This window comes from Callospermophilus lateralis, chromosome 6 (genome assembly GCF_048772815.1).
Source record: "Callospermophilus lateralis isolate mCalLat2 chromosome 6, mCalLat2.hap1, whole genome shotgun sequence".
In the NCBI taxonomy this organism is placed as follows: domain Eukaryota; kingdom Metazoa; phylum Chordata; class Mammalia; order Rodentia; family Sciuridae; genus Callospermophilus; species Callospermophilus lateralis.
Genome location: NC_135310.1, coordinates 96392156 through 96464244, shown reverse-complemented (window position 1 = coordinate 96464244; position 72089 = coordinate 96392156). Strand labels below are relative to the sequence as shown.

General features: G+C 35.4%; 1 protein-coding gene across 1 annotated transcript; it reads right to left on the bottom strand.

Moving 5' to 3' along the window:
• Nucleotides 1-14747: 14747 nt before the first annotated feature.
• Lgsn (lengsin, lens protein with glutamine synthetase domain) lies at nucleotides 14748-44398 on the bottom strand. The gene is made up of 5 exons (XM_076860057.2): nucleotides 44330-44398; nucleotides 30682-30814; nucleotides 29626-29814; nucleotides 22605-22771; nucleotides 14748-16710 (listed from the first exon to the last, which is right to left on the bottom strand). The coding sequence occupies exons 2-5, from the start codon at nucleotides 30770-30772 to the stop codon at nucleotides 15511-15513; spliced, it is 1647 nt and encodes a 548-aa protein (XP_076716172.2). The 5' UTR covers nucleotides 30773-30814; nucleotides 44330-44398; the 3' UTR covers nucleotides 14748-15510.
• Nucleotides 44399-72089: the final 27691 nt, after the last annotated feature.

Genomic DNA, 72089 nt, shown 5'->3' with positions numbered 1-72089 from the left:
ACATTAGCCAGCAGAATTTAATTTAGTAATTATCAGAGCAGTTCTGTTTCTCAATAACTGGCTACATAACAGATCACTGAAAAGTTATTTTACTAATTGCATGTTTTTGGGGAGCCCACCCTCAAGTAATTCTGTTTAGTTAAGCCAAAAAGAGGCCTAAGATTCTGTCTCTGACAGAATTCTCATTTGCAGCAAGTTTGGAGACCACAGGCTAAACCAAAAGCAGACTTAAGAGTCAATATTCCCTAAGGCCAAGATTAAGAATGACTCAGCTGCACACTAGACTCACCTTTTTGAGATGTTTTAAATTCTGATACTCAAGACTTTGCCAAATTAATCACATCCAGATGTCTGTGGGTGGGACCTGCGATTCAGCATTTTTTAAAGCTCCCCAGGTAACTACAAGGTAAAATCAAGTAGAGACCCACTGCATTAAGGAGTGGAAATACTCAATCTGGCTTTGTTGTTTTGCTTATCTGCTGGTTCACTCTTTATTTTCCCTTGATTCACTCTTGGGAGTCAGTTGTCACCCTGAATGTGATGACATATTTATATAGTCTATAGCTCAAATGTTGCTACAGCAGTAATCAGAGAACTGGGTCTTCTGTCTCTGAGTGGCCTGTCTTCCACTAAACCAAAATATTCAAGTGTCCAAAATTAAAATGTGTAAGAAAAATATTTTTTAATTTCATTCATTTACCCAACAGATTTTAAGCTGATTATAAACACTTTCAGTCATTCAAAGAAATGTAGATAATTTCCTACTTCTAATTTGCTTACACACATCCACACACAAACTCAGAGATATACATGCACAGAGAGTTATGTAGTCTTCCTTAAGCCGAGTGCCATGGCGTATACCTGTAATCTCAGGCAACTTGAAAAGCTGAAGAGGGAGGATCACAACTTCAGAGCCAACCCCAAAAACTTGGAAAGGCCCTAAGCAACTTAGTAAGACCCTGTCTCAAAATAAAAAAATAAAAAGGGGGCTGGATATAGCTCAGTTGGTAGAATGCTTGCCTTGCTTACATAAGGCCCCGAGTTCAATTCCCAGCACCACTAAATAAATAAATAAATAAAAATTAAAAGGGCTAGGGATGTGGCTCATTGGTAAAGTGCCCCTGGGTTCAATCCCAGTACCAAAAAAAAAAAAAAAAAGTGCTTAAAATTTTATCTTCTTATGCATTTTAGGACTGTGATGAAAAGAAGGCAGAATTGTTAGGAGCTCTAGACTCCAAATAACTTTTCCCATTTAGTCTATGTGAGATTTGACATACAGTAGATAAAATTAAAATCTCAAATATTATTAAAAGTCCACAGTGTTTTTATTGCGTTTTCTTCTATCCTGACTCCCAAAAGGCAGTAGAGGGTAAAAGCTTTAGGTTGAGTTGGGGGATAACTCAGACTCCCGAGAAAAGACATGAAACCACCACTGACGGTGACAGTGACCCTACAGAGTCAGGCAACCAAATCTGATGAGGTGACAAAGAAATGAAGGACTATGAGCCATCATAATCCTGCTGGTGTTTTGTGTAACAGTTTTGAATATACTTTTTACCTAAAATGTACCCCTCACTACTGGTTCCTCCACTTAATGTATCTGAATCTGGTTCAAGGTGCTGTAAAATCACCTCAAGAGTTGAGAGTCTTTCCTCGGTTTCTGTCATAAGAACATAAAACAGGACAGCAAAAGTGTGACTGGTGATTGGGAAATAGAAAAAAATTGAAAATTATCTCCAGTTTATGTCTAAGTCAATTTAAATCAGGGGATGGGCCCAAACTCAACCAGGACAGGCTCACAGTTTTATGATCCAATTCAAAATGAGTTTTAAAACAAATTTAGAACCTAAGAGGCAATTCAATTCAAAATTCCTCTAGGCAGAAAACCAATGAGACTTTAAAACACAGAAAAATGCAAATAAAAGGGCAGATTCAAGGGTAAAAATATTTTACAAGTTCCAGTGACAGGACAAAAATTCTATTTAAATATAGGAGACTAAGAAACTGACATTGTACAGCATTTTTAAAAAGAAGTACTAAATTGGGAATTAGCAGATCCTTAGAGATATTTGGCTCTGCCAATAACTAACAGCCTTGGGCAAGTCAGAGAAAATTTTCTGGGCCTATGCTTTTTCATCCTTAGAAGAAAGGTAAGGAATAATTCGCATCTTTTATATCCCCCAAATATTTGGTCCTGTTGTCTACTCAGAAAACTCACACTTTGAATAGTCTGAAAGTCCTAAGCATTTGATGATCTTATAGGCTAAACTGCTTTAAAATCAAATTTGATACTTATAATTCCTGCTCTCTTTAATAGACTAAAACCCAACCTGAATCCACCTTATTTAAACAGAAATTTAATAGTGCTCTGCTAAAAAGCAGGAAGTATCCAGACTTGAGAAAATGTTTCAAGGTTGAAAAAATATTTCAAAATTGTTTCTCCTTAATGCCATATCCCTCCCAAAAGTCTTTTCATTAAAAAGGACCATGGAACCAAATAACTATCCCTGGAAAGAAGGAATTTTACTCATTGATGAATGGCATCCTTTGAAGTTTAATGAGCATTCCACCCTCTTTCCTCTTGCAACTTCCTCATTCACTCTGAATCCCTTTTCCCACCTTCCTTTTGCCTCCCAACAACAGAAAGGCTTCTCTCAACCCTCAGTTTCTTCCTAAGTCTGTAGCTCACGAAATTGTTTTTTTCCACTCCTGTAAATGTGGCCTCTTTCCTCTAATTGACTCCCCATTTAATATCATAGAGGCTACGACTTTGCTCTACTAATGAGAAACTCATTAGCTATCTTGAGGCTTATCAGAAATTGTATGCTTATGACTTATTATCTAATGTTATAATAACTATCCAGTTTTCAAATGAATAAAGACTCCTGATTTACCGTGCAACTCATAGAAGCTGAAAGGTGAATCCTACTGCGAATCTCCATTGATTTAGAATAAAGCGCTGAGAAGCTTACCATGTAATTCTATTGTAAAATACTATTGATTTACTCTATGATATATAGAAGCTCATGGTGTAACTTTATTGTGAGTCTCTTAATCACCATGCAATAGCATGAAACTAACTGAGTCACTTTATGGTGAAACTTTCTGATTTAATATGGATCCCAGAGGATTTTGTTGTCTCTCTCTATGGTAACAAAACTTTGAATTTTACTAATCTCATGTATAACTAATTAAAACAAATTAAAAAAAAATTTTAAAGTATTAATCCATTTTGAATTTTATTTAGAAGCCCTTCTGTAACCTGAGCTGTGTCATTAACTAAACATGGACAGTAGCAAGCACCACTGTTTCTACATGAAAGTCATGAAGAAGGAACCTCAGTAGGGCATCTTCCAGTTTCAGATGTGTGCTACATATCTTCTTTTTGCTTAGAAGAATGACATATATTTCATTCTTATAAAAAATAATTAGTGTCAAAGTACACAGTATAAATATGCCAAATCTGAGAGGGGAAATATCAGTGTGTTTTAGAAATACATGGAGATTGAGTGTAGATTTTATTAGCCCATATTTTATTTTCTATTTTAAAAGGCTATCATTATTCAAACTATAAAAACTACATAGTACAAAATAAAGTAAATTATTATTCTTGGGATGATTTTTTTTTTTTTTTTTGCTTTTGCGAAAATAGTACATTATCTTTGGTAGGATTTTCAAATTTAAAAATTACATTAAAAAATCTGTAACTTATATAAGTTGTATAAGAAGAAGCTATAACTTACCTGTTTCTTGGCATAAATATCATATTAATTTATAATTTTTTTCTAAATTTAATCATAGATATTCTTTAGGAAAGAATATTTGTTTAAAAAGTTATCATAAATCTGTTACTCTTAGAATAAGCTTGCTTTCCTTGAAATCTAATAAAATGAGCTCTTTTCAGAAAAAACCTCAGTGTCAAACATCATTTTTTGTATATGTGTTAGGTTTTTGTCCTTTGTATAAATTATTCAAATCTGCCTTTCTTTTAATCCTGCATATTTCTCTTATATCTTATCACAAAAAAAAATGTATTTAGTAGTAATAAAATGAGTGAATAGAACTGCATATCAGTATTTTCTATTGTTCAAGATATTTGTCGTGATATAGTGTGTTAGCAAGATTCCTTTCAACTTTACGGCAGATGAAAGTCCTGGGATTCCTGGGATTCCTCCAGAAAGTTCCATTTGTGAATGCTGACATCTTTTTACATGTGTATAGACTATAACTGTGAATAATGATATTTACAGGACTGCTTGAATCAGATACACCATTATATTTTCTGTCAGTCAAAGATTAAATGCCTTTGAAATCTATTGCAAGTAGTAAATTTTTAAAAATCACACTCACTCAAAAAGTCTTCCTTATCCTGTTTAGAGCAATGAGAAATACTGAGAATTCAAAGGAGGAAAACAAACCTAAAAACCAGAAGACGTAGAGATGGAATGGCTATACCTAGACCCACTTTTGTTTCTCTATGTACTTCCCACCATAACTATTCCTAAAAAAATTATTCTTTTAAGTTGTAATTCCCAACTGGGAAGGTGTCTAACTGTATAGACAAGAGTAAAGAGAAATTCATGTTGTCTCCATTGTCACAGGTATTAATAATTTTTTAGTTCACCCACACATATTGAATGTATGCTTAATGAAAGCCGGGTACTATTTTAGTGGCTTTTCATGCATTTGATAATTTAATCCTCACATGGTAAGTTTTCTGACGTTTGACTGAGAGAGAAGCTAAGCACAGACATTCTTAAAAACCTTCTCAAGGACTCAATGAGTTGTAGAAGTAGAACATCAACTGAGGCCATCGAATTCCAGAGACTGTTCTATCTGACCCTACAACTAGTCATCTTCAATAGGCATAATAACCAAGTGCTTCTGCAAACTGTAGCCCTGGATTCAATCACAGCATCACAAAAACAAACAAAAACAAAATAAATTGTACTTTGTGTTTTTATGAAGAGGGTTACATCTATTATGGAAATACACTTTTGCCTGTCTCTCATTTGTGTGTGTGTGTGTGTGTGTGTGTGTGCGTGAGAGAGAGAGAGAGAGAGAGAGAGAGAGAGAGAGAGAAAGAGAGAGAGAGAGAATATCTAAAATTAATAATGTATTTCAGAATCCTTTACAGGAATCTGGACAAAGGCAATGTGTAAATTATGTTTTCCTGTTATGAGTACATATTCAGACATGGCTGTTTCTGTCTTAGAAAAAACTGAGCTTATTATTAAAGAGAAGCAAGAGGCATTGCCTAACTCTACCCAGTACCAAACAAAAATCACAGAAGCTCTTGATCATGCAAGAATTTTCCCTCCTGGGACAATCAGATAGTGCAATAAGGGTAAATGTACTGCTGACATTCTATTCTTAACAATAACCCAAGCCAAATAAGGTTGAAGGCATTCAATCAGAGACCATTTTTTATAGTCTCTCCCCTTCCTAAAAGGAGTAAGTGATGAAGTGAAGTGAGATCATTCACATGTCAAGAAGCTTTTAACTGTCTTTGCTGCAAACTTGATTAATAGTCATCACAGTACACCTAATAGCACTGCAGATAACATACTTTTTTGAAGCGTGTAAAAGCCTTCCTTGGGTATTAAGAAGATATCCTAGGTGTGAGAACAGCTGTTTGGCTTCTGTTGCAGTTTAGAATATCAAACGTTAGCCCCAGGGGCACAAGAAAGGAGAAGCATGGAAGTCACATCTTGAAAGCAGCAGAAGCCTTTGAGATTTTTTTCCCCCCTTAGATTCCAGGCTTATGAAAATCTCTGTGAACCACTGGATGGGTCTTGATCTTGCAGGACAGTGCTTCTCAAACTTAAGCATGCAGAGAAAATGCCTGGAGCACTAGTGGAATTGCACATTTCTGGGCCTGAGGATTTGCATTTCTACAAATCTCAAAGCTCAGGTGATGCTTCAGTTGCTGCAGGACTTCTCGCTGAGCCACTTTGAACAGGGATGATCTAGGGCATTCTTGCAACCACTGATTCCTGACACTACCTCACTTTCTCACTATTTTCTCTCACACCAACAAGACAAAGAAAGAAGAGCTCTGGTAAACATAAAAAGTGCAGTAGCAATGATTAACTCCTGATCAAAATGAAACAAGACCATTAGGTCACCGAATAACAGAGAGCATCCCAGACTGAATACCTGTGTATCCCTGAATGGAGGGTCCATTTTATCCCACCATTTCCATTGATCCCAATGATAACAGGTGAACTTACCAATTAAATCTTTGTTGTCTCATACTATTAAGAGAAGCAAAGAGGAGTTGAAGTACACAAGGCATCCAATCAAATGCTCATGCTTTCTGCAGACTTCAGTCAAGAAATTTCTTTAATCTCCACTTGACTTTATGTAAACTTCTGTTATTCCAACTCACAGCAAAGTTTTCAGTCAAAGTTTTAATCGAATGATTAAATTATACACTCGTTTAGTGTCACATTTTTAAAGGAATGCCCAAAAGAACTTAACACAATACATTTGTGAAGCTTCTTAGCAACATGATCTAACTTTATGTGTAGTTTTCTTAAATTAAAAGAAAAAAAAAAAAAAAAGAGCTAGGCATTGTGGTGCCTGTAATCCCAGTGGCTTAGAAGGCTGAGGCAGGAGGATCACAAGTTTAAAGCCACCCTTAGCAATTTAGTGAGGTCCTAAGCAATTTAGCAAGACCCTGTCTCAAAATAAAAACATAAAAAGGGCTGAGGATGTGGCTCAATGATTAAACACTCTGGGTTCAATCCCTGGCATTAAAAGAAAAAAAAAAAAGAAAAGAAAAAAAGAAAGAAAAGAATTATTTTAACAAATTTGCTGCTGTGAATAAGGAAGCCACCCTCATTTAATAGATGGGTAAATTGTGGCTCCAAAAAAAAAAAAAATAGGTTACTTGTTCAAGATCACATGCCAAGAGCATGCAGAGATAGCAGGCCTGCTGTGAGCCTTAATGTGTGGGGCGGCGAAGGCAAGCCATAGCTAAAGCTGCCAGTGGGCCACTGAGGCCCTTCCCTGGATAGAGGATATGGCAGAGACTGAGAGGCTTTATGGTGCCAGAAAGAGCCAAAGTGGCACTGGTTCACAGGAGGAGGGATCTAAGGGAGGCCCTGATTATATGACGAGAATAGACTGCATGTCCCACCAGCTCTCCTAGGCTGAAACCATTGATAGCTGCAGATAAACCTATGACCAGGCATGAGAAGGAATTTCTCCTAAAGGGAAATCAGTGAAAATTCAAAGAATAATAGAGGATCAGCAGTAGAGTTTTAGTTCAAAATGCTAAGGAAGAGATTATGAGTTGGACAACTGGATGAGTTGAGATCAAGGTGCCTCTAGAACATTCAAGTGTAAGTGCATTTTGAGAAATTGATTCAGCAGTCATGTGCATGTAGATAAAAATTTAAGGTGTGGGACTTACCACTGGTGCCCACTGGTTTTTCTTAACATTCCACAAAAATTCCCCCTGCCTGGCCCATCCTTATTTTAATGGTGACCAAGTTTGTACAATGTGACTCCTCCCCTCCAGGTGACAGTTAACTGCATAAGGAATCACAAAGCCACCCAAATTGAACCAAGGAATTTGGAGTTAAGACTAAGAGTATCTCAGTTCAGATAGATTTCTTGTTGAACATAAAGGATGCACATTTGGGCTGCTGTTTCATTTTCCACCATGCCAAGAAATAAAGCAAGCCATCTACAGCAAGGAAGAAAACATGATACTAGCATAAACATAAACACAGAGATAAGAACGAGGAGGAACTATGTTTTGGATTACTTCCAGTTCTTCAGTCCCTAGTCAGAGCCATTCCTAAAACTTGTATCTAAGGTGCCAGGGTCCAGAAAACATCCTTTTATCTCTACCAAAAACAAAAAACAAAAAAGAAAAGAAAAGACTCCTTCTGTTTAATCAAGTTCATTTCGAGTTCTATTACTTCTAACCCAGAGTCTTAAAAAATGAACCATAGTATTCACAATGTATACGATGGTATGAGGACACCTTTTAGAACAGGAGGACCAAGCATGGAAGGATCCTGAAAAATGGGTCAACAGTAAATTCCAGGCAGAAAAGCGTTCACAGGAGATTGTAAGCAATCTGAGAAAGAAGAAAACCTAGAGGCTGTAGCATCTTCATTTCAAGAGAAAAACATTCCTCCAAAGAGGCAGAAGTGAATGGTGTCAAATCCTGCCTGTCGACTGGTCGTGAAACATAAAGAATGAGACATGGCCCCTGGATTTAACAGGAGGCCGTTTCCTGTTAACCTTGGTGAGAGCAATTGGAGTGTATTAGTGGAGGAAGAAACTAGAATGTTTAAGGCAGAGGTGAGAAGCTGTGAGGAGTAAATAGTAAGAAGTCTGATAAGGATACGTAACACAACAATGAATCTGATTTTTAAAAGGAGAGAAGTGAGAAAGGCACATGAGATTAATATTTTTTCTCTTGGTGTGTGTGTGTGTGTGTGTCTGTGTGTGCTACACACGTTAGATATGTCGTCATGTTTAACTTCTGATGGAAAAGAAACATACTAGAGATACAGTAGAAGAGAGGTACCTTCAAAGGCCACAGGGCTGAGCTCTTGAGAGTACTGAGGACTCCTCTTGCATTGCAAGCGGAAGAACAGAAGAAAAGCGATGAAGCTGAAGAGGCCCTTTGGCTGACGGAGAATTAAGGAAGCAGGACTGCCTGACACAGCCCTGTTAGTGTTAGCTTTCTTTTCTTCTTCTTAGCCACGCTTTTTTTCCTTTTCCAAGTCCTGGAGGCATGGGATCTGATGGCTCCCATCATCTGGGGGGAACGTAGTTAGAGCTGAAGAACCCTGTGGTTCAGCCAAGGCCTTGGTGTTATTGGATTCATGTCACCCGCCTCTATGCTGTTTTGTTCTTCTCCTCAACACACAGACTCTGTGTTATATCCACAAACACTTACAAATATGAGTTGGAAGCTCATCATGGGAGGCAAACATGTTGTCTAGTTTTGCACCCGTTTACCTCCTCAATAATTTACACAAGAATGGCTCCTAAAAATAATTATTTAATAACTAGAATAGAAATGCTACTTGTTATATAACTTGAAAAACAATTCAGTACCAATATTTATTTTTCATTTCAGATATTGTCATAATTTCTATTGACATTTTATAAAAAGTGGGTTGATGTATGTTTTTGGTGATCAGAGGAAGAACCTAGCACTTCATATAATTTGTTCAACTTGGAAATGTTTCAGAGGTTTTAATAATCTGATTCACTCAAATGACCTACAAACAAATAGCATAATATATATTCTTCCAGCATTCTTTTCACAGGTTAAAATTTAAAATTAACCACTTTATATTTAAACTACCATTTTGGTAGGGTAAAAATTTAAAAAAAAAAAAAAAGACCTTTTTTAGATTTCTTCAGACATGTTATTTCAAATCCAATGTAAAGCCATCCAGAATTTAGGAACCCTGGACTCATTTCAGGCAGCACATAAAGCAGCTGATGTTTCCACGGTTTCACATTCCTAATGTCTCCTGAACACACCCTTCAATGTCAGTCATATTATATCCTTCTTATGGTCTGTCTCCTCTCCTCTCTGATATTAAGCCTGTATTTAATATCTGTTAACCTAAATATACTCACATACAAGTCATATGATTGAAAATGTCTGTATGCTGTTAGTCTCCCTAATACATCTTCTCAATTTTCATTCATTTACGATCTGGTTATTTTCATGTTTAATAGTAGACTATGTGATGAACATTGAGCCACCATGTGATAACTGTTCAATGGTGCACTGCTGCCCTCTAGCTTACAATTCAAAGGTTCTCTAAAGTCTGAAAATTTATTCAGAAAATCTTTTGTACATGCATGATAAATTGATGGCCATTACTTTTATGTGAATCTTAAGTTAGCAGTGCTATGAAAATTATATTTATAGAATTATTAATTTCTTCCCTTTCTAGGTGAAATTAATATGGTCAACTGAACAATATAAATTTAGAAAAAAATTCCTGTTTCAGCTCTTCTCGTGTTACCTGTAATTGCAAGTTTACATGACATTTCCTAATAAGGATATGAGTTCCAAGAATAAAGGTCACAGGTCTTACTCATGTTTGCATTTATAATTCTTATTTTTTGCAGGTGTTCTAGAATTTAGAAAATGTCAGTCAGTCAATGCATATGGTATGAGCATAATTCAGTGCTATGCTTCTACAATATAATACACACACATTCATATACCTGGACACAGTGAGAGATAGAGATGAATACTCTTGACAATCAATGATTTATGGTTTTTATTGACCCTCAAATTTCTGCTTTTAAATGAACTTCTTTAAATTTTCTGCTTCTAGACACCCTTGACGAAACATAATTTGTTAAGCTTGATGAGAATCATAGAAAGCAGAAAAGAGGAAAATAAAGGTAATCAGGGGGACAGAGAGGGGCAGGCGGGCAGGGAAATTGAAGGTACTGGGGAAGGAAATTGACCAAATTATGTTATGCACATGTATGAATATGTCACAATGAACCTCACTCTTATTTATTATGATAATGTACCAATAACATTTATCAAATCAAAAAGGAAAAAAAGCAGAAGACAGGGTAGAATAGTATAATTTTAATTATGTAGAACCTTTCAACAATTTCCTTATGCTTATGGAATTCCTCCCCCTTTGGACTCCTGTCCCAAAAGTAGAAATTAGAGCCTCACCTTTCCAGTTTCTCTTACACCAGGTGTAAAGCCTCTGCTAATTAGATGCAGTCATTAAACCATGTGGACTCCACTCTGGTCAATAACACTCCAAGGTCACAGTGTTGGCCTCCTGGCAAGGTGTGTTGGGACTGTCCTAGTAGTGCTGTTGTCCATCAGCAATGGTTGAAGATCTCTCAGGAGAAGTCAAGCATAGTTTTAAAAACTGAATTTCTAGCCTTACCAGTTTCTGTGAAATATGTATTTTTAATAAATTTCTTTCTGCTTAAAGTAGCTAAAATTTGCAAAAACTAACTGAAAAATACTACATTAAAGGATATGCAAAAAAAGAGAACTCTTTCAAAAGGAGAAAGGCAAAGAATGCCCCTAATGAAATTACTAGAAACAATTTAATGCTTACGTTAGGTTTAGATTAAACAAAGGTTTATTAAGCTCCTTGAATATAGCATACATCTTGTGAGGAGAGCTTTCTCATTTATTGCATTATTTGATGCTGTCTATAATTTTCTGAGAAAGGTATGTGTGTTTTATTAAAAGAGATTTAAGACTCAGAGAAGCAAAGTGTTGAAAGAATTGAAATCAAATACAGGTTGACACTCTTTCAGTATTGCGGTCTCTGTGCTGTTCAAAATGCCATCACTACAGAGCCCCAGCAGTCTATTACATTCTTAAAATCATGATCGGTCCACCCTGATTTCTGAGGTTTTCTTTTTTTCCATTTTTTTTAACTTCACTAAAGTGGGATTCTTTGTAATATATTCATATAGGCACACAGTATGATTTGGTCAATTTCCTTCCCCAATACTTTCCATTTCCCTCCATTCTTTCCCATCCCCTGTTGCCCTTCCTTTTCCCGCTTTCTGTTTCTCATGACCTTGACCAAACTTATCAAATTGTGTTTCCTCAAGAGTTTGTAGAAACAGAGAACCTTTAGGATCAATAAAAACTACAAACCATTGTCATGCTGTGTTCATCTCTGTCTGTCAGGGTCTCTGGTATATGAACGTGTGTGTGTGTGTGTGTGTGTGTGTGTGTGTGTGTGTGTGATACTCTAGAAGCACAGCACTGAATTATGCTTACACCATTTGCATTGATTGATTGGTTTTTCCTGATTTCTAAAACACCTGCAAAAATAAGAGGTATCAACACAAATATAAGTAAGACTTGTGCCTTTATTCTTGGAACTCACATCCTTATGAGGAAATGTCATGTAAACTTGTAATTATAGGTAACAAGAGAAGAGTGCTAACAGAAAGTTATTATACACATAGGTAAAATCTGGAGATAAAAGTTCTAATACCTATAATAGGAAACCCAAGATAAAAGGTATTGTCCAATAATACCTATATCATGAACATTTTGGTAAATCAACTTTGTTAACAGCTGAATGGAGATATGTCAATAGACTGCTCTGTGTTACGGATAAGTGCAGACTTTACCACATGCTTTTGATTTTTATTCATATTAAAGTTTTTAGATCTCTCATTGCCTTCAAAATCATCTTTTCAGCTTTTATTGTTATTCAGACACTATAAAGTGAAATTTTATATTATAAAATGTCCTTGAAAACAGCAACTTCTTACTATGACACTAATGTTTTAGTTTCTAGTCTTAAAACATTATCGTTTTTAATTTACATTTCTTATGTATACTCATTTAATAAACAACTTTAAATTCAGTAATCACATTTTCCCCTAAGCTTTGATTAGAACAATTATGGTAAATGAAAATAAGAAAGTAATTTCTGTAAAGAGATTCGAAAAGCATCCTTTTCAAGCCATAAAGCAGCGTTCCAAATAGTTTGTTCAGTATTAGGCCTACAAAAATATACATTCTGTTCTGTGTAAGAAACACAGATCTAAAACTTTTTCTTGTCTGTTTATTGTCTTTGTCTTGGTCTCCCCTAGGATTGTAGCCAAGGATTAGCATACAAAAGGTGCTCAATAAATGCTATTGAATGAATGTTCCGTAGACCTCAATGACAGGCAGCTTGTGAACAGATAAGAGAAATAGAAAACCAGAAAACCAGTTAACTGAACTTTTACATCTACCTAACCCACTTTTTCTTTGACCCTAATCTCTCTTATGCCAATCCTTACTTTTGGCTTGCTTTAGAGAACAAGAACATATATCAACACACACCTACCTGAAATCTATGAAGACAGCCACACCCACTTTTGCTATAAACTGATTTGTAATATATAACTGAATATTTTCTACTCACTACCAAACACTCAATAGAGATGTAGTATTCCCAATTATGTGATTTCCTCACACTGGCATCCTGAGGAATTGTGTTTTCAGAGTTATACTAATAATGTATAAGGAAAGGGAAATAAAGGCTACAAATGCTGTAATTAACAGAGTTTTTATAGCATCTTTTATTCACAGAGGCAAAAACAAGCCAAAGCACTAGACAGGTTTCTTGAAGGCCTATAAACTATGAAGCAGTCTATATTGCTCTATTATGGTGAGAGATAATAAAATATTTTTGCATAAGTGGATCCCTCTGATTAACTCAAATTCTCCTCTTCAGGAGTAGAAAGATTGTAGAAACAATCTTTCATGATTCTTATATCTTTATTCTTTCATCTCCAAATCCCTCAAATATGCTATGCATACACATGTACACACTCGTTCACACAAGCAAGAAAAAGGCATTTACTTTCAAGGAACAAAAAACCAACAATTAAAAAGATAAATAAATCAACAAATCCACAATTCCAGTCAAAAGAAGAGGAAGAGAAAGAAGGAGGAGGAGGAGAAGAAGATAAAGAAGAAGAAAGGAAGAGGAAGGAAGAAAGAAGAAGGGAAAAGAAGAAGAGGAAGAAGGGAGAAGAAACAAAAGAGGAAGAAGAAGAAGAAGAAGTAGAGGAGGAGGAGGAGAAGGAGGAAGGAGAAGGGGAAAGGAAAGGGGAAGGGAAGGAGGAGGAATCATTGCATCTTAAAGGAGATAGAAGTTTGTTCCTCTTTCAGGTAAAAATCAGGTAAGTCAAACTCAGCTCCAGCAAGCAGAGCTTCCACCTCATTACTCCACCTTCTGGAGGGAATCACTCAGTCACACCAGCTGCAGGCAAATCAACGAAAAGGGTAAAGACAAAGAAGGAAAGGCAAGGTACATGACATCTGTCCTTCAAGGACATTTCCTGGAGCTTCCAAACAACACTTCCACCTACATCTCTGGCTTAAACCTGATAATATGACCATATTCAGCCTCAATAAAAGCTCAAAAATATCATTTTATTTTCATAATGTCTTCCCAACTGACATACTGAAGTTTTATTGAGAACAGAAGGAAAATGAAAATTGACTGACAACGAGGAAGCTGCCATGAGGTACCTCCTTAAACCTCCCAAGAAGAATTGTGTGCAATTTCATGCTCAGAGATTTCAGGACTGATGCCTTTTCTTCTGCACACAACCTACATTACCTTTCTCACTACTTCATCCATCCGTGAACTTTATTCTTGTATTTCCAAATATTCTTGTGCCTCAAAGGAAAAGAGAGGTGAGCAATTAGTGAAGGACAGACCCAACTTTCACTATTTAAGCTATTAAGAATTTTAATAGGAGGAACTGAGCCAAATTCTAGTGCTCTGCTTGTGTGTTTTCCATCTAAATTGAGACCAAAGTCAGCTTTAATTGAACATAAAAATCTCCTGTTTAATCCAAAGCAGTGAAGAGTGTTTTCATTTGGTAGTAAATAAATTTTGGACTTTTTCCCAAAAGATGCTAAACTTTAGTGATAGTTGCAAAATCATCACATTCAAACAAAGGCCTGGAACATTTAATATTCTCTGGAGAAATATCAGTCACTATGGAAAACAGAATTGGTAATTTAAATATAAACTTAAGCTGCAAACATAGCCCTGGTTAGCTAGGCAGTTGTTCTCACACTCCATAGAGCACAAGAAGTTTCAGAGAATTATAGAGTTTCCAAAAATGAAGCAGGGCTAGAGATGTAGCTCAGCAGCTGAGCATGTCCAGCATGTATGAGGCCCTGGGTTCAATCTGAGCACTAAAGAAAAAAAAGAAGAAGAAGCAAAGCAGGCAGATCATAAACACACATACACACACACACACACACACACACACACACACACAATCTTTTATGGATTGGGCTTCTTTATGAGACATTGTTTAAAGAAAGGCTTTGGTCATTTTTAAAATCTGACCTCATGATTCCAAGCCCTAATTCTATTTCTTCTGGATTTGATTCCTGGGATCATCGTAACCTTGAGATCTCTAAACCTTTCAAAACCTAGTGGATCAAGTTGAAAAGAAAAGAGACATGTTAAAACTTCTACTGACTTGTCATCATGACATATTTTGCCATATTTAATGTATTTAGAAAACATATAATGATGCTTGCGACTATATCCTTAATATGTCTTGATTAGTAAGATTATATTAACATATTTTTCTCCCTGGCAGTCACAACCCAAGTGTAGGATTGAAATTATTCCCTTATTTTTTTAGTCATTTAAATTGTTTCCTATTGTTTATGTCTTTTTTTTTTCAACATGTAAATGTATTTATTGTCCCCAAACTGAATATGCCTTTGTAGGTCAGCATAACACAGAGGAAATGATGACTAACTGATAAGAGCTGGTTCAATTTGCATCTTGGAGTTTCACTGCAACTTTATTGCTTCTATGTTATCAGAATCCTCTCAGCAGTATCATCTATCAAATATTCCATGGGGACAAAAAAGAGTGAATGCATTTGTAGTCTTGTTAATTACAAAAGCTCAATCTTTTCTTCTAGATAGATCAACTACTTAAGTCATGATATCATCTCTAAAGCAATAGTTCTATTCTAAATAAAATACTCTAAGAATTTATTTCTCTCAGCATCTGTTTCTTCATTTTCCAACTCGTATTTCTTCATGGCAACAAAATAGCGAATAAAAGTTTCCCCTAGAGCTTCTCTCAGACATTGATCTTCCTCCAGTGCCACAAGGGCATCTTCCAGTTTCAAAGGGATCTCTGAAGGTTTTAACTGAGAAAGGTCTGTGCCGTCATCTGGACCAACCAAAGCGCCATCACTGTTCTGCAGTCCATCCAAGCCTGCAGCTATCGTCGCAGCCAGCACCAGGTAAGGGTTTGCTGTTGCTGAGCCTAGTTTATTTTCTATCCGGGTGCCTTTCTCGCCATGGCACTTGATATTAAAGGCACAGCTGTTATCGTTGTAGCCCCATGTCGTAGGCACACTCTCCTTCAGGTCTTTACTCTCCTTGGAATAACGCTTTCGGCAGCTAACAGCAGGCGCCATCAGGCAGCTGAGAGCAGCAGAATGCTTCAGAAGACCTGCCAACCATTTTTTCCCAGTGACCGTGAGCTGTTCAGTTCCAGAATTGTTGCAGAACATGTTTTTCTTCCCATCAATGTCCCAGACACTATGAGACAAGATTCCCGAATTGCAGAATCCAGTCTCAATGAAAAAGCTGGCGATGTAATTATACTTCCTTGCCACTTCTTTGACACCTGTTCTGAGGGTAAATGCATTATCAGCTGAACTAATGCCAAATTCTGGCAGAAAACAGATTTCCATGTGACCAGGTCTAGTAGAAGAGGAAAAGCTCTCAACATTGGCCCCAGTATGATATAAGCCATCCACGAGTTCCTGCATGAAGGGCTGGTCATGATTATTTAGAAATGTTGAAGCAGGGAAAGATATGGTCTTTGAATTGATAACTTCGGGCACACCAAAAATGCAAAAATCATAGATGAAGGCAGAGAGCAGGGAAAAACCGGAGTCCTGCAGCTGCTGCAACTGCCTCTTTGCGATATACCTTGGAGAGGTCAGCAAAGGTTCCCCAGTCACAGTGAAGGTGTCACATATCACTCGCGCAGTTCTTTCTGCCCATGGCAAGACTCGAAAGGTTGATAACTCTGGCATCAGGACTATGTCACTATTAAAACAGGTGGCTCTTATGTGATTCACTTCATTGTCCTTCAGATTCGGCATCAATTCAAGATAACCTCGGGGCATGAAAACACCATGGGTCACTTTTTCCTAAAAAAGGAAGAGGATAAATTAACTCTGTTTTGAAACTTGAACACAAACAAAAAGTCTGAGAAAGAGCTATGCTAATGATAAATATACATATATATTTATCATATTTATATATAGTATGCACACACATGTTTAACATCTGCTTACACTAACTCAATATCATCAGATACATTTTAAATATTTCAGAATACATCCCCCAAAGGCACTTTTATAAGTAATTCTTAATATTTTAAGACTTGAAGATTTTATATGCTTGCTCATGGATGGGAAAACAGTGGTTATAAACGCTATAAACATTTATAAATTAATGGTGTTATGATAAAGAAAATCTCTTTATAGGAAAAGACAAAGATAAAAGCCTATGGGAATATTTTAAATTATCATAATCAAAAGTACTCTGTAAAGAACTTTTTATTTTATAGTATAGTTGCTAAAACCTCAGAAAAGGCTTTATTTTGATTTATTTATTCTATATATTAATTTATATATAATTTAATTTAGATAAAATTTAATATAATTATGTAATATATATTATAATTTAATTTATATATAATTAGTTAATGTTTTAATTGGATATACTTAGGGTATACAGTGTGATAACTCCACATATGTGTAAATGTGTCCTAATCAAACTAGGGTAATTAATGTTTCTATCTCCTTAGCATTACTTTATGTTTGGAGCCTTCAAGCATGTCTCTTCTAATTATTCACAAAACATAAAAGGTTATTATGAACTATAATCACCTTACTATGCTGTGCAACTATAGAATTTTGGATTCCTGTCTGTTTTGTTACCCATTATCCAACCTCTATCCGCACTCCCTCCACTTTTCCCAGTCTGTAGTAAACATTATTCTAGAGAGTGCAGATATAGAACAACTTTTTTTCAGTATCCACAAATAGAGAGAACATGTGGTATTTGTCTTTTTTGTTTGTTTGTTTGACTTACTTCACTTAATATAATGTCCTCTAGTTCCATCCATTTTGCAGCAAATGACAGGATAGAATTTGTTTTATGGCTGAATAGTACTCCATTGGTATCTATATTACTTTTATTTATCCATTCATCAATTTTGTGGAATCTAGGTTACTTCCATATCTTAGCTATTATGAATTATGCAGCAATAAATAGGTCAACCACATAATCCAGCTATCTCACTTCAGCATATATATCCAAAAAAAATATTCTCACATCAAAGAGATACCTGCATTGCCATGTTTATGGCTTATTCTATTATAATCCCCTGAGTTAACTATTCTCAAAATTCTACAGTAAAGATCTTCAACCTTTGTCATAGAACTAAACACAGTCAGACCTACAGCACACAGGACAGTTGTCTAATACAGAGGAGCCAAGTCATTTGACAGTTTCACTCCTCTCTTTATTCATTTTTACAACCCACTTAAGAATTAACTACCTCACTGTCTCACAGAATCCCAGAAACCCTATCAGTTACTATGGACCTATATCTCCAAAGTTATAGTTGCCAAAATGTTGTAGCCTTTTAATCAGCATGAACTGGGTGTCAGCAGATCTGGCCTCTGGCCATAGCTTTTTTATTAATTACTGATGTGAAACTAGGTAACTTAGTGGACTATGTGCTTCAGCTTCCCTGTCTATAAAACGTAAGTGTTCAACTGGATGATTACTAAGGCACTTCTAGCCATATATCTCTGGGATTCAGTGGTTTTCACCATTTAACTTTTGCTCTGTGCCAGTCAACATGGAAGTGATGAGGTTCTAAAGTTGAACAGACATATAAAACAATTTCTGGAAATTGTGTAGAAATTCCAACAATTCTTCATGTGCTAATGATTACATCAATGGGTAGAGAATAGTTCCTGGCTATAAAATATGATTTTCATGAAGTAATGAGCATCATGAGGTTATTAAAACATGCTAATATTCTGCAAGGGAGACCATTTCCTTATGTTATTCCCAAATCTCAAAAAGCATGGCTACCAAGGAGGGCTGGTGCTAGCAGCGGTAATCTACTGGTCCACTCTTATCCCAGTACCAAGCACATGGCAAATTCTCCAAAAAATATGGCACCATTTTATCCTAGGTTCCCCTTTTGGCCTTTTAAAAACTATTTAACAGTTTTTTTCTTTATTCTTAGGAGATGATTTGTTTTTCTCAAAAAAAAATCAATATTTTTATTTAATAAAAAAATACTGAGTTCAAATGAAGAATAAAAGGATATTTTAAAGCTGAGCTGGAGGCAATAGGTGCATGGGGAAAAAAGAACTGAGCTGGAAGTGTAGACTCACATATTGTGACCCTGAGCCACTGTGTCCTTCACCCTCCACTGTCTCTGCACATACTTTCAAATGCCAACTGACTTGGCTGATCCAAATGTGCTTTTACCAGCAATAAAGTTGAGTGAACTAAGCATCTTTGGTGCCTATTTAACTTTGCAAATTACTCAAGAACATATGCATATTAATATAGTGTGCACATGCGCGCACTCCCCCCCCACACACACATATGCACACAAATATTATGGAATCTTAGAACACTCCCATATGGACTCCTCAATTTAAATTTGCACTGCAAGAAATAATGTTATTTCCCTGCTTGTCTACTTTTTAGTTTGAACATTTTATATTAGTTCTGTGTGTATCTAAAATGAGGGATAATGAATTTTATTCATGAAACTTCTAAGACTTGTTGCAATTTAAATTTGTGTTTGTACTCACTTCACTGTGAACAGTGGAGAAAAGTTGATTACCACTTCATTCCAACAGTCCTTCACAAACATGTGGAACAGTAAAAAGTCACATATTCTTCAGGCTATTTAATCTGTATTTTTCTGAACACTCTTCTAGCACTCTCATTTTTTTTATTCTTTTTTGAATATGCTGAATTTAAACTCTTTCCCATCTTTTCTGGGAAATATGTAAATACACATGAATGTATCTTGTTCATGATAATAAATTATCTTAAGTTTTGTTTAGAGATATAAAAAAGATTTTTTATAAAGCATGGGGACAACTTCACAGTTCAATATAGATCACTCTGAACTCAAAAAAAAATTCTTGTAGAATAATTCAAAACCCCGTGGCAATCAAAATTTGAACCACAATGAAAGTCACCCATTGAAATAAACCAAGAATTAGTTCTAGGGCAGTATGTTCTATTTTGATTAGATCAAAGATAGAACGAACCACCATAATTTTAATTTAAAAAAAAAAAAAAACAAAGATAGTATGAACTGGTTGTAGGGTTAAAATGTGCATATGCTTGTAAAACAGTTATCCCAGTACCAAGCACATGGCAAATTCTCCAAAAAATATAGATACCATTTTATCCTCAGTTCCCCTTTTGGCCTTTTAAAAACTATTTAACAGTTGTTTTTTTTTTCCTTCATTCTTACGAGGTGATTTGTTTTTCTCAAAAAAAAAAAAATCAATATTTTTATTTAATAAAAAAATACTGAGCTCAAATGAAGAATAAAAGGACATTTTAAAGCTGAGCTGGAGGCAGTAGGTGCAGTGGGGAAAAAAGAATTGAGCTGGAAGTGCAGACTCACTAACATCTTCACTCTGTTGCTGCCTGTCTGCATAATTTTTAGAAAGATTTTTTTAACTTTTCTGGGCCTCATTTTCTTCGTCTATAAATAAAAAATGGATTATATTATCTTTCTACACTTTCCTAGTCTAATGATTTTCAAATTGATATTTTTTTGTCCACAAACAGGAAAGATGTTTTAAAATTCCTTTTCTAAAGAGCTAAATTACTTTTTACTAAGCCCTGAGCAGACTCAAATTATTGACACCACACTTGATCTAATGAGTTTCCCATGCATAATTGTGTGGGAAATATTGTTTAGATCAGCTTGCATAAATGAATCTGTTTCTAATGTCTATTCCTTAATAAATTTTCCAAAACAAACTGTTTATCTTAAATTACAAATATTCATGATATAAATATTCATTATGATTTATATCTTTGAAAGTTCCAAAATGAATGTCAGATGTTTTCTAAAAAATGTGTGTATACTCTGATTGTTAAGTGAGAATAAAATAATAAAAACTACATAATGAAATTAGAAAGTGAATTATTAGGAAATGAAGAATAAATCTATCAATTGAGAGGCTGTATTATGAGTTATACCAAAATTCCCATGACACACAAACTTTTTCCTAGCTGAACTCCATTAAAAAAATGGTTGTGATATGTGGGCATAGAACAAAAAATTGGAAATATTTTCCATAGTAGTTTGAAAAACAAGAGGTCAATTTATTTTTATGTCCAGAACATCAGTCTTCAGCAAATGTAAGCAGCATGTTGAGTTATATTTTGTAAATGTGTTCTATTGAAAAACTACAGTAATATTCTAAATATGTAGCTTGCCATTAATGGAATAAATGATTAGAATTTGACTCCCCCAAAAAAGCTGAATAGCAAACAGTTTTATACTGAGGTCTGGCAAGTGACTGAAGTGCCAGTTTCAGTCTCTTATTGATTTAAAGAGATTTATATGCATCATCTTCTGGACCTGCCTATGGCAAATTTCACATTTTGTTATCAAAATTAACTAGCAGGTGTCCTTACCTGAATAAAGAAGAAAAAAATATTTGCAGTCAAATAAGTACGAAGAATTTCTTGAGAAACAAATGTTTTGTTTTTTTGTTTGCAGTATATGGATAGAACACAGGGGTTCTCTACCACTCGGTTACATCCCCAACCCTTTTTATTTTTTGAGACAGGGTCTTGCTAACTTGCTGAAGCTGGCTTCAAACTTGTAATCCTCCTGCCTCAGCCTTCAGAGTTGGTGGTATTGTAGGCTTGCTCTGATGGGTTCTTAAGAAACAACTTTGAGCCTGTTGTAATCTTTCAAACTGGATTTTTAAGATATACCAATTTTCTTAACATAAGCAAAATAATAAAAATTATAATTTAATATTAAAATAATAAAAAATGACTTACTTAAAATACTTAAACTTGGAGGATACTTAACTCTATACTTTCTTAAATACTATTGAATGACACCCCTTCCTGAGAAACATAATGAAATATTACAACAAATCAATCATTAAAATAGACATATGAGCCAGGCACAGTGGCTCCTCTCTGTGATTAGCAACAGGAAGATGGCAAATTTGAAGCCTGTCTGAGCATCTTAGTTAGACTCTGTCTCAAAAAAAAATTAAATGGCTGAGACTATGGCTCAGCAGTAGAGTACCCCTGGGTTCACTCCCCAGTACAGAAAAAAAAAAAAAATTTTTTTAAATCTGGGGATGAAGTTCAGTGTGAAAGCATCCCTGGGTTCAATCCCCAGAATAGAAAATTAAATAAAGCAACAAGCATGTGGTATAAACTAACCATTAAAAAAAACTTAGAAAGTTTTGAAATATATCCCCAAATGCAATGTTTCTTGATATCACTATTTTCAAGAACTTAATATACATTAAGTCATTCAATAACAATGGGGTATTTTCTTATCAGAGTTAGAGCTAAAAGGGATATTCTTTTTATCTAGCAAATTCTTTCTATTTAATCATTTTTCCCTTTCATATTTGCTCTTGGGTCTTCTGTTGCAATTTTCTCATGTCAAATAAAATATAATCTTTATAATTGCAGTAAGAAGAGAAAAGATAATTCTGTGGAGGGAAATTATTCCAGGCAGAAGGACTAAAATTACCAGTCTTAATTAGTTTTGTGCTTCTATTGGATAAAAGGAATTGTTGTTCGAAAGCTGAGAGTATATGTTCAACTCCTTGGGGGACAATATCGTGTTTGGATAGAGACAAGGAAAAGCAAAATAAATTATTGGTTTTCAGCTTCAATTGCTGTGTGGGTTACAAGAAAATAAGGACAAGTAATAAGGACCATTTGCTTGTTAATGGTCATGAAATTACATTCAATCCTAATTTTGTGTAAAACTCACTTGGAAAAAGTGTGCAGGGATACTCTTAGATCTGGACACACCATGCAGGTCTGTTGCTTCAAATCTCACAAACTGGAGGTGATTTTTGGCCATCTCTTGTTTAATGTGTTTGATTCTAGAAGAAAGCTGAGGTGTAGTCAAAATTTGAGTGTTGTCCCTGTTGCGATCTGTAAAAATAAAGAAGGCTCTAAGTCACTCCATCATGATAAACTGAGAAGCTAACTAGAGACAAGAGAACAAGGAACTAGTCATTATGAGGGTTAGCAAAATGTAACTATCATGTGAGTCCTGTCTTAACCTTTCTTACCCTGCTTTTTGCCATGCTCCCAAGAACCTTGTGACTAACAGCATTTAAAAAATGATTTACCAGTTAGAACTAGGTTAAATGAACATAAAGTGTGCATAAGGATATAGCATTATCATATGTAGGTACTTACTGAAAATTTCTTTGCTTATGGAAATTAGAACATATTTGCATAACTGGATAGTATTGGCACTATAAGAGTCTGTATATCATTGAACAATTTGGGGTCTTCCAGAATTACCTGATATTACCTAAATTAAAAGTTCTTGTATGATCTAAGATAAAATTATTGTTTGTTTAAATTTATTTCCTGTGGCTTTGTTTGTTTGGTCGGTTTTTTTGTTTTGTCTGTATTGGTTTTTTGGTTTTTTTTCACTGAATCCATATCTCTGTCAAATCTAAAATTTGTTTAAATAAGCAACAAAAGCTTTTTAAGAATGAGAGTATAGATGAAAAATCTAAATTGCATACTTAGTTTTAAAATTAGGAACATAATAAAATATTCTTTTCAAAGCTATTGAGATAGTCTGCAAATTCTAAAACTTCAGAGCTACAGAAGGCTGGAGATAAATCCTCTAACCTGACCGATTCATCATCTGGAGTCCCAGAGGGGCACAATGAGATCCCCAAGTCACATTTTCAGTTCATTGCCAAGATGAAAACTAGAATCTGGGCTTCTTGACTCCTCACGGGGGGCTCATTACCACAAAATGAATGAATATGTCTACAGCACATAATACACATTATAAATGTTAGTTACTGGCAGAATTTGTGGGAGGCACCACAGAGTATATTGGTTCAGCCCATCTGCCTCCTTTCAAATCCTGCCTTTGCCTGGCAACTTTCTTATCCTCTCTGTGCCTCTGCTTTCTCATAGATAAAATATTACCTACTTCATAAGCTTATTATGAGGATTAAACAAGTTACTTAACAGTTACTGGCAGGACCGTAAGCACCATGTAAGTGCTACTTAAACACATAAAGTGAGCACAATTACTCCAACCCTAGTAAATGACACTGTGATCATGTCCGCATTTGAATACCCGTCAATCTGTCACATGGCTGACATTGAACAGCAATAATTTTACAGTGATACCTGAGTATCCTTTTCAAGGTATAATTAGGCTTTAAAAATAAGCATAAAATTGACAGTTTAAAAACAGATTAAGTAGATTTTAAATACATGAAGCATGAGGAAAACAAATTACTGGTTCCACCTATGCAAATATATCAGAGATAATGTCCTGTCACTGATATGTTTGGCTACTCTGAGACTCCTGAGGCTTTATAACTACCTTCCATTTAACACAAACAATTAAGTTGTAGCAATTACAATGTTTCATGCTAAATTAACAATTGCTGTGTTCCCAGCTTATTCTGAAATTTTGGGTGAATAGCCCAACTTGAATAATGCTTCTTAAATAAAATTTATAAGCATTATAAAATGCAGAAATTTCCAAATGCTAAGTGTTCTAGATATAATAAACAATTATATATAAGCTATAAAGAAGGCATCTTTAAAGAAAAAAGGTAATTTTACAGGTTCTCCAGTAATAGGATAATAGGTAATCTTATTAGTTATTTGCCTTACCTATATCTTCTAAATTTTCTACAACAACTAAGAATATTTTCAAATAAGAAAAATATTCAGCCACTAAGATGGATTTTTTTTAAATCACCACATAGTTTTCATACTGGATTTCATACTGGATATGTATATCTAGGAAGCATCCAGAAAAAGTCCTACCCTCATAAAATGTTAAATTACCTAACATTGGCAACAATAGGCAATAAACATGCCAGCACGTGTAAGTGAGAAGATTTTGTAATCTGGAGGAGCTAAAAAAAATGAACAGTTATTAATTCTGTGAGCCTTGATCAAAATGTAGGTAGCAACTTCCAATTCACTTTAGTGCTCCAAGTTGCCCTCAGGCTGGTCAGTGAATATATGTATTAGTTTGCTAGAGCTGCACAGCAAATATTTCTGATCATATGACAGAAGTTTGATTTTTCATAATTCTGGAGGGTAGAAGTTGAAGATCAAAGTTATCAGTGGAGCTGCATCTTCTGAGGCCTTTCTCTTCGGCTTATGGCTGATCATCGTCTTCCAATATCTTCACATGACATTCCCTCTGTGCAAGTCTGTTTCCTTTTCTCCACTTATGAAGACACCAGCCAATACTGGAATAGAGCCCATCTGACTTATTTCCTTTAACCTTAGTTACCTATTTAAAGACACTGTCTCCAAATTCTGTCAAATTCTTAGGTACTGAGGAACAGCTTTAACACAAGAATTTTTAAAAGACACAATTCAGCTGATGGTAGTATTTTATCCCTTTCCATTTTCTTCAGAGAACTCACTGCCTCCTACCATCAGTCATTCCTCCTTTGCATATGAGCCCCATGAGAGCAGGGGCCCAATTTTACTTGCTGGTGCATCCTCAGTACCTGCAGCAGTGCTGGCATATGGTAGGCACTCAGTGACCGCTCCTCTAACAAGTAAGTAGTTGGATGAGTGAATGAATGAATGAATGTATACTTGATTTGACCTTGTCAAATTACTAAGTAAAAATTGTATCACATGCCCGTCAATAGATGAGTGGATTAAGAAAATGTGGTATAGTTACACAATGAGTGTTACTCAGTCATAGAGAATGAAATTATGGAATTTGCTGGCAAAGGAATAGAAATGGAGAACATCATGCAAAGTGAAATAAGCCAGACTCAGAAAGTTAAGGGACAAATGTTTTCTGTGGAAGCTAGTGTATAATAAGGGAAAGCAGGAGGAGAGGATCAGATGTCATTAGATTTAGAAATCATCACCAACGTAGAAAAAGGAGATTGAGGGGCTGGGGATGTGGCTCAAGCGGTAGCGCGCTCGCCTGGCATGCGTGAGGCCCGGGTTTGAACCTTAGCACCACATACAGACAAAGATGTTGTGCCCGCCAAATACTAAAAAAATAAATATTAAAAAAATTCTCTCTCTCTCCCTCTTTCTCACTCTCTCTCACTCTTTCTAAAAATAAAAAAAAAGAAAAAGGAGATTGAGAGGGAGGGAGGAGAGATGAGAAATGTGGAATAAATTCCACAAAATCACATTATGTGCATATACAAATATACCACAAGGAATTTCATCTTTATGAATAAATAGAAAGAACCAATCAAAATAAATAAATGAGCAAAAGAAAGAGTAAAGAAGATGGAGGCAGGGAGAAGTAGAGGGGAAAGTGGAGGAATAGGGACTGAAATTAAATTTCACACATGTATGATTTTGTCAAAACGAACCCAATTATTATGTATAACTATAATGTTCTAGTAAAAATTATTTAAAATTTTAAAAAATTGACATCACATATTTTAGTATGTATCCTTAGTACTAAATTTTTCATTTACCAAGGTTCAACTCTTTCACTAAATATGAAAGCCCTATCCAATCTAATTTCATTTTCAAGGCATCAACTAATCTTGCTGCATCATTGTCTGAATTTCATTTCTTCAAATAAATCATACTTGTTACTTACAATTAAGTGTTTTGGTCAGCCTTTCCCAGCTGCACATGATGAATAGCAGGCAGATAATTGCCAGTTCAGGGGCTCATTTGTTTTTCTTACAGTGTGATTCCTGGGAGGTGCTCTCCTATCCTATCCCCTCAGAGGACTAATAAATTAAATCAATGTGTTTTTGTACAGGAAGTTTTACTGCTGTGAATGTTCAGGGAAAAAAAAATAAAAAAATTTTTAAAAAACCCCACAAAACTCTAGAAGGCACTGGAGAAATGTTGTCTGTGTTCAGTGACAATGAGGCCGTATTTCAGTTACAGAGAACAAGCCGTGGTCACTTATAAAAGGCAGATTGAGTAGGCAGTTGGGCTTTCAGAAATACCAATTCAAAAAAAGGGTAAAAGTGCATTTGAAAACACACTCTGTAATCCATTCAGCTTATTGAACGCCTGGGATGCCACAGTCCTTTCCAAGGGCCCATCATCCTTTACACACATTGCTACAGGGAGACCACCCTGTTACTTCAAAGGTGACCCCACCCTCGGGCCACATCACATCAGCTTAGACAGTGTCAGAAAGTCCAGTTGGCATTATGACCAGGCCCAAACCATGAAAAAAAAAAATGAGAAGAATCAGGGCTTATCTTTGAAAAAGTACACAATTTTTGGAAAAACCCAAACTAGTTATCACAAAGAAGAATATACCTCGTCAAAATTTCTTATACTCATGTTGGGGCTTGGTATTTATATTCAATTTCAAATGGTATATTATTAGTGGTGTGTTTGGGAATTGTAAACTGGTATTTAGAAACTGTAGAGAACTTAATTCAGCCTGGACCAAAGCAGGAGCTTCCAAACTAATTGAGTAAGTAATGTACCCATCCCCCTATTTGTGGTCGATGGAGCAAAGAGAGATGACGGCACACATTTTTACCCACACTTTTTAGTTACAACTAATATATGGTAAATCCCAACACTCTTTTGTAACTGAAACTAGAATATATAAAACAAAAATCACACACTGCATTTGGAAGAGTCACTACATCCAACAGATGTTTTCTGATGAATCTTCCAGGTGTTTAGAAACCTTTTTGAATTAGTTAACAACAGCTGATTATTTGAAATATTCATGTAAAAATTTTTCTTGTAAGATTTTTGAAACTGAATCTGGTAACACTTGCTGCATATTTCTTCATAGTAGAAACTGGCTGGAGTTCTGAGGTAGCCTGGTTGAGGTATGCATCTGCTAGCTCATAAGGTAGCAAACATTTTCTGTAAAGGATCACATAGTAAATATTTGCAACTTTGTAGGCCACATGGTATCTTTTACAGCTACTTGACTCTGCCATTTTGTATGAGAGCAACCATACACATACACAAATGTGTGTGTGTGTGTGTGTGTGTGTGTGTGTATTTTTTTTTTTTTTTAAACAAAAACTGATCAACCAGCTCAACTTGGCCCTTGGGCCATAGTTATTTTGAACTCTGCTATAATTTCTCATGACCAGCTCCACTCATTTCCCTACATCAGCCCATCCCTCTCATTTGCATTACCTCTGTGGAACCTGTGGACATTCGTATTGACAGCTCCTGATATTTAGAGGCTGTCAATGATCATGTTCTTCACATCATGGCGAAAGCACAGAGAATATCAGAGATGAGAGGTCATATGGTAAGCTGAACACCTGCTCAAGATTTTACCATGCCCTAATCCCTGGAATCTATAAATGGCATGGCAAAAGAGATATTTCAGGTAAAATTGGGGTTATAGACCTTAAAATTAGGAGATTATCTTACATTATCCAGGTGAGCCCTTAAAAGCAGAGAACTTTCTCCAGTTGGAAGCAGAAAATAAGAGACAAAGAGGAATTCAAAGAGATTCCAAATATGAGAAGCATTTGGGCAGTGCTGCCTTTCTGATGCAGAACAAAGGAAGGGGTTTTAGAGTAAAGTGCCACCTCCAATTGACAGCTGACAAGGAAACAGGAACCTCAGTCCTACAACAAGAAGGAACTGGATTCTCCCCACATATTGAAAGAACTTAGAAGTATGTTATTTCCAAGTCTTAGATAACAATAGCTTGATTTCAGTCTCACAAAATCTAAAGGAAAGAAACCAACTAAGTCAACCTAGACTTCTTTATTTTGTGTTTTTTATAATGCTAACTTTGTGATCATTTGTTATGGTAGCCATAGAAGACTAATACATGTGGAGTCTGTTAGTGTTCATTTTCCACTCTCCAGTTCCTGGTCAGGCACTGTATGTAGGAAAGAATGTAATCTTTCCAAAGAAGAGGTTTGCCCTTGATCCCAAGTGATCATTTCTAAGTCTTTGGAATGATCTGTCTGACAAGAATATCTTTGTGCACCTAGGAGCTCTGGGCAATGCCAGAAAGTCTAACAATGTCACTTATGGAGGAGATGTTGAATCACACAGTATCAACTTGACCCACAAAAGGACTGGAGATTGAGCCCAGTTACATGGCCAGTTAATCACTGACTCCAAATAAAGATCCTGAATACCAAATTCAACTGAGTTTCCCAAGTTGGCAAAATTCTACTGCATTTATCCATTGGGAGAGGACAAGTGTACACTCTGTGCTTAGTAGTTTCCTGGACTTTGTCCCATGGCTGATTTTAATCTGCATTCTTTTGTTTTAGTAAACTGTGATCTTAGTATGATGGCTTCTCCAAACCCTACCAAGTTTTCAAAACTAAGCTTAGCCTTGTGGAACTCCAAAACTTGTAATTGGTTTCAGAAGTGAGAGTAACAGCATGGCCACTATTCCTCTCACTTCACAACCCACTATATTTCCACCTTTCCAAACCCTGATTGTTCAAGTCTTTCTTTAGATGCCTTCACAGAATAAATACCTCTTTTTAACTAGCTTCTACCACTTGTTTCCAATACACTGATGTACCAAAATAGCTGTTTATCAGTAATTCAGAAACATAAAAATAACAGAATTTCATTTTTAGAAAAGACTTGAAGGATTTTTCAGTTATAAGCCCTATAATTTCCAGATAAGGAACAAACAGCCTTAAGAAAACTGCAAATTACTATACAAGTGATAGAGGTACAAATTTTCTTGTGTTGTGATTCTAAGGCTAGCATCCCTCAACTAACATCACATTACCTCCAATTCAAATACAAACCTAGAATTAGTAGTTAGAACCATATGCTCATTTGTTCCAGAATCTTTATCAGTAAATCCTTACCAGAGTTTGAGTTAGATTCACCACCAGGAGCATTAGAAGACATCTTGAAGGGTGACTGTTTTATCATTGTTGTTTGATCCTGAGAGTCCTTGTCGTTGTGGGACAGATGAGACTCAGTATAGCCAAGTCTCACAACTGGTTTGTTCGAAACCCCCATTTTGTGGCATGTCATTTGGTTTCTGATCCTCTCTGTAGTAATAAGGGAAAATATTAAACATGTCACCATTGTTCCAATTGTCTTTTGATACAATGTGAAGAGGGGATAGAGGGTACGCCTCAGTGGTACAGCAGTTACGTATATGCATAAGACCCTGGGTTTGATCCCCAGCACCACAAAGAAAGAAAAGAAAAGAAAAGAAAAAAACTATATATATATATATATATATATATATATATATATATATCCTTAAAAACAGTGTATTCCTAGACAGTGACCAAAGGAAAGAACACGAGTAGTCCCCCCTACTTGCAGGCCTTATGGAAATGTATGACATGTAGAGAATTTTAAAGCAATACTAAAATCTTCAAAATATCTGGCTGAATTTTACTATTACCATGTGCAGGCAATTTCTTGTGCACCTGCCTTAGAACACCACTGCTCCTGGTTTGTTGTCCACATTAACTCTTCATTTCAACACTGTTTCGGATTTATTGGAATCTAGTTAGAATTCCAACATATGTTATGAAAACTTGTTCTACACCTTTCTTGTGGTCTCTCAAATCTTCAGTAAAGTTCTTACATTTGCTTTCGGTGCAGAAAGGTATGATTCTTCCTACTTTGTTTTGTTCTTCTGTTTCTTTCTCTTTTATCCCACTACAATCATCCTAGTTCCAACCCTCTTTAAATTGTGACTATTTTGATTCTTTTTTTATAAATTTACATTGTAAGCTTATACCTGCCATCTTTTATGTGACTTATGCAGCAATATATTTCACTTTATTGTTTGCTTACTTTTCCCAAAGGGGGGAAAAAAAGGAAGTGTTTTATGAAAAAGAACATCAAATAGAGATTATCATGGACCACAGCATCCTTGACAGTTCATAGTAGTTAGGTACCATTGGAACTGGCTGCATTAATTTCTCCCACTTCCATTGAACAGAGATGTGATTTGGTGGCTTTCTTCCTTGTTCTTCTCAATTTACTCATCCTGCTGGCTTCAGTCTCATTACCTTCATCCTTTGTTGTGTCCTGTAATTATTAGAAAACAAAAATCCAAATAATATATCATGCAAATTACTCAATTAAGATGTCAAAAACATGACAATTGGAGAGCTGGGTTTTAAAATGTGTGTAGGAGATTTTTTATAAGAAAGGGAAAAAATTGTCCCTTCCTCATCTGTTGGAATAACTCAAACAGGTTGGATTTTCTGTATCACCTTTTATTTGTGAAGTAGAAAATTTCATTAAATAAATTAAAATCTTGTCTAACCAGGCTGCTTGGTTTTGTTTGTTGTTGTTTGTTTTTTGTTTTGTTTTGTTTTGTTTTTACTTTGAGAAAGTTTATATTTTGTGCTAATAAATAATTTCATAAACCTATGTCATTTAAAAAGTTTTCTTTTATAATTTCTGTGTTTTTTAGAATCTGCAATCTGTTGGACTGAAGATATAAGCATAATTGGATTCTCTTCTCTCTTTTTACTTATCTTCCCTCATCCATCTTGCATCAATATTTACTTTGCTCTGAAAAGTACTTTCATTTATAAAGTGCTGTTTTGTGACTGCGTAAAGCAAATGTCAGACTCAAACTATTTTATAATTTGGGAAAAAATAAGAAGTATATTTAAAATAAAATACCCTAACTTTAGCAATCAAATCATAATCATTAATGAGATGTTTCCAGCAGGGAGTTGGTCAGTGAGGCAGAGGCTGGTTCTGAGGAGCTCAGGTGTTTCAGTACCAACAGTGGAAAGAAAAAAAAAATCATCCCTATAGTCCTGGAACACAACAGCTGACACTGAAAATAAAAATTATTTTGTAAAGCTCATATTGATGTTTTTAAAGTTGCAAACCTCTCATTGTCATTCAAGGGAGGAGGAAAGTGATAGGGTCAGGATTAAAAACTGTACTCCAGGTGTTTTGAGCTATTGTCTTTTTAAAGATCAGGTTCTGAGAGTTTCTATACCTGGGGATAAGTTTTACAGATATATGACCAGCATAGATGCTGGGGAAGAGCTGTACCAATTCATAAATAAAACCAATTCAGCCTCTAAAGGATAAATGAGGGAAAAAAGGACACTTTTTCTGTGGTTATATGTAATTCTAATGCACTGTTATTATTTTTATTATACTAACAAATACATATTTCATAGAACAAAAACTTTTGTAATTTTATAATTTTATTTATTAGAAAATTGTAGATACCATCTCACTCCAGTAAGATTGGCAGCCATTATGAAGTCAAACAACAACAAGTGCTGGCGAGGATGTGGGGAAAAGGGTACACTTGTTCATTGTTGGTGGGACTGCAAATTGGTGCAGCCAATCTGGAAAGCAGTATGGAGATTTCTTGGAAAGCTGGGAATGGAACCACCAATTGACCCAGCTATTCCCCTTCTCGGTCTATTCCCTAAAGACCTAAATAGAGCATGCTACAGGGACACTGCTACATCGATGTTCATAGCAGCACAATTCACAATAGCAAGACTGTGGAACCAACCTAGATGCCCTTCAATAGACGAATGGATAAAAAAAATGGGGCATTTATACACAATGGAGTATTACTCTGCATTAAGAAATGACAAAATCATAGAATTTGGAGGGAAATGGATGGCATTAGAGCAGATTATGCTAAGTGAAGCCAGCCAATCCCTAAAAAACAAATGCCAAATGTCTTCTTTGATATAAGGAGAGTAACTAAGAACAGAGTAGGGACGAAGAGCATGAGAAGAAGAATAACATTAAACAGGGACGAGAGGTGGGAGGGAAAGGGAGGGAGAAGGGAAATTGCATGGAAATGGAAGGAGACCCTCAGGGTTATACAAAATTACATACAAGAGGTAGCGAGGGGAAAGGGAAAAATAATACAAGGGGGAGATATGAACTGCAGTAGAGGGGGTAGAGAGAGAAGAGGGGAGGGGAGGGGAGGGGAGGGGGATAGGAAAGGATAGGAAAGGCAGCAGAATACAACAGACCCTAGTATGGCAATATATAAACCAATGGAAGTGTAACTGATGTGATTCTGCAATTTGTATACGGGGTAAAAATGGGAGTTCATAACCCACTTGAATCAAAGTGTGAAATATGATATATCAAGAACTATGTAATGTTTTGAACAACCAACAATAAAAAAAAAGAAAATTGTAGATGAACTCCAGATAATTTTATATTTGAATTATATAGTACTTATCATGTAATAAAGTAATTTTTACAGTATTTGAAGATTTTGTGCATACATTTGCAAATTTTGTCCCAATACATTTTTGATGGGATCTGACAGTGACAAATAATCTTATTAAACATATTCCTTATTTCTAAAATTGCATTGCTAGAAATCCACATTAATTTTATTCCTATTTTGCAAATACATGTCTCTGATTTAAAAAAAAAAAAAAGCTTAGCTCCTGGCTTGTCATTCTTGTTTGGAAAATGAAAGTTTTAGCCAGATACATAAATAGCAAAGGAATCTGGGCCGAATAACAATTGTCTTGATTTGGCCTTTTAGGGAGTCTCCTTTTAAGTTCAAATAATCAGATAAGATAAACTAAGATCCCTCCATGAATAAACAATAGAATAACAATATGCTAAAATGAAGCACATTGCCAGGCACATTTCCTCAGCATAACCCTAGAGGTAAGAATATCTTACAAATAAGAAAAGTAAGATCAAGAGTAACTTGCCCAAGGCCCCAATAGTGAATGGAAGATGCAATTTCCATAATGGTCTTCTGATTTTCAAAATGTCATTCTGCTTCCTAAAAGCCAGAGGACCAAACCCAGAGAACATTCACTTAGAAACATTTGTCTGTTCTCATATAAAAGAGACAAAAAAGAAAAATTTCTTAAGACAGAAACAAAGGCAATTTACCTGGGTATTAACTGAAATTTTCACCAATAAAAACCCCCCAAAATGAAGCTGCAGTCTATGCTTCTTATTCTATACAAATGCTTTTTAAAAGGTTTTTTTCCAAATGAAGAATGTACATCATTTAATCTTTTGATTTTCTTTTCATATGCCAGGATGATCATGAAACAAGGACCATAATGGGAACAGAAGATGGAAAAACCCACCCAAGGCTTAGCTCCTGGCTTGTCATTCCTTAAAACTTTCTTTTCTTTTCTCCTCTCAGCCACATTTTTTAGCAATCTTATTGCAAGTTAGAGGCACCATAAAAACCAGAATATTGGTGCCACAATGTCTCCAATAGTGAATAACTATGATCTGTACTTTCCACAAGGAAGATATTTCTTGAAAAGAAATACCACACTCAAAACCAAAAGGAAATTACCAGACCCTGTCCCACCCCAATAACTCAATAAAAAGCTGGCCCATTTCTTCATTTGGGGAGCAGCCTGATTCTCTGTCAGTACTGTCTCTCTTTCCTTGAGATAAAACCTTCCCAATAAAGCTTGGCCCATGTGCTCATACGCCTTTATTTCTATTGACACAGGGTCAGAAGTTCCGGTCTCTGGTATCAATCAGAGCATGGATATTGCTATAATATCTGAAACAAATTTACTGGATTTCTGGTGTATCCTACCTCCAGCAGACTATTTTAAGTTTCTAGACTTTCAATTGCCCTTAAATACAATATAAATGATATTTTAGTGGGGAAAAGAGCTAACCTATTAACCAAGATACATAAGGTTTGGGCTCTAATTCTCTTTTCTACTAAGTAGCAAGTTTTTCTGGAGTCCTGTTTTCTCTTCTATAAATACTAAAATATAACTATGAACCTCAAATATATTAACATTTTAAAAGCATTTTCATAGCCAAGCAACATTTTATATTTCATTTAATACTTACCACATCACTGGGGGGAATATTTATTCTTACCTACATTTTTGCCAAAACAAAACACAAAACCCATAATGATTAGGTAATTGTTCAAGACCAAATGACTAGCAAAGAAGAATAAGAATTCTAATCTAAGGCATTTATTTGCAGTTCTTCATGCGTCATTATAATCTGACAGTTGACATAAATAGAATTCCATCTCTAATATATAAGGTTGTCTACATAAATCATAAGACTTGCTTGACTTCCTCAATTATACATTCTCTTTCAATTATTTTTTTCATAATTCTTTCCTGTATAAGGGCAAAAATCATCTTAACTCATGTCTCAAGAATCTTGACTTCCTCAGTCCAAAGAATGAGGATGTAACCTACTATGTATAAGCCAAAGTCAAAGACATAAAAATAAATAAAACATGATTCACAAAGAATCATATAATCTAGTATGAGCAATAAAGTATTTTTATGGAAGTAAAGGCATTCATGATATAAAGAAAGGGAGATGCTTAGGTTACCCTAATTCAAGGATAGCAAACTCAATAAGAAGCAGATAACAAAGATGCAGTGAGCCAGCTGATGAACAGAAGAGACAATACTTGCTTCCAGGAAGGAATCAGCACTTAGCTCTATCCAGTCACTATCATGTCAAAACATGGCCCCAGAGCTGCTAGTTCTAAAAATTTCCAAGTAATTCCAGAAACGTGGATTTTCACTTAAAATTTCATGATGTTTAAATATTTCCAACTGATTCAAAATTAAAGATGGGGAGTGAAAAAGACAAGAAAATTTTCTCAGCTATCCATAATCAGGTATCACACAACTGGAATGCAGTTCAGAATGTACAGTCACTTTAGAGGATCCCAGGGCACATCAGGTTACCCTGTCTTCTACAAGGTAGAATGTGTGTCAACAGTGACCACCCATATTTTCCCCTCAGTGGTATATAGGGTGACACTGAAAAGTGAGTGATGGTCAAAATAATTTGCTATTAGTACAGCTCATAAAAATAAAAAATTCTTCTTATGCCTACTATGTGTCAGTTGTCTTCTAAATGTACTACGCTATCATGAAATCATTTGATCTCAAACCAAACTCTAGGGAGAAAAAAATACATTACCATCCCTGTTTTAGAGATGAGGACACCTGAGTCAACAGAAGACCAAAATATTGCATCTTATAAGAAGTGGAACTAGGATTTGAACCCAGCCAGTTGGTTCCAGTACACCGAGCACTGAACTTATCCTTAATGAACACAACATTGAGAATGTTCCCTCACCATGCTGTGGTGCAGGGATGCTGAAAAGCTGGGGCAAGGTCCTAGAGGTTGGTGAGGAGCATTTACCAGCTTGGAGAGTTCCCACTAGCCAGGCTCTAATCTCCTACATATGCATCTGTAGATTCTGAATACAATAAGCTACAGCCCTTCTCATAGAGATGAGAACAGGTAAAGAAGTTCTGAAGAGTCTAAGGGGTTGCAATATGACCAACATACTCTTGCATGCAGTACTCAACATTTATGCTATTTTTAAATAGGTGTAATATTTTATAGGTTAAGTCTTTGTATACTTGGGGGAACTAGGCTAAACTTAAATAGAAGAGGTGACATTCGAGCTGAAGACAGAGAAGATGTGAGACTAAGCAGGTTGGGAGTACCGTGAGCATAATAAGCACAGGTTTGTAATTTTATGTTGACACACAATATAAATATGCAAATCTAATTCAACCTAAGTTAAACAATCCCAAACCTCTACTACAACAGTTTGATTTGATCTCAATATTTCCACCAGAGCAGCTTTTCCCATCCCATCATTCCATCAGATGGCTGCTTTGCCTCATACACTTGAATGGCCATAAAGAGTGTTTTGAATACAAGATATATTCATAATTTGTACTTTTATCATCATAGTGCTTCTTCTGAAGGTTGTTTTTGTGGCTTAATATAACTTAGTCACTTTGCATTTCAACTCAATGGCTTGATCAAATTAACCGAAAGAGGCTAAACTTAAAGGAATTCTGTCAAGCATTAAATTTAGACCCTAATTTGATCTAATAAATTTCCTTCCAATATAATAGCCAGTGTTATTTACATTCTAAATATCACTGATTTCATTCATTTACTTCTAATTTTCCCTTAAAGTTACCTTTCAATGTCAATACTTTAGAAACCTTTGTTTTGACTCCTGTATAATAGGGATAGTTTGAGGTATAATCATCAATGCATTTATTTACCAAATACTTGTATTTTAACAAAAAGTAAGTAATCAAAATAAATGAATGAGTGAATAATAAACCGTCATCAAGTTTTAACCTTTGTTGGTGTTAAAAAGGATCAGAGGGGTTTTTCAGGATAGTGGAATAGAGGAGGTTGCTTTCCTGGTTACTCTATGGTGTGAAACCAAGAGAGCAGACAGGCAGCTTCTCATCAAGGTGGGTGAAGCAAACAAATAAGGAGAGAGAGACTTTACTAGAATTTAAAACTGGAAATTTAAAGTAGATCATGGACTCAGGAGGTTGGTTATATTAAAAGGAAGAAATCCTCAGTGATGTAGCCACTGCAGCAGCTGAGCTTGAAGCACCAGACAGAGTGGTCCCTCCATGAACAAACTGGAGGTATAAGGGAATTAAAGAATCCACATTTTCAGGAGACCTGAGGAGTGTCTGCATACAGAGCATTTAGAGATTAAGGTCATTGCCCGACTAAACTGAAAGGCATGCTGCACAATATCCTTCTGAGGAAAAGAAGCTGACATCTCTCCAGGCAGCATGCAGAGGACAAAAGAAGGAACAATTTCCAGCCATGGCATTGAAGCCAGCAACTGAGGGAGCCAATTCCTGCAAACCCAAGTTTGGCCTGAAATACAGGTCCAGTAAACACACATTGCACTCCATAGAGTGCTTAAGTGACCAGGAGAAAGTCAAATGTGGAGAGAGGTTCACAAGGGGAACAACTGGTCATGGAAACACACCCAGCTCTATTCCTCCCCCTCAATCTGGCTGCTTGCAGGACAGGATAGGAAAAATGCATATGGCCTGGAATTTGAAAGGGCAGGGGTGGGAAAGATTGTTTGGAGACTGAACCCAAGATCAGGAAATGACATAGGGGCCTAAGAATTGGGTCCCCCACCACACAAGTGAAACCTAGGGGAGATTCCTAGGGTACAGTCTTCCAGCATGGACCAGCAAGTACTGGGCACAGGAGGTGCATTGATTCAAAATCTCCAGACCAATTGGCATTCAGCAAAGAGCATGGAGACCATCTAGGCCTAAACCCTGCCTCCAGGAATTCCATCCATGGGATTACCACTCTCACTCCAGCAATCCAGAGGGTGGAGCACCATGCTCCATATGAGCCCACCTAAAACTGTTGAGAAGAGAAGTTGACAATCTTTTGAACTCCAACAGAAATAATTTTTTAACTTTTCTTTTTTTTTATTTTTATTTTTTTGCTTTTTCCTTTTTTCTTTTCTCTGTTTAATTGTGGTCTTAATGGTGTGTGAACATTTATACACACTCATATTTGTTTTCTTCTCATTTCTAGCATTTTTGAAGTCAGTTATTTCTCATGGATCAGCTTTTTTGAGGGCTAGAATGTTTGATTAGTATATTTTAGTTTTCTTTTGTATTCTTTTATTTTTATTTTTAAGATTATTTATATATATTTTTTTCCTTACCTGTTTCCCTTGATTCTCTTTCTCTTTTCTTCCACCAACAGTCAATCTCTATTGTTCTCTCTTTCACTCTTTTTTAAATTTTTTACTTCTATCTTTTATCCTCCTCCCTCATAATCATTACATCCTATATCGCTTCTATTATCTTCTTATCCACCATTTGAAATTGTAGAACCTTTTGCAAACTTGCTATTTTTATTGCATGCAATACAATACAATCATATTATTTCTGTTTATTGTGATAATTAACATTGTAGACATCATAGCAGGAATTATTAGGTTTAATGTGGTACATTGTTTGCATTGCTTATTATTATTTGTCTCTCTCTAAATGGTGAAGTACTGGAAAACTTCAGGGACACAACAAGTCCACAGCATAAAAACTTTACTACCTCAGATCCATACTGATACATGTGTGGACATACAAACAACATGAAAAAGTAAGGGAACAAATCACCCCAGACAAACCAAGATCCTTCAATAACAGAATCCAATGACACCATGGTGAAAGAAATGCAAGAGAAGGAATTTATAATGGACATAGTCAAACTAATCTGCAAAGTAAAGGATGATATAAGGAGTAAAATCAGAAAGAAAATAAAGAGATAGAGACACTGAAAAAAAATCAAGCAGAAATCCTGGAAATGAAGAAATCAATAAACCAAATTAAGAATTCAGTAGACAGCATCACCTACATCACTTGCAAGACAGAACCTCGGGCAATGAAGGCAAAATATACAATCTTGAAAACAAAATTGACCATGGAGAAAAGATGTTAAAAGACCATGAACAGAACTTTCAAGAAATATGGAATAGCCTGAAAAGACCAAATTTAAGATTTATCAGGATAGATTAAGGTTTGGAGATACAAACCAAAAGAATGCACAATCTTTTCAATGAAATAATATCAGAAAATTTCCAAAACCTAAAAGATGAAACGAAAAATCAAATGCAAGAGGCTTACAGGACCCCAACAATACAAAATTAGAACAAACCCACACCAAGTCACATTATTATGAAAATGCCTAACATTCAGAATAAGAGTAGAATTTTAAAAGCTGCCAGAAGAAAAAAAGGCAAGTAACAGTTACAGGAAAACCACCCCAGATCTCAGCTGATTTCTCAATCCACACCCTCAGAGATAGAAGGTCTTAGAATAATACATTCCAAGCTCTGAAAGAAAATGGATGCTAGGCTGGAATGCTATACACATCAACATTAAGCTTTAGAATTGATGATGAAATAAAAACCTTCCATGATAAACAAAAGTTAAAAGAATTCACAAATATAAAGCATGCACTATGAAACATTCTCAATAAAATATTTCTTGAAGAAGAAATGAAAAAAAGAAGTGAAAACCAGCCATGAGAGGAATGATACTAGAAGAATAGCCAATCAAAGGAGAAACTAATTCAAAGTAAAACCCAGAAGTAAATCAAAATGGAAGAGAATAAAAATAATTTCTCAATAATAACATTGAATGTAAATGGACTAAACCCATCAATCAAAACACAGATTGGCAGATTGGATTAAAAAACAAGACCCAACAATATGCTGTCTTCATGAGACTGACCTCACAGGCAAAGACATCCACAGACTGAAGGGAAAAGGATGAGCATAAAACATCATTCACATGGATCTCATAAACAAACAGGAGTTTCTATCCTTATATCAGATAAAGTTGACTTCAAGCCAAAGTTAATCAGAAGAGAAAGAAGAATACTTCATACTGCTTAAGGGAACTACACATCAACGAGACATAATGATCATAAATATTTATGCCCTGAACAATGGAGCCTCTATGTATATCAAACAAACCCTTCTCAGTTTCAAGAATCAAATAGATCACAACACAATAATACTGGGTAGCTTTAACATGCCTCTATTACCACTGGAGAGATCCTCCAAACAAAACTAAATAAAGAAACTATAGAACTAAAAAATACATGATAATTTATACTTTTCAGACATATATAAAATATTTCATCCATCAATGACTGAATACATATTCATCTCAACAGCACATGGATCCTTGTGTTCTTGCTTTTTTCTTGATTAGAGTTATTTGATTTTTATCAACTTTTAGCTGTATTATTTCTTCTCTATTTCATTTATTTCTGCTCCTACTCTTATTTTTCCTTCCTACTACCTAATTTGAAAATAATTGTGATTGTTAATCTAGCTTCTTTCTAATATAGTACTTTAAATTATAAATGTTCATGTGAGTACTTTTCATCCCAGAGATTCTGATATTTTAAGCTTTTATTATCACTTTGTTCAAAGCACTTTTTATTTAGTTTTCTTGAGCTTTCTTCCTCTACCTGTGAGCCACTTAATTTTGAATTAGCTGACATGTGGGAGTGAGGTTCTATATATCTTAAGGTAATTGATTTCTAATGTGATAGTCATGCAGGAAATATAGCCTGCATGATTTCAAATTTTAAAAAAAAGTAAAGGAAATCCTTTTTATATTGATTGTATTGGTTGCATATGTGTCAAAACATGTCAAAACTGATCAAATTGCATACTTCAAATATGTGCATTTTATTGTACTTCAATTTTACCTCAATAAAGCTAAGAAAAAAAGAAAGGAAAAAGATCAATGCTTATCAAATTTGTAAGAATATGTCAAAGAGAGAAGACTATGCCTTCAATAACCTTAAAGTGTATTCTTTTTTTAAAAAAAAGGAGAAAATGAGTTAAAATATTTACAGGATAAATATTCAAACTAGCACATAAAAACTTGCATCAAATAACCTAAAAATATTCGTATCTATTAACCCAATCTTCCTACCACTGTCAATGTAGTCTAATAATCCCAAATGTATAAAACTGTGAATGTGTACTGCCACCTTTATTATAATAGTGAATATCTGAAAGCAGCCTGGAGCTAAATAGGAAAAGTTAAATGCTTTGTGGTAATTCTTTTCAGTGAATTCACTATTTACAAATGAGTGCTTCCATTTCCTTTTGTCACCTGGATTACCACTATCTTTACCCTACTGTTCTCTGGCATCCAGAGTTGCCTTTCTCCTGCCTGCCCTTATACCATTGCCATGGTGTTTCTCTAAATCACAATTTTGTTCTTGATATTTCTCACTGAGCATACTCCCACAATTCCCCTCAACCTTTAGGAAAATTTTAAATTAATATTCTCTGAGCCCTTGAATCATCCAGGTCTACCAATTTCTTTAATCTCTATATCAGACTATTTTCACATAAAAACACTGTCTCCATCTATTCCAACTAGTTTTATCATTCCTCAGATCCACATTTCCTTCTTGTGTAGGCTCCTATTGATTTTCTGGCTTATCACAGGGAGACCATTATCTACTTTTCCAGACACAACTAAAAATTTAACCCTGTAGGTAATTTGCTATAGCCATCCCATTCAAAGATGATTAATGCTTCATTTGGGAGGTGGAGAGTGATAAGTAAATCTTTTTTATTCAATTTTTACTTATTTTAATTGTCAAGTAAAAATCATGTTTATTGAGTACAAGTAATTTTTTGACATATGTATACATTGAGAAATGGTTAAATCAAGCTATTTAATATATGGCAAGTAGACTCACATATTTATTTTGTGGTGAGGATACTTAAAACCTCCTTTCTTAGCAGTTTCCAAATACAAATTGTTTTTTATTAACTGTAGACACCCTGATGTACAATAGATTTCTTGAACTTACTCCTCTCATCTAACAAATTTTGTGTTGTTTGACTATCATCTCCCATGTTCTTCTACTTCCCAGCTTCTGATAACTCCCATTTTGCTCTCTGTTTCTGTGAGTTCCATTTTTTTACTTTCCAGATGTACTAAGAAGTAGTATTTGTTTTTCTGTAAAAATTAAAGTTCATTCTTTAGGTGGCACAATCTGAATTTAAATTTAATTATAAACCCTTGATCTTTCTTCTCCAATAAGGTGAAAGTTGTGAAGCTTCTGATTTTCTCTCGAAGGATGGGGGTTGCTCTAGTCAGCTCTTTCATTGCTGTAACCAAAAGATCTGTCAAGAACAACTGGCAGGAAAAGTTTATCTGGGAGCACAAGGTATCAGTCTTTGGTCTGCAGTCATCTGACTCCATAGCTCTGGGCCTGAGGTGAGGCAGGACATTATGGATTAAAGAATGGCAGAGGGAACATGGTTCAGGACAAGGTAACAAGGAAGCAGAGAGAGCTCTGCTGGCCAAAGACAAAATATAAACCCAAAGGCACAACCCCAGTGACCTGTTTCCTCCAGGTGCATCCTATCTGCCACTCCGTTAATAGCTATCAGTGAATTAATCTACTGGTTAAGTTATATGTTTCATAATCTAATCATTTCACCTCTGATCTTGGATTATTTCATGCATGAGCTTGTGGGTGACAACTCATATGTAAACCAATACAAGGGTGCTCAACTGAGTAAAGATATCCAAGACTAAAGGTCTAAGGAGACGTAGGTACAGCAGACAATGATAAAGGACCTACTCGGGAAACAAAAATGTAACAGTAGAAAGTGATATTAGATGTATCCTTGTGCATAACATTGACTACGTGAAATAGGAATCAAGTAAATGTTTTCTAATCAATGGATGAATAAATGACTGAATGACAACCAGGCTCACAATTTTGAAACATGAAGCTAGAAAGCACATTTGACTCAGATCTATCTTTCATTAAACATTCTAAATAAGATTGTATTAAATGTCTGGCAGGACCTGATGGCAACTTAAGAGATTAATGTAATCAAAACAACTTTATTTTGGATAAAATATTACATGAACTCTTTGAAAGTGTTCTCTGGAAAAACTTAGAGAAAGAGTCCTCGAACTTATGAAAAGCTGATCTACAAAAACTCTGTCCCTTAACCTATAAATTCCACCTTTTTTCTAGTGTTGTTTTGTTGTTGTTGCTGCTGCTGCTGTTGTTTATTTTGTTCTGTTTTTATTCTGTTTATCCTCAATGTCATGCTTTCATTAGTCTCTTTAAGACATGGAACAAATATTAAATCTCATGGTTCTCAGTAACATAGCTAAACATTTCAAACAGATGTCCTAAACATTAAGAAACAGTGATGGGGGAGGAAATAATAGAAGTTCATTGATTAGACAAAGGGAAATGAAGGGAAGGAAGGGAGATGGAAATAGGAAAGACATAGAATGAATCAGACATAACTTTCCTATGTTCCCATATGAATACATGACCAGTGACACTCCACATCATGTACAACCACAAGAACGAGATCCTACCTAGAATAAGTTATACTCCATGTATGTATGTCAAAATATACTCTACTATCATGAATACCTAAAAGAAACAAATAAAAAAAAAAGAAAAGAAACAACAGAAAATAAAGGAAATTCAGAGACATTAAAAATCACCAGACTTACCAAATCCATACTGTCTATATGAGCTTTGGGGGAACACCTTATATCTCAACCATGCATGATTAACTATGCTTCTAGTCCCAAATATGTTTTACATATGATTGAGATCTCTGCCCAGACTATTCTCCTTTGGGGTTGTCTGGTTTACCAGCACTTCTTAAGTGAGCTTCATTTGGAGCTTATTTGAAAAGTTGGAAGACTTTTTTTCTGTTTCAGTAAATGATTCACTCCTTCAAACAAGCTATTTCCACAAAGTCACTTCAGTCTAAACTAAATTAGATAGTGTCTGTGACCATTATAGATGAGAACCCAGAAGAACACCATTTCCCAATTCATAGGAAATTGGACATTTTTAAGTTGACATTTTTCCAATGAGGCAACTGAGGCTCTGACAGATGTAGCAACTCACCCCACTTCATAGTTAAGAAACAGCAGATTTCAAATCTGTAGGGTTTAAACTGTCCTTTCACTTACTTCTTCATGCTACTTGCAAACTTAATAAGGAAAAAATGCTGAAAATGAAAGATGTTGCCTTTTGATTAATACTAAATGCTGAACACTCTTATTAAAAAGGCAGCAGGAAATTCATCACTTTTTAAACTTCACATTTCAAGTGAGAGTTCAATACTATCTCTGTCCTTTGAGGTGAAGCAAAGCACAAAAGGAAAATTCAAGAAAGCATCTTGGATATTACAGAAATCAGAATTCTACTTACTATTAGGGGCTCAAAATTGGCTGCACTATCTGTACAAGTGTCCAGGTTCTCATCCCAAGCACAGCTGTAGAGGGATTAGGCAGTCAAATGTCATGGGAAACCTGGATAATTTCTAGTTCTACCTCCAATTTTCCAACTTTTCGGTCTTCATCACTTTTGCAATAAAATATCCAATCTGATAGATTTTCACATCTATTCAAAAAATATAGAACAATTATCATTAATAAGGGCCTCTGTGTGAAAGAAATGCCCAGATGTGAATGCTGTACTTGCTCCCACATGAAGAGCTGTGGATCTCACTTTCATTCCCAACAAGCTGTCAAATGGGCAGGAACAGCACCCCTGGGAACAAGGCCAGGCAAAACCCTTATGAGGAAATTTCATTCAAGGGAAGTATATCTAACCAACAGTTTCAGAGAAAGCAAAAACAATTTTATAAAAATCTAATACCAGGTAATTTTCATAATAGGAAGCTAAAGTTACAGGAAGGTGAAATAATAAAGGAAGCAAAAAAGTTTGATCATTTCTTTGGGTCTGGTGCTTGGGCTGGTTTTACTCAATGTTTTCTTAAGTAAACTGAAATTTTTCCAAAGAAATTAAAATTTTATAGCTAAAAATATGTGTATTTGAGTATGTGAAATCAATGTAATTTGTGAAGGCTTTGTAGATGGGAGGAAAAGTACTTCAAAGGCAAGAAAAGATATGTAGGAGAAAATTAAGTATACATATAGTATGTAATATGCATTTATGATAATGGGTTCTGTAATATAGTATGGAAAAGATTTAACACATTATAGAACCATCAGTGAAGGTATTAACTAATGAGATGCTGCATATAAAAATACTAGGCCTCATCAAAAGGAATATTTTTAATAGGAGAGGAGAAGGTTTTCTATTCTATTAAAAAATATAATGTGCATATAACTCAAGTATTAAATATAGTTCTAAACATTGTACCTAAGGAAAGCCTTACTGGGCTAGAAATTGTAGATATATTTGTTTATTTATATAATCATTTATCACACATAATTATTAGCAGAGGCAAATAAAATTCTATCATGTAAAGAAAAAAGTGTAAACCTAATTTTGCAAAACTGAACACTTAGTGGGGATATTACTGGTCAGTATAACAGAATAAAGCATTTATGAGGAATGGCTCCTTTTCAATTGGTGTTCAATATTCCAAGCATTGTTCTAAGCCCTTGACTGTATTAATTAAATCTCTTCCAATACTATTAATATTCCAATGAAACACAGAGAAGTATGAAAATTTGCCCCACGTCACACAGCTAGTAATTAGTAGAACCAAGATTAGAACAAACCTTTTTGAATTCCAGGAATGTGTGCTTAACTACCACATATGAAACACAAATATAATTTTTAGCATTAAGAGTTCTTAAACAGAGTTCTCCTTAACTACAAGTAGGTAACAGAGTTAAATAAAAGTAAGTATAAAATTAACTATAAACCTTGAAATCAGAAAGGCAAAAATTCTAAATTCTAAGTGACAAAACTCATTGAAAATGTAAAAATAGAATCAGAAAGTCTCTGTAGAGACACACAGACAACAGCATAAAGCAGAGAAAGGGGTGGGTTGAGGTAAGTAATTCTCTAGCCTGAAGTCTGCCCTCTAGCAGGTCAACCAGAGCTTTCCACAGGGCTGCACTCAGCGCCCCATGAGATGCAGGCAGCAAGCAGGATGCACCTCTGATCTTACTCTAGATGGTGCCATTTCTTCTGCCATGTAGAAACACGAGTCCTTAGTGCCTACTTAACCTGGTGTTTTCTGAGTTGAGTTACAAATACCTGCAAGGCAGAGAACCAACCAATCTCATTCAACTCACCTAGTGCAATATCGCACACAAAGCTCTTGATACATAGATTTTAATTAGTATGGTTTGCTACCATTTCCCTCAATTTCACAACTTAAACACCCTTGAGGTCATGCTTAGAGAAATAAAAATGTGTTTTCAATGTATTTTATTCTGTTTACCACTTCTAAGAATTTGGTTGAATGCCTGACTTTATGACATAGTTAGGAAGAGGGAATCTCACTAAAATATTCTTTAGAGAAGCACCAAGTCTAAGATTACTACCTGTTCATTATATGAAGCTTCTGACCCAGAGTTTCTTTGGGTTAGGGAGGCAACCACCCTGAGGGACTTGTTTGACATTACCATCTGCCCTTCTTCATCCAGGGAGCATTTGTTCAGCTGCCATGTTTTTGCAGTTAACTTCATGCTGCTGTTTCTCACAGTGCCAGAGCATCTGGTGTGGCACTCAGACACTGTCCTTTTCTAAACACTGTTCAACTGGAAAGAAAATATCATACACCCTCTCTCCTCCACTTCCCATTTTCTTTCTCCTCCTGAAATTATATCCCTATACAAGAGAGTATGAAGGGGGCTATTCCATGGAGAATTGATTCAAAGGGCCTGCCTGAGCTTGACTTTAACATTACATCTATTAAATACAATGGTCTGTTCCAGTTATCCAGAACTTTTTCCAAAAGGTAGAGCATGTCTCTTGCTGTGAAAATTGTGTACATTAAAATCATATTGTTGAATTTTATATGCTTATAAGATTGAACAATCAAATTTTGGTCTAGACTGGTCTTGGGGAAGGTGTGGCTCTTAAGGACTTTCAAAGAAGATGGACTACCTGAAATCCTAGGCCAACAAAGAGCAAGTCGGGGAAGAAAACACAGCTCTTCCATAGGCTCAGGACTAGTACATAAAACTTAAACCAAGAAGTTAAATAATAGAAATAAAAATCTCAAAAAGCTAAAGGTGTTCATACTAATCACATTCACTTTCTTTCTCTAAACTATTATTTGCAGTTATAAATTGACCTTCATTCATGAATATGTCCACAACATGTGACAACGACATGACACTACAAGACAAGCCACAGCTTCTCCTTAGTGAGTCCCTTCTTTGCATAGCCTCCCCCAGTGTTCAGGTGGAAAGTGTATTCATTCCCAACTCCATCCCAAGTAAACAGCTTACACGTATTATGTGTATTCAATGACTCTGTATATATCAGATGTCAGCTATCATCTCCACTTAATACAGAAGTAGCGAGAGTAGGCCTCTACGTGTTACTTCTGTACATGGCGCCCTGATTGACGATGTCATTTTATACATAGTGGGAATACTTTTTGCATTATATTTTCCTTGCTTCATCTAAAGAAAAAAGTCTTCATCCTCCAAAATGTAACCACACTTTGCATCTGAGTCCAACTTTTAGACCTTCATAATTGTCTTTGGATAATACAAGAGTAGAAGTTATTTACATACAAAGTTAGAATTGATAAAAAGTGCTATATGTTGACAAGTCATCATCTGAATACAGTCCAGACCCAATAAGTGGTTATTGTTATCTAATATTCCATATATTTCAAATATAATTTGAGCAGGTGTTCACCTTTAGTCATTTAATCTTGAAGCACTTTTATTAGACTGAGACAAGAGCTTTGAGAAAAGCAAATATTTTTCTTTCAATAACAACATAAAAATAAAAATGCTATTGTATGCTGGTGCTCAAACTCAGTGTCTAACAAAGTTATTTTAAATGATTATTCAAACTAAGCAAGCTTTCCTATATGAAAATTCTGAACTATTTAGTTTTTATTACATTTATTAACTCAATATATAGTAAAGAAGAGTTTCTTCACAAACCTCTCCAAAGCAGACATATATAATCATGCTATCCTTATTCCTACTGGTCCTCAAACAGTTGACACAGAATAATAAAAAGGTTTGCTGTCAGCATTTTGACAAATAACATTTTAATTATTAGCTTCATACCTCCTGCAGAAGGTCCCCTTCATCATTCATCTCAACACTTTTTTATTTAAGCCAGCTTTGGAAACCACAATATCTGCAACAAATGTTTTCAACATGTATTTATATGTATACCTCTAACAAAGCCTGCAGATGATGAATTCCACAGAGGCTCCTTCCAGAGGGATCTAGCAGGTAATAAAAGATAAAAAACATCAGACTCTGATGTGTCATGCCCTAGGCACAGTACGCTAGAAATGCTCTAGAAGAGTCAAATGACAAATGCTCATTTATGCCTGACTCCCTCCAAACAAAGGACATACAAAGTTTAATTTGTGTTGACTGACTTTTTACCTCCAACATACTGAATTTTGTTATGCAACAATTGTATTCTGGAATGAAATCTATTATTGTACTCAGATGATGAAACATTTGTTAGGCAACCACTCTATCAAAGCCCACAGACAAAAATACAAGTGGAAAAATACACTATAAGTGACCCAGATACTTTACCAATGGCAAACATCTACTCATTTGTAATTTCCAATTTTCATTTGTGGGTCCCTCTAGCCTCAAAATTAATTCTGGTCCTTCAGTCTATAAATGTAGCCATCTTTCTTTTGCTTGTTCTCCAAATGTCAGTCTCTGACAAATCCCAGCCCACCCCAGCAGGTTCAGAATGAACATGGGCTCATCTACAAGCTGTCCTATAGAATTCTGAACACAATTCTAACTCAGAGGAAATAGGGAATGCTTCCTCTTCACTAGTAAAGGGAGTTTGAAATGGTACTTCTGCTCCCCCAACTGTGACTACAAGTACAACTGGGGGAAGGGAGCAAGGACAAGAACTTTCTTCTGAATCAAACCCAATGCCCTCTAAGCATTTTCCATGAATGAGTGTCCAATCTCCATGGCTGACACTTCTATCCAGGTCTTCTGGGCCTCAAGATGTTCGGGCCCATATTCCTACCAGTCAGTACTAACTCTCTCCCATTGCAAAAGCCCCATTTCCTAAGGGCAGAGAAAGCTGTTCTCATTTCCTTCATGTTGGCTCTGTGGTCTATCTTGGGTTTAGGCCTAGTTCTGATGCTGATGCACATTTGGAACTGCATTCTTACATAGCTGTTGGGGACTCTCAGACCTCCCCAAGAAAAGGACCATATCAAACATCACAGTGTTTGACGCACTCTTACTGCTTTTCTGCAGCTCTCAGGGTGTCTAATTTTCACAATGCCCTGTACCCGAGCCTCATCTAGGTTTTTGTCAGTCCTCTTCCGATAATTGTGTGCCTCCATTCTTAAAACTATTTCCACATGCAAAATAGGCACAACTATTCTATGGAAAAAGAAATCATTTTGTAAAGAATTCTGAAATGCTTCTCTATGTCAGAGCAACTGCTCAGAGTAAGTTACATAAGGACATGTTAAAACAAAATCCAGCCAGGTGCAGTGGCACATACCTGTTATCCCAGGGGCTCTGGAGACCTAAGGCAGGAGATTTATGAGTTCAAAGCTAGTCTCAGCAAAAACAAGGAGTTAAGAAACTCAGTGAAACCCTATTTATAAATAAAATACAAAATAGGGCTGGGGATGTGGCTCAGTGGTCCAGTGCTCTTGAGTTCAATCCCTGATACCCCCCGCCCCCCAAAAAGATCAATATCCTTTCTTTATAGCATCACCTCAGATTTTTTTCCTCTGGGAATTTTATTTTTAGCTTGTTTCATTGTTCTTCCTTGCCTTATTTTGATAATCTCATCTTATGAATGTGTATCCATGAGCTTCTCCTATTTCTTGGGGCCATGGTCTTGTATCAATGTATTGATACAACTTATGGTTGTATTTTTGTTTAAAACAAAATGTATCCTGATTGTGTTAGATTTGCATCACTGTGACCAAAATACCTGACAAGAACAACTTAGAGGAGGAAAGTTTATTTTGGTTTACAATTTTAGAGATTAAGTTCATTGTCCGCCAACTCCATTGCCCTGCCCCAAAGTGAGGCAGCACATATGGCAAAAGGGCATGGTAGAAGAGCACTAGTTGGTTCATTGCATCCAGAAAGCAAAGAGAGGGGGGAAGGGGTTGAAGGGAAGATGAACCCTTCAACAGCCTGCCCCTAGTGACTCACCTCCTCCATCCATGTCCCACTTGCCTATAGTTATCACCCAGCCCACTCACACTAGGATGGACTGATTAAGTCACATCTATCACAATCTAATAATTTCATTTCCAAACAGTCTTGCATTAATCTGTGAAGTTTAAGGGAACAATTCATATCTAGACCATAATACCACTTCAAACAAATTTACATGTATCCTTTTAAGGGAACTCAACATAGGATTTTGTTCCTTGAAAATATTTTCTTCTACATTTGCATCGTCATAATTTTATTTTTTCCCTTCCAGTCTTTGTCTTTCTAGTCATTTATCTTTGTTTCTCTTTTGACTTAATGAATTTCAATGTCTTCTCAGTTTACCCTATATGTCTCTTTCTTTTCTTTCTTTCTTTTTTTCCTTTTTGTGATGCTGTGTCTCTTTCTAATCAAACCACAATAGAGAATTCAAATATACTGTTAGAACAGTTGCTATATTACTAATGAATTTTATTCTCTATTCTTAGTTTCAAAACTAGATATTTGAAAAGTTTTTCATTTTTTTCTTAAAACTTAAAGTACTAAATTATACTGATTTACCTTTGACATAGTTATATTTTTCAAATTTCATTCAAATTTAAGTACCGATTCTCTTCATAATTTTTAATGACAATGACTTGTCTATTAATGTTATAGAATTAAGATGAAAAAAGTCATACCTGGTGTTTCCAGATAATCATTGTTATTTATAAAGCACATGATAATTTAAATGATGCTATTTGCATTCATAGCCACACTCTCTCTTTAGTCTTCCATAAAATAATTAGACCTAATTCTAATATTCAAGATAATAGAAGTATCGTAAAACATGGAGATTTCATGTTTAAATATTTTATATTTATGTCAAGGAAATCAGATAAACAATTAGATCTTAGTAAATTGTTAGAACTTATTTATTCTTTGTTTATAAGAGTTTTCACATCACATACAAAGCAGTCTTAGACTCACAATAATGCCATAAGAAACATGTACAAGTTAGAAATTTTAATACAGAGATTTTCATTCGCAGTGATAACTTCCTCACTGATCATCTTTCCAATTCCTTTATACTCACTGGATCTCCACTCTAACATTTAACCTGGTGAGTTTTTATTCAGTTCCTTCCTCATCATAGTCAGACTCTTCTCACTTTAAACCTCAAGATTAGCTATCTTAATCAACACCCAACTTCCACTTCTTTCACTAATGTGGTTGTATAATTTTCAACAGCAAGTTGTATTTATTATCAAAGTTGTTTATTCTAGTTGCACTGGTTATTGAAAATGTGCCATTTAATTAAATATTATGTAAGCCAATATGAAGAAAGATCTATAATATTTCTTTGAAGCTGAGCTGAACATTTTAGACTTGAAGATAGTACATATCTAAAACCTGTTTTTAATATAGTTTGGGATATAGAACTATAAAAAATTGAAGAAATTTATTGAAGTTTATAATTTTCTTTCAAGCTTTATTACAATATTTTTTAAGATATTGATTCACAAAAAGGGAAATCTTTTATTATGCTTTTATCATGTACTAAATAATTACTTATATAAGGAAGACAACATGGGCTTCAAATCTGTGGGTATATATACATTAAATAATAGCATGACCCCAGCATCCATACTCTAAACCACTATGAACTCAGTTTTTTGAAAATGCAATACCTAGAAAGCAAAAACATATGCATAAATATAAAGTGAGGGAACTCCATTAATTCTTGTGCTTTTACATTAACAAAAGTCTATCAGGTGGCACACAAAGAAAGCTATTGGTATACTTTTTGGACTACACTTGTCTGATCTGAGTGGGGAACCTATTTAAGTACTCGTAGCAAATTCAAATATGTCAGTCCCTATTAAGAGGGCACAAGTGATTTTGAGTTTTTAGGGTTTATGTTTGATATCATATATTGAGCATCCTAAATACCAAAATATCAGTTTGTGTCAGTCTGCACAGGAGAGTATATGGTTCTTTAGTCCATAGAAAGTGAGTGATAGTTGAAGGTTTGAAGAAGAGGAAAAACTTCAGAATGGCATTTATATAAAATTAGACCAAGATGTATTTTACATATTTTTGCCACACCTTTTTCAGACATTGGTAATTTGATGTTTTTCTTAATTTTTCAATGAGGGAGGACAATTCTTGAAGGTAAAAAATATTCTTAAAAAAAAACTATTAAAAGAATAAGCTTGACTTTTTAAGTAAGAATGAACTTTATCTGTAAAACCCAATAGTACATATTTTAAGCTTTGCAGAGCACACAATCCCTATTCATGTGCTTACCTCTGCCATGGTAGGATGAGAGCAACTATAGACCGTATAAAACAAATGACAATGTTTTATTGAAATTTTATTTATGAAAGCATTGAAGTCTAGCCAGTGACCAGTTTGATAATCCCGACAAAGAAAATTTGGTCCACAGTATATGCATTTACAATCTGTGATCTTCATCTAGAGATATTAGTTTGGGTTTTTGTCTTTTCTTCTTTGGGTTTGTTTGTGGGGGGATGAGGCACATGCTGCACACTTGTGCATGTTTTCTGCTGTGCTGGGATTGAACCCAGGGCCATGTGCATAGTAGTCAAGCACTCCCACACTGAACTACATTCCTAACCCTTTTTCTTGTTTCTTTTGAGGCAGAGTCTTTCTTAATTGCCCAGGCTGACCTCGAAATTGAGATCCTCTTGCCTCAGCCTCTGCTAGAATGACAGGCACATGCCACTGCACCTAGCTATGATCTGTTCTTTAAAATATTGATTGAAAATATGATACTTAAGATCCAAGGAATTCAATGATCATCTAGAACATTGTAACTTTAACTGTGAAGTTTTATTATATGAAGAATTAAAGCCTAGCATGTTAGTACACACCTGTGATCCCAGCTACCTGGGAGGGTAAAGCCGGAGGATCACAAATTCAAGACAAACCTGGGCAACTAAGTGAGAGCCTCTTACAAATTTAAAATAAAGAAAACAGAAAAAAAAATTATAAAACATTAAACTTCACTCAGACTAAAAATATTGAAATAAAAAACAATTTTTATGAATAATAAAGTCAATTATTTTATTTCTAAATATTTATTCATACATACTTCACATCCTGTTAGAAAGTTCTTGATGCTTCAATAGTTCATTGCTAGCATTAATTCACTCCTTCATTTGTATTGTCAGTCCAGTACATGCATGACTAAGAGCCATATCTTAGGCTACATGTGTAGGCAGCTACTATAATCATTTGTTGTGCTTGGTTGAACGTATGGTATGCAATAAATCCCTGATATTTCCATAATATGAATTAAAAGTTTTAAAGTCTTACCATTGTTTAGAATCAATTTGCCAAAGAAGAAACAAAATGTTAGTAAACAACTTATGAGATATATGGAAAAATAATAGTAGATTACCAATGAGTCCACATTCAACACTTTTCATCCACAAGCATTTGTTTGGTACCTACTCTAGTCAGAGAGTAGCATCTGTCACAGTGATTGCTGCCATCAAGCCATGAACATAAAAGATTCAGGCCTATCCCCTTCCTCTCTTATGGGACAACATACAGGAAAACTGTTCAATTTAAGTACTTCTCATGCCAAGAAACTGTAGTCTAATTGAACGAATCCAGAGAAGAGTGACTAAAATGATGAAAGAAATTGTGGGATTCATTTTATGAAAATAGATTGCAGAAGCTAAAGTTTACTAAGTACCAGCAAGGGGAAATGGTGTGTTGTTCACCATTAGTTGCTGCCTTCTGATGAATTATTGAATAGGATTGAAGGAGCAAAGGATGCAAATCAGGTTGAGGTTTAAATCTATCCTTCCATTGTAGGAGCAACAGTAGGAGAAAATGAATCATAATGGTTCAGGCTTTGTTTCATATTTATGTATTCGTTATAGTATAACATATGAAATAAAAAGTTCTTGCCTTCCCAGCACTAAACTGCTAAAGATCCAAGACAAAAACATGCCTAATGGCACTAAGGGAATAACTGACTTGTGAGATTAATTGGTGAATCCAGAGAAATAAATAGTCTTTTTCATCAATCACAGTGATGTGTTTTAGCATCATTGTGAGGCCAAAGTGACTGAAGGGTACCTCTAGGTTTCTTTCCCCAGATCTGTGTTTCTTCTAGAAGCTGGTTGATTTACCCCTCCTTCCTATGTATCCAGTTGCTCCCTGGACAACTGCAAGACTGACATCAACACCACTTACTGAAGACAGTGTGGTGGGAAATCTATGAGGAGTAATGTTGGAGCTCTCCTTATAGTTCTGGAACTCCTAAACAGAGAAGCCCCCAGAAGTCCCTCCACACACCCATCCACTTCTAATTCTACCCAGAAACAGCTATTTTCTAAGAAAAAAGTATTCTGTTTACAGGATTGGGATTTAAAATCTATCATTAAAAAAAAAAAATGGAGCTGGGTGTAGTAGCACTATAATCCCAGCTGCTCAGGGGGCTGAGGCAAGAGGATTGCAAATTCAAGGCAAGTTTAGAAACTTAGCAAGACCTCACTCCAAAATAACAAATAAAAACGGCTCAGTGGCAGAACAAACCTGATTTAAACCCCAGTATTACAAAAATAATAGTAATAGTAAAAATAATAATAATAAAATTTGAGGTAGGATGAGTAGAGGGTCAGGCATTTTAAGGTGTGTGGGAATACACAATTGGCATCGATAATTATTTTATTTTTCATACTTTTCACTTGCTCTAGAAAGAGAATTTCTGCCACCTGCCCCTTCTATAAATCTAATTAGGCAGTGTATAAAAAGCAATGTAAACTTCCTGAAAAAAAATGATTATTATGTGAAGTTGATACAATAAAAAACTAGTTATAATCATTTTAATTTAGCATTGTCAATGATCTCCACATATCCTTAAGCATTTGTATATTCAGTTGTGAATGTAGAAACATGAAATTTGGAACTCTTAACTCATAAAGGTATTTATAATTATATATAATGAGTTTAAAAATTATTCCAAAATACCCCCAGCTATTTTAGGGAATAAAAAAGGAGAGTGACACAGAATACATTTTTATAACACTATTAATTTAACAGATTTGACAGATGGTGTTGTTAATGTTTACTTCTTTTACTAATGGCATAATCATTCTGTTTCTTAGTGCTTAAAATTTGAGAACTCCAAAAACCTTTCATTTGCATGGGTGGTATCTATCAATATTTACCATATCTAGAAGTTTAATAAAAAATATAGTACATGTTAGCATAAATAATACATTTTTTGGAATAGCTGTATTTTCCACAACATAAAAAACCTAATTGAAGATTGATATTATTTTATATATTTACAAATCATTTTAAAACTTAGGTTAATAAAAATCACTGGACAGACACCTTCCAGAGCTCAGATCCAGCCCAGGACCACTTCTGCTGGCCGCATGGGGGCCCAGGCCCAGGGTAGGCCCAGATTCACCCCACCACCACCAACTGGCAGCCCAGGTCTAACCCATTTCCATCTTGGGACACTGCAGACATTGCCATAGCCTTCCCCACGCAGTAGCCTCTACCTTGCCACAACAGACAGGCCTAGAAGCAGCTGCATCTCAGATCAGGCATCCCAAAGACAGTGTAAGGCCCACCCTTTCTGCCCCATTTCTGAAAGATGTTGCATCCATCTTGAGACACCCTCACTGCTATCTTGAGCTATCTGCACTATTGCTGCCACCACTTTAGGTGAAGTAGCATCCATTGTGGGACACAGGCAAGGTCTGGAAGGCAACATCAAGGTGAGGTACAGATGACCTTCATGGATACTACAAGATTATAGGGTAGAAATTATAATATCTCAGATCCACACTTCAAGAAAGGAAGACATGTAGACAACCTGAAAAAACAAGGGAGGAAAGTGCCCCGAACAAACCAGGATATTACAATAACAGAATCCATGGGCAGCGAAGCTGATGAAATGCCAGAGAAGTAGTTTAGAATGCTCATAATTAAAATCATCTGTGAATTAAAGAATGACCTAAATGAGCAAATACAGGCAAAAATTGATCACTCCAACAAAGAGGTAAGAGAGCAAATACAAACGTCCATTGATCACACCAATAGAGAAATAAGGAAGCAAATACAGGTATCAAAACTTTACTTCAAAAAAGAGATAGAGACTCTGAAAAACAAAAAAACAATCAAAAATCCTTGAAATGAAGGAAACAATAAACCAAATAAAAAACTCAATAGAAAGCATCATCAACAGACTAGATCACTTGGAAGACAGAACATCAGATAATGAAGACAAAGTATACAATCTGGAAAATAAAGTTGACCACACAGTGAAGATAGTAAGAAACCATGAACAAAACATCCAAGAATTATGCAACAGCATCAAAAGAACAAATCTAAGAGTCACTGGGATAGAGGAAGGCACAGAAATTTAAACCAAAGGGTTTTGGTTTGACTGATTGATGCACAATCTCTTCAATCAGATAATACCAGAAAATTTCCCAAACATAAAGAACCAATTGGAAAACCAAATGCAAGAGGCTTACAGGACACGAAAAGTACAAAATTACAACAGACCTACACTAAGGCACATTATAATGAAAAAGCCTAGCATATAGAATAAGGATAGAGTCTTATAGGCCAGAAGACAGAGGAATTAGATCACATATAGTGGGAGATCAATTTGTATCTCAGGAGATTTTTCAACCCAGACCCTCAAAGCAAGGAGATCCTGGAACAATATATTCCAAGCTCTGAAAGAAAATGAATGTCAACCAAGAATCTTCTATCCAGCAAAATTAAGCTTTAGATTTGATGATGAAATAAAAACCTTTCATGATAAACAAAAGTTAAAATAATTTTAAACTAGAAAGCCTTTACAACAGAACATCCTCGGCAAAATAGTCCATAAAGAGCAAATAAAAAACAATGATGAAAATTAGCAAAGGGAGGTATTGCACTAAAGGAAAAACTAGTCAAAGGAGAGACCAAGTCAAGTTAAATACCAAAAATAAACAAAAATGGGAATACAAATCATATCTCAATAATAACCCTGAATATTAATGGCCTACACTCACCAATAAAAAGACATAGACTAGCATATTGAGTAAAAAAATAAAAATAAAAAGACCCAGCAATATGTTGCCTCCAAGAGACCCAGCTCATAGGAAAAGACATCCACAGACTGAAGGTGAAAGATTGGGGAAAATCATACCACTCACATGAACTGGGAAAGCAAATAAGGTTTCCATCCTCAATCAAATAAAGTAGACTTCAAGCTAAAGTTAATCAAAAGGAATAAAGGACACTAAATACTGCTCAAAGGAACCATACATCAATAAGACATAACAATTATAAATATATATGCCCCATACAATGAAGCATCTACATTCATCAAACAAACTCTTATGAAGTTCAATAGTCAAATTGACCACAAAACAACAATTCTGGGTGACTTTATCACACTCTTTCACCACTGGATAGATCTTCCAAACAAAAACTAAACAAAGAAACTATAGAACTCAATAATGCAATCAATAACGTAGACTTAACTGACTTACATAGAATATTATTTCATCCTTCAACAAGAAAATGCACAAAAAATTAGGATATAAAATCAACACTCATAAATCAAAGGCATTTCTGTTAATAAGTGCAGATCCAACTGAAGAGAATTAGGAAAATTACCCCATTTACAATAGACTCAAAAATAAAATAAAATACTTGAGAATCAACTTAATGAAAGATGTTAAAGACCTCTACAATAAAAAGAACAAAATGTTAAAGAGAGAAATTAAGTAAGACCTTAGAAGATGGAAAGATCTACCTTGTTCTTGGATGGGAAGAATTAATATTGTCAAAATGACCATACTACCAAAAGCACTATATAGATTTAATGCAATTCCAATCAAAAATCCCAATGAAATTCCTTGTAGAAGTAGAAAAAGCAATCAAGAAATTCATCTAGAAAAATAAGAGACCCAGAATAGCTAAAGCAATCCTTAGCAAGAATAGTGAAATAGGTGGCATCACTATACCAGACCTTAAATTATAGTACAGAGCAATAGTAACAAAAACAACATGGTATTGGTGCCAAAATAGACTGGTAGACCAATGGTACAGAATAGAGGACACAGAGACAAACCCACATAACTACAATTATCTTAATTAGACAAAGGTGCCAAAAACATACATTGGAGAAAAGATAGGTATTCAACAAATAGTATTGGGAAAACTGGAAATCCATATGCAAAAAATGAAATTAAACCCCTATCTCTCACCATTCACAAAACTCAACTCAAAGTGGATCAAGGGCCTGGGAATTAAACCAGAGACACTGCATCTATTAAAAGAAAAAGTAGACCCAAATCTCCATCATGTCAAATTACACCGCAATTTCCTAATAAAACTTCTATAGTGCAAGAATTAAAATCAAGAATCAATAAATGGGATGGATTCAAACTAAAAAGCTTATTCTCATTAAAAGAAACAATCAATGAGGTGAATAGAGAGCCTACATTTTGGGAGCAAATTTTTACCTCACTCACATCAGATAGAGCACTAATCTCTAGAATATATAAAGAACTCAAAAATCTTAACACCAAAAAAAAAAACCCTATCAATATTTGAACCAAGGAACTGAACAGATACTTCTCAGAAGATGATATGCAATCAATCAATAAATATATGAAAAATGTTCAACACCTCTAGCAATTAGAGAAATTCAAATCAAAACTACTATAAAATTTCATCTCACACCAGTCAGAATGGCAGCTGTTAAGAATGCAAACAACAGTAAGTGTTGGTGAGGATATGGGGGAAAAAGCACACTTGTGCATTGCTGGTAGGACTGCAAATTGGTGCAACAATATGGAAAGTAGTATGGAGATTCCATGGAAAACTGGGAATGGAGCCACTATTTATCCCAGCTATCCCACTCCTCAGTCTATACCCAAAGGACTTAAAAATAGCATACTACAGAGACACAGCCACATCAATGTTTATAGCAGCACAATTCACAATAGCTACACTGTGGAACCAATCTAGATGCCATCAGTTGAAGAATGGATAAAGAAAATGTGATATATATATACACAATGGAATACTATTCAGCATTAAAAGAGAACAAAATCATGGCATCTTCAGGTAAATGGATGGAATAAGAGAATGTAATGCTAAGTGAAGTTAGCCAATCCCAGAAAATCAAATGCTGAATATTTTCTCTGTTATAAGGATGCTGGTTCATAATGGGGTTGGGGGTAGAGCATGGGAGGATTAGATGAAGTCTTGATAGAGCAAAGGGGAGGGAGGGAAAGGGAGAAGGCATGGAAGTAGGAAAGACAGATGTCATTACCCTAAGTACACGTATGAAGACACGAATGATATGACTCTAATTTGTGTACAACCTGAGATATAAAAAATTGTGTTCTATATGTGCAATATGAATTGTAATGCATTCTCTGTCATATATAACAAATTAGAATAAAAAATTTAAAAAAAAAAACACTGGAGGGCTGGGGTTGTAGCTCAGTGGTAGAGCACTTGCCTAGCACGTGTGAGGCACTGAGTTCGATCCTCAGCACCATATAAAAATAAACAAATAAAAATAAAGGTATTGTGTACATCTACAACTAAAAAAAATTTTTAAATCACTGGAATGTCATATCCATTTTTGCATTCATTCTACTGTAATAATAACCCATGTCATGGAACCCCTTAAAGATATATGAAAATATAAAAGTGAAACATGTAGAGTAACTTAGTAGTATTATAAAAATAATTGTGACATCTCAGTCTCCTCAAAGGATCTTAGAATCCTCAGGGAACCCCAAACCACACTTTGAGAACTGCTACAGTAATGCAACAATCAGGTTATCTAAGACCAGAATTCTACCCCATGCCTTAGAAGCAAATCACTTAATTCACATAGTTCCCCTATGTGCAAACTGAGCTTTGGAGCAAATGATCTCTCAGCTTCCTCCTAACTCTAACATTCTGTTGTTCTGTACAATATTAAAGAAAGAAAAATTCATCCCCTGTCTCCTCTAGTTATTTAGGCTTCCTGTGGTATTCCAAGTTTTATATGCCCTTTCACTTCCATCCAATAAAGTTAATTTCTTAACTTATATGTATTGGTCTTAAAAGTTAATTCCAACTAAGTACCTAGGATGATTGGCCTAGATAGAATAGCTAGAATAATACAAATTATGGCTTTCCTAAATGCAATGGGGATCCTGGATTATAAAAATAGACATTGATGGGGAAACTGGTGAAATTCAAATAAATTCTCTAATTATTAGGATTCTGCCAAGATTAATTTCTTATTTTGATAAATGCTATATGGTTATGTAAAATATTAACTTAAACCAGACACAGTGGAGCATGCCTGAAATCTCAGAAGCTGGGGAGGCTAAGGCAGGAGGATTACAAATTCACAGCAACTTAGCGAGACCCTGTCTCAGTAAAAAATTGTAAAAAGGTTAGGGATGTTGCTTAGTGGTTAACTACCCCTGGGTTCAATTCCTGGTTCCCTGGTAACAACAACAACAATAACACAAAAAATGTTAACTTAAAAAGAAACTTGTAGAAGAGCCCACAAGAACTTTCTGGACTATGCTTTCAGCTCTTCTGATTCTGCCCTAGCAACTCTCTGCTTTTCAACTTCTTATTGCTGCCTAATCATTTTTCAAAAACCGAGAAGAGAAGGAAAATACCCTAAATTTCAGAACATTATGAAAATCCCATGTAGGAATTAAATTTTTATAAAAAACTATGAAAACCAGATAATTTAATTTTTTTATTTTCAGTGAGTCACTTTAAAATGACAAATATTCAGCTTGCTAGTTGCTTTATCAATTGAATTAGATTCAAATTCTGTGTGATAATTAAATTAAGTGTGATGCATAAAGGATATATTTATGAGCACAATTTACTCACAGCCCCTTATTATGGAATCTGAGTCAATTGTTATATTATTTTACTTTGCTTTGCTTTGCTTTCCATATTATTTAATGACTAGCATTTAAAACCCTATCTATGTTTGGAGTATATGATGCTATGGATACATATGTTTTGGTCTTTGTCCATAATTCCTGGTTAATTCCTCTTATATAGTCCTTGTTATTTCCTAAGTAACTAGAATACAGTTGGGGTGTTTTTGTCTTCAGAAGCAAGCTTCATAAAAGTAAAATCTCTGACCTTCTCCTGCCCTCCTTTCACCTGATTCTTTTCTCCCCAAAGCAATTTATAGGAACTAGAATTTATCTTCCCCAAAACAGATAAAAAATCTTATCTTCCCTCATCTTTCAGCCTCAGAGCTGGCCATAAAGGAACTATCTGAACCATTTGCATAATAGATCACTTTTTTTTTTTTGGTACCAGGGATTGAACCCAGGAACATTGAACCACTGAGCCACACATACCCAGCCCTTTTATTTTTTATTTAAAGAAAGAGTCTTGTTAAATTGTTTAAGGTCTGGCTAAGTTGCTGAGGCTGGCTTTGAACTTGCAATTGTCCTGCCTCAGCCTCCCCAGCTGCTGGGATTATTCCACCACACCTGGCTTTAAAAAAAGTAATGTTTTCCTTTAATAATACCCAATTTGGGGGCTGGGGTTGTGGCTTAGTGGTAGAGCACTTGCCCAGCATAAGTGAGGTGCTGGGTTGGATCTTCAGCAACATATAAAAATAAATAAATAAAATAAAGGTATGTGTCCATCTACAACCAAAATTTAAAATTTTTTTAAAATAATAATATCCAATTTTTTACTTTAATATGTTAACATCTATATCTAGTTGACTAGTTTCTATTAATTTTCAATCCACATCATACTGTTTTCTTCATTTAACTGAACAATATGCCTTCCTTAATTTAAATCAAATAAATATCAAGAAATATTTATTAAAATGTTTTAAATAGTAGATCACAAGATTCCCTCATTTATGAAAGGGTGCTGCCCCGTATCTGGGAGGAAGGAAGACTGCACAGAGAGACCAAGAAGAATATGAACAGATGGGCCTTGCTGGGCTTCCTCCCCATCCACTAGCACAGGTCACACCCTTTTGTCCAACCACATTTCTGTACATGGTCCACGTTTTTCAAGTGAAGTCTCCATAAAAATCCAAAAGGACAATATAGGATGAGTATTTGGGAAGTTTCCAGATAATTGAGCAGGTAGACGCACATGAGACTGGCACACCCAAGGGATCTTCTTGTCCCTTCCCCCATACTCATCCTATACATTTGTTCCTCTATATCCTTTGCCACAGGTTTATAACAAACCAGGAAACTTAAGTGTTTCTGTGAGTTCTGTGACCTGCTTTAGCAAATTTATCAAACCCAAGGAGAGTATTGTGGAAGCCCTGATTTATGGTCTGTCAGTGAGACGCTTTGGTAAAACCCATCAGGGGCTTGTGATCAGCATCTTAAGTGGGAGAGAGAAGTGATCTTGGGACTTGAGCCCTCAACCTGTGGGATGTGATGCTATCTAGAGGTATACAGTGTCAAATTTGAATTGTAATAGAAGATATTCCACTGGTGTCCACTGTAGAACTGATTGTTGGCTTAGTGTGTTAGGAGAAAATCTCACACCTTTGATGTCAGAAGTGGTCTGCCTTGAGAGTACAGTAGGAAAAACTGAATATGAGTTTGAGCTTAAATCATCAATATGCTCAGAGAAGGAAACTCTCTTATGAATCTTGGCACAAGCCATGGACTTGCTCTCCCAACAGAAGCAGTAGATGTAAGACTACACAAATGTCTAATCTCTGCAGCCAACCTGCGTGCACCTTCTCTAGGCATAAGCACATGTCCTCTACCAGCCAACTACATAGAGGTACCAGGATTCCAAGTCAAGAGCTACCGATATGAATAGGCAGGAGTGAGAAATATTTCAGGTTGGAGGTAGAAGCAGTGGACTGAAAGATCAGTTTCCGAAGGGAGAAATGGCAGTGATATAAACAGTAGGATCTTGGGTCCTATGAATTATACTAGTGTCAAGCTATATTACCCAGTGCTCAGTGGTGAAGATATTTTTATAGGGCCAGTTCTGTCCCAGGAAGTTGTCTTTACAACAAATTCATTTTCTGCCTGAATCAATCAGACATGATTTCTATCACTAGAACCCCGACTTATACATACCATTTATCCAAATATAGAATTAATTCAGTCCAAATAATTCAAGTAATGGTATTTTTAAAATTTTTGAGACTTTATTATTTCTCTATTGTCATATAACAGATGATTTAAAGCACTTTAAAAGTTTAAAACAGTCATGACATATTTTATGATTCAATAAATATAATGTATGTGGCAAGTAGCATAAAGAAAATAGGTATACTTAATGTCTCAAAATTATATATTATGTCCATATATATGCTTTTATTCAGTCAGCACATTGAACTTGAGTGTCAATAGTCCAGACAGAAAATTAAAAATAAGTAGAAAATTGCTCAATTATTTCATTATACTGTGGTTCCTTCGATCTCATTAAAAGCATTGAAGTGGTATCCTATGTAAGGAAGTTTAATAATCAGCTTTCTTAAATGTTACTTGAGAAATAACGGGATTTAATACTGCCCCTGTTTTACATAGGTCAGAATCCCATATTTAGACACGAATTCCACAATAGATTCCCAATGTCTAGCTCAGGCCTCTCTATCAGCTTGATTATGCCGATTAGCATGAATCAAGCTTGTTTCTCACCGTGATGTCACTTTGACTTTTACCATATCATAGTTAATCCCCTCTCTCTTATGCTTTGGGGTTTATTCAGCAAGCTTTTGAGTTGAACATTTTTCCTAGTTTGATCAAAACATTACTCCCTCTCAAACTTATTTGAGATCATTTCAGATTCACATCTTAATTTTCATAATGTAATAAGATTTGTATAATATAAAAAGCTTTGAATTTCTTATGTTTTAATTATAACAATCACTTGCCTACTCATATCATAGTTAGAAATATAATAATTTGAATAATGTAATTGTGATTTCATACCAATAAAATAGTTGAGGAAAAAAATAAGTCAGTAAACTAACTCATTATTTAGGCTGGCATAATTTTTAAATTAAGTCCTATTCACGTTTTAACCCAAATCACCATAAAAATTAGCTATTCATTTACATGTTTATTCATTTCCAGTTATTTCATCAGTCTGAGATATGACCTAGCATTCAAGAATTCACATCACTTTGAATTCTATGTTTGTAAAACAGAACCATCAAAACTGTGTAACTTAATAAGTCTGTATGTCAAAAAAGGAATTCCTAAGCACAAAATTCCTTAATCTAAAAATTAAGTAGTCCCAGACTGGGGTTGTGGCTCAATGGTAGAGCACTGCCTAGCACATGTGTGGCACTGGGTTCGATCCTCAGCACCACATTAAAAAATAAATAAATAAATAAAAATTTAGCAGTCCTGCTCCATTCTTCGTTACTTCTCTGTCATGTCCCATAAGAATCTATAATGGAAATCTTGACTCTGACAGATATCCCTGAGACAGGTGAGGATCACATTTCCCAAAGGGGAATATCAGAACTGCCAAAGAGAAGGAGAACTCTTTTGCAAAGCAGAAATGGTTACTGTGGTAGACAGAATCCTGAAGATAGTTTTTTTATAAGGTCTTCAGCCTCTAGTTATTCAATCAAACATTATTCTAGTTGTAAAGGGAATTTGCGAATACAATTAATATACTAAATCACTGGTTCTAAAATGTCAAGATTCTCCATGTGGACTTAATCTTAATCATGAGCCTTTTAAAAGCCATTTTCTCTGGCAGAAAGGAAACAGACTAGAAGCCATGGGAAGGATTCAGTGCTCCGTTGCTCTCTTGAAAAGAGAGGAGATCACGTGATGAGCCATGAGAGCAGAGTCTGGAAACTCATGGCACTCTCAGGAGACCGCAAGCAAAGAAATGGGGACCCCAGAATCCTGTAAAAGAAAGCCAAACTTGGCCAAAAATCTGAAAGAGCTAGGAAGTACATTTTTGTCCAAAACCTCCAGATTAAAGCACAGCCACAAATCAAAACTTTAATACTGGCCCTAAAAGAAACAAACTCAGTCAAACCTACTGTGACTTCTAAGTTACAGCACTGAGATAATAAATAGGTATCGTTTTAAGTCTCTAAATCAGTGGTAATTTGCTAATCAGTGGTGTGTTTCCACAGTAGGAAACAAACACAATTGCAAAAGAATGTGAATGTCAGAATGGTTTGAACTTTTTGACAGTCAATCTGTCACCTAGAAGAAAATGGAACAGTGCTTTTGAAATCCTGAAAGAAAGCGAAGTTATGTTTAAAACTATTTACCCAATGAGAGCAACTAAGAACAGAGCAGGGAGGAAGAGCAGGAGGAAAAGATTAACATTAAACAGAGACATGAGGTGGGAGGGAAAGGGAGAGAAAAGGGAAATTGCATGGAAATGGAGGGAGACCCTCATTGTTATACAAAATTACATATAAGAGGTTGTGAGGGGAATGGGAAAAAAAAAACAAGGAGAGAAATGAATTACAGTAGATGGGGTAGAGAGAGAAGATGGGAGGGGAGAGGAGGGGGGATAGTAGAGGATAGGAAAGGTAGCAGAATACAACAGTTACTAATATGGCATTATGTAAAAATGTGGATGTGTAACTGATGTGATTCTGTGATCTGTATTTGAGGTAAAAATGGGAGTTCATAACCCACTTGAATCTAATGTATGAAATATGATATATCAAGAGCTTTCTAATGTTTTGAAAAACCAATAAAAAAAGAAAAAAAAAACATTTACCCCATCAAACTATCAGCAAGTGTGAAGACATACAAGATATTCCAAAAACACAACATCCTTCATTCTGAAGCCTTTTGTATGAGACTACTGGAACATGTGGTCCACTACAGGGAGAATAAATCCAAACAGAAGAAATCATGGAGTTCAAGAAACAGGGGACCTCCTCATGAAAGAAGGGAAAGAGCCCCCAAGATGATGGCTGTATAAAATGTCCACAGGGAAACCACTGTACACAGAAGTGGGTCCAAAGACCAGGCCTGGGGGAGACTCTTCAAAGTTATGGCCTTGTAAGAATACCTGGTGAGTCTGAATGTATTAAGAGGAGATTTAACAATTAACTAATAACATAGGGTCAAATTTGATGACCAGAACATAAAAAGACAAGCAAATGAAGAAAATAAACTATTAATCCCAAGGAAAACAAAAACTTAAAAGAAAGTAGAGGAAAAATAATCATAATATCTGGCTGGATAATAAATAGCATTTATAGTCATACTTGTGTAAACACATACAATGCTGAACACATACAATATGATTATGTTAGAAGAACAGAGGCATCAGAATTCTAGTTTAAAGTCCTATGTGCCTACCAGAACCTACCATTTTCCTCTGTATTGTTATCTTACAGGGAACCCAAGCAAAATCCCTAATGTTGCATCTATGGGAAAATACATTTTATATCCCAAGCAAAAAAACCCACAAATGAACTTTTGGAACTAACACCATTATCCTACCCACCCACCCCCCCCAAAAAAGTAGTAATTCCTTTAAAAGATAGTTATATTAGCAATAGATGAAATCTAGACTTAGAAATATATGCTTGAGTATGGAATTCTTCCTATCCTCTTTAATAGGTTTTTAATAAGGTAGTCTTTTTTTGCTGCTCTTTGGGTTATTTTATTATAAGTTTGAAATTTAATGTTTTTAATGCATTGCATCTATGTCACCAATAGTCTTACATCTTTGTCAGCTAGGATTGAGTTCATCTAGGGCTAACTGAAAATTCAAAATCACAATAGCTAAATAAAATTTTGTTTCCCATTTTAAATAAAGCAGAATTTTATTTTTCTCCAAAAATAGGCAAGTAAGGGTTTACAATGTAGGAATATGGTGGTATTCCTTACATCTTATTGCTCCACCAACCACATCACTGGCTTTTTACATATGGGCTGAGATAGCTTAGGGTTGCAGATATCAACCTCTCATTTCAGCCAGCAGGAAGGATGAAGGACAAAGATGACCATGGTCACTTTAAGATCACAGCACTCACTTTGCGTTTGCATACCACTTGTCTGGAATTAGTCACATAGTCACCTATCTGTAAAGGGACACTGGGAAGTATTGTCTCTACTATGAACAACCATATGCCCAGCTAGAAATCATAGGTTCTACAACTAAGAAAGCAACAAAGAACAAGTCTTACTAGCAACCTAAAGTACAATATCTCCCCCACACACACATACATCATCTCACCCCTCCACACCCCCTGGCAGAGTACTGGGGATTGAACCACTGAACTACATCCACAGTCCTTTTTATTTTGAGACAGGCTCTTGCTAAGTTGCTCAAGGGTCTTGCTCAGTTGCTGGGGCTGGCCTTGAACTTGCAATCCTCTTGCCTCAGCCTCCCAAATGGCTGGGATTACAGGTATGTGCCACCATGCATGGCTCAGGCATAATATCTTCAATGTAACAATTTTCCCCACTTAGTGAAAGACCAACCTTTTCACAAACGAAATTTCCAAAACTAAATTGTCCATTGCTGGTTTCCATATTCCATTCTGTAAATCCAGTTGTTGATTCTTACACTAATTCTGTGCTATTTACCACAAATTTAAATTTGACTTTTGTAATATTATGATTTAATAAGAAATCTTGTTCTTTGTCACCAGTCCCTGGAACAGAGCTCCTAAATCCCTTGTATTTTTCTGAGCATTAGGAATGTTAGGGGAACTTATTTTGTCCTAATATTTGTTCTTCGATCCCAGTTCTTAACACAGAGCTCCTAATCCCTTGGAATTTCACAGGTCATGAGAGTGTCTTTTTTTAATTTTTAATGAGGTGATTTTTCATGGAGAAACTTGGAACTTTTAGCCCCTTCTCTTCCAGAGGTGGAGAGAAGCTGAAAATGAGTTAATCATTCATGTCTATGTGATGAGCCTCCATTAAAAATACCCGGACTAAGAACAGACCCAGCAGCCCTCCGGCGTGATAGACACGTCACCCCAATTGGAAGAGGGGCAGAGCAGAGCTGTCGCCCGCGCCTGCAAAGTAGGCAGACCTGCAACCTGGAGAACAGGCCCAGCTGCCTGCCAGCGTGGTAGACAGATCACCCCTATTTGAGGAGGAGCACAGCCACCGCCCGCCCCTGCAAGGGAGACTTTGCAACTATACAAGAGCAATATAAATATATAGGGGGGAAATTCAATAACACAACAGTTTCACCAAGCAGAAAGAAACATGAGCAGTATGAAAAGACAAGGAAAGAAAGGACCACAAGCAATGCAGGTCAACTCAACTTTAGAAGAGGTAATAGCTGCAGCAGATGGAATGTCAGATAAAGAATTCAGGATATACATGCTTCAGATGATCTGGAGTCTCAAGGAAGACATTAGACAGCAAAATCAGACAATGAAAGATCACTTCGACAATGAATTACATAAACAAATCCAAGAAGCAAAAGATCAACTATACAGGGAGATAGAGGTTATAAAAAACAAACAAACAGAAATCCTAGAAATGCAGGAAGCAATAAACCAACTTAAAAACTCAAATGAGAATACTACCAGCATAGTAGAACACTTAGAAGATAGAACATCATACAATGAAGACAAAGTATTTCAACTTGAAAAGAACATAGACAGCTCAGCGAGACTCTTAAGAAACCATGAGCAGATTATCCAAGAAATATGGGATAACATAAAGAGACCAAACTTAAGAGTCATTGGGATACAGGAAGGTATAGAGGTCCAAACCAAAGGAATGAGCAATCTGTTCAACGAAATAATACGAGAAAACTTCCCAGACTTGAAGAATGAGACAGAATTCCAAATCCTAGAAGCCTACAGGACGCCGAATGTGCAAAATTATAAGAGATCCACACCTAGACACATTATAATGAAGATGCCCAACATACAGAATAAGGAGAGAATTTTAAAAGCTTCCAGAGAAAGGAAGCAGATTACATTTTGGGGTAAACCAATCAGGATAATAGCTGATCTTTCAACACAGACTCTGAAAGCTAGAAGATCCTGGAACAACATATTTCAAACGCTGAAAGAAAATGGGTTCCAACCAATTGTGTATCTAGCGAAATTAAGCTTCAGGATGGAAGATGAAATTAAAACCTTCCAAAATAAACAAAAGTTAAAAGAATTTGCAGCTAGAAAACCATCTCTTCAAAACATCCTCGGCAAAACACTACAGGAAGAGGAAATGGAAAATAACAATGAAAACCAACAGTGGGAGGTAGTACAGTAAAGGGAAAAAATAATCAAAGAGGAAAAACAAACCATGTTAAGTAACATAAATAAACAAATATGGCTGGAAGAACAATCCATATCTCAATAATAATCCTAAATGTTAATGACTTAAACTCACCAATTAAGAGACACAGGCTAGTAGAATGGATCAAAAAAAAAAAATCCAACAATATGCTGCCTACAGGAGACGCATTTGATAGGAAAAGACATACATAGACTGAAGGTGAAAGGTTGAGAAAAATCATATCACTCATACGGACTTCGGAAACAAGCAGGAGTGTCCATACTCATATCAAATAAAATAGATTTCAAGCCAAAGTTAATCAAAAGGGATAAAGAGGGACACTACATACTGCTCAAGGGAACCATACACCAACAAGATATAACAATCATAAATATATATGCTCCAAACAAGGGTGCAGCTATGTTCATCAAACAAACTCTTCTCAAGTTCAAGAATCTAATAGACCACCATACAATAATTATGGGAGACTTCAACACACCTCTCTCACCACTGGACAGATCTTCCAAACAAAAGTTAAATAAAGTAACTATAGAACTCAATAATACAATTAATAACCTTGACTTAATTGACATATATAGAATATACCACCCAACATCAAGCAGTTACACTTTTTTCTCAGCAGCACATGGATCCTTCTCAAAAATAGATCATATATTATGTCACAGGGCAACTCTTAGACATTATAAAGGAGTAGAGATAATACCATGCATCTTATCTGATCATAATGGAATGAAACTGGAAATCAATGATAAAAGAAGTAAGGAAAAATCATGCATCACTTGGAGAATGAACAATAGGTTACTGAATGATCAATGGGTTATAGAAGACATCAAGGAGGAAATTAAAAAATTCTTAGAGATAAATGAAAACACAGACACAACATATCAGAATCTATGGGACACAATGAAAGCAGTTCTAAGAGGAAAATTCATTGCCTGGAGTTCATTCCTTAAAAAAAGGAAAAACCAACAAATAAATGATCTCACACTTCATCTCAAAATCCTAGAAAAAGAAGAGCAAAACAACAGCAAAAGAAGTAGAAGAGAAGAAATAATTAAAATCAGAGCTGAAATTAATGAAATCGAAACAAAAGAAACAATTGAAAAAATTGACAAAACTAAAAGTTGGTTCTTTGAAAAAATAAATAAGATCGACAGACCCTTAGCCATGCTAATGAAGAGAAGAAGAGAGAGAACTCAAATTACTAGCATACAGGATGAAAAAGGCAATATCACAACAGACACTTCAGAAATACAGAAGATAATTAGAAATTATTTTGAATCCTTATACTCCAATAAAATAGAAGATAGTGAAGGCATCGATAAATTTCTTAAGTCATATGATCTACCCAGATTGAGTCAGGAGGATATAGACAACCTAAACAGACCAATATCAATTGAGGAAATAGAAGAAGTCATCAAAAGACTACCAACTAAGAAAAGCCCAGGACCGGATGGGTATACAGCAGAGTTTTACAAAACCTTTAAAGAAGAACTAATAGAATACTTTTCAAGCTATTCCAGGAAATAGAAAAAGAGGGAGAACTTCCAAATTCATTCTATGAGGCCAACATCACCCTGATTCCTAAGCCAGACAAAGACAATTCAAAGAAAGAAAACTATAGACCAATATCTCTAATGAATCTAGATGCAAAAATCCTCAATAAAATTCTGGTGAATCGGATACAAAAACATAGCAAAAAAATTGTGCACCATGATCAAGTAGGATTCATCCCTGGGATGCAAAGCTGGTTCAATATACAGAAATCAATAAATGTTATTCACCACATCAATAGACTTAAAGATAAGAACCATATGATCATCTCGATAGATGCAGAAAAAGCATTTGACAAAGTACAGCATCCCTTTATGTTCAAATCTCTAGAAAAATTAGGGATAACAGGAACATACCTCAATATTATAAAAGCTATCTATGCTAAGCCTCAGGCTAGCATCATTCTGAATGGAGAAAAATTGAAGGCATTCCCTCTAAAATCTGGAACAAGACAGGGATGCCCTCTCTCACCACTTCTGTTCAACATAGTTCTCGAAACACTGGCCAGAGCAATTAGACAGATGAAAGAAATTAAAGGCATAAAAATAGGAAAAGAAGAACTTAAATTATCACTATTTGCAGATGACATGATTCTATACCTAGCAGACCCAAAAGGGTCTACAAAGAAACTATTAGAGCTAATGAATAAATGAATTCAGCAAAGTGGCAGGATATAAAATCAACACACATAAATCAAAGGCATTCCTGTATATCAGCGACAAATCCTCTGAAATGGAAATGAGGACAACCATTCCATTCACAATATCCTCAAAAAAATAAAATACTTGGGAATCAACCTAACAAAAGAGGTGAAAGACTTATACAATGAAAACTACAGAACTCTAAAGAGAGAAATAGAAGAAGATCTTAGAAGACGGAAAAATATACCCTGTTCATGGATAGGCAGAACTAACATCATCAAAATGGCAATATTACCAAAAGTTCTCTAAAGGTTTAATGCAATGCCAATCAAAATCCCAACGGCATTTCTTGTAGAAATAGATAAAGCAATCATGAAATTCATATGGAAAAATAAAAGACCCAGAATAGCAA

Bases quoted from the DNA above. Each gene is read 5' to 3' on its own strand.
- Lgsn (XM_076860057.2), bottom strand. From the start codon at position 30,772: ATGAGTAAATTGAGAAGAACAAGGAAGAAAGCCACCAAATCACATCTC. The intron at 22,772-29,625 runs GTAAGGATTTAC...TTATTTTTACAG, and splicing joins TGAATCTAACTCAAACTCTG to ATCGCAACAGGGACAACACT. The intron at 16,711-22,604 runs GTGAGTTTTACA...TTCCTTTTTTAG, and splicing joins TCCCTGCACACTTTTTCCAA to GAAAAAGTGACCCATGGTGT.